This window comes from Carica papaya, chromosome 9, assembly GCF_054855325.1.
Source record: "Carica papaya isolate Zhongbai chromosome 9, ASM5485532v1, whole genome shotgun sequence".
NCBI classification, from domain to species: Eukaryota; Viridiplantae; Streptophyta; class Magnoliopsida; order Brassicales; family Caricaceae; genus Carica; species Carica papaya.
Genome location: NC_142317.1, coordinates 9,419,123 through 9,491,211, shown reverse-complemented (window position 1 = coordinate 9,491,211; position 72,089 = coordinate 9,419,123). Strand labels below are relative to the sequence as shown.

General features: G+C 34.6%; 3 protein-coding genes across 8 annotated transcripts; 1 reads left to right on the top strand and 2 right to left on the bottom strand.

The window, feature by feature from the left end:
* Nucleotides 1-19,906: 19,906 nt before the first annotated feature.
* On the bottom strand, nt 19,907-40,550 carry LOC110822961 (Pseudouridine synthase family protein). Of its 4 annotated transcripts, none has more exons than XR_015816450.1 (12): nt 40,369-40,549; nt 40,218-40,261; nt 40,000-40,077; nt 39,344-39,444; nt 39,027-39,114; nt 38,448-38,526; nt 38,193-38,275; nt 34,078-34,143; nt 32,960-33,016; nt 32,062-32,187; nt 20,812-21,094; nt 19,907-20,199 (listed from the first exon to the last, which is right to left on the bottom strand). XR_015816450.1 is itself a non-coding variant. In XM_022053183.2 (12 exons), exons 1-12 carry the CDS (start codon nt 40,487-40,489, stop codon nt 20,097-20,099), a joined length of 1,167 nt encoding a protein of 388 aa, XP_021908875.2. In that variant the 5' UTR covers nt 40,490-40,548; the 3' UTR covers nt 19,907-20,096. The 4 variants fall into 4 exon arrangements, 3 of the variants coding, with proteins under 3 accessions (XP_021908875.2, XP_088067839.1, XP_088067838.1); XM_022053183.2 differs by having other exon boundaries at nt 20,874-21,094; nt 40,369-40,548; XM_088211713.1 differs by lacking the exon at nt 32,062-32,187 and having other exon boundaries at nt 20,874-21,094; nt 40,369-40,550.
* Nucleotides 40,551-40,668: 118 nt separating this feature from the next.
* Nucleotides 40,669-43,221, top strand: LOC110822962 (membrane-anchored ubiquitin-fold protein 3). 3 transcript variants are annotated; one of them, XM_022053184.2, is made up of 4 exons: nt 40,669-40,803; nt 40,910-41,182; nt 41,615-41,791; nt 42,911-43,221. In XM_022053184.2, the coding sequence occupies exons 2-4, from the start codon at nt 41,029-41,031 to the stop codon at nt 42,964-42,966; spliced, it is 387 nt and encodes a 128-aa protein (XP_021908876.1). In that variant the 5' UTR covers nt 40,669-40,803; nt 40,910-41,028; the 3' UTR covers nt 42,967-43,221. The 3 variants fall into 3 exon arrangements, with proteins under 3 accessions (XP_021908876.1, XP_021908878.1, XP_021908877.1); XM_022053186.2 differs by having other exon boundaries at nt 40,674-40,803; nt 40,895-41,182; XM_022053185.2 differs by having other exon boundaries at nt 40,680-40,803; nt 40,883-41,182.
* A 20,452-nt stretch (nt 43,222-63,673) lies between these two features.
* On the bottom strand, nt 63,674-66,491 carry LOC110823010 (glutamate-1-semialdehyde 2,1-aminomutase 2, chloroplastic). Its single transcript, XM_022053268.2, has 3 exons — nt 66,228-66,491; nt 65,390-65,563; nt 63,674-64,954 (listed from the first exon to the last, which is right to left on the bottom strand). Exons 1-3 carry the CDS (start codon nt 66,489-66,491, stop codon nt 63,887-63,889), a joined length of 1,506 nt encoding a protein of 501 aa, XP_021908960.2. The 3' UTR covers nt 63,674-63,886.
* Nucleotides 66,492-72,089: the final 5,598 nt, after the last annotated feature.

Here is a 72,089-nt window from a genome sequence, read left to right as displayed (position 1 = left end):
TATTATAATATATGTGTGTGTATTAATATGTGTGTACATATGTTATGCATGTGAAATATATAACCAGCGTGTGTATATGTAGAATTTAGGTACACTGTGCTTGTTGTGTGATCTGGTGTAGATGTAAGACGCACTGTACTTATTGTGTGATCTAGTATAATTGTGCGAGAAATCTAAGTATCTTGTGCTTACTATGTGATCTGGTACAAGATGATTCAGAAAGTAGTTTGAAATATATGTCTCTGATGTGCATGATGATATCTTATATTTTTTGTGTGTGTTTGTATTCTATTATGTGTAGAAATGAAGATCTTATATATAAAATAAGTGAATTGAAAATGAGAGAGATTTGGAAAGAATATAGAGTTTAAAGACTCTTGATACCTACTCGTTTAGTCTTAATCGATGAAGGGAGTGTGTGTGCGTGGTTGAAGTTCAGCAGGTATGGTGAACCTGCACATAGATAGAGTTTGAAACCAAATCTAAACATGAATAGGTGTTTGTGAGTGGGTCACCTAGAAACATAACTGTTGTGACCAATGTGAGATTTTATGTGTGTGTTATCCATGCGATGGGAGGATCTATTTCACCTTTCCTCGATTATAATATACATGGTATCTCGCGATGAAATCTTATGTGTGATATCTGAGTGGATGTGTGATATTCAAGTAAAGAAATATTACGAATAAAGAATGTGAATAATAAAAAAAAAAATGATTTCAGAAATAATATTTAGGAATAAAAGTATAACATAATAAAAAAGATTAAGATAAGTTTTCGTTAATGTTTTTTATGTAGTTGATTGTGATGCTTTGTTGACATTTTTTTATTATGATATTATTTTATTTTATATATTTCTTGAATGTATGTATGTAAGTCTCTGTTATTGAATTTGTTTTTCTTACTGAGCTCGTGAAGCTCATCCCAAATTCACCCTCATTCAGGTCAAAGGAGATGAGAAATGAGTCCAGATCAACGGAAGATGGTGAAGAAAACCTTGTTAGTTTTTATTTTAAATTTATAAATTAATTTAGATACCTTAATTATTTATTAACAAGTAATTATCCTATCACAATGGATGTTTATTAAAGTATAGTTCCACTGCATATTTAATATTTATTTGTTCTACTAGTTAAAAATATTATACTACCATCTGTACCAACCGACATTGGGGTTCGGAATGTTACAAGTAGTATCAGAGTACACATTCCTTGGAACCATCCCTTATAACATGAGGCATAGAAACTTTAGGAGGTCTAAGGCCTACAGAATTTAGGAGAATGACCTTTAAGAGATGCTTTGTACCTTCTCTGAAACATTTGTCAACATGGAAAATAGGAGAACGGTATTCCACATAGGTTATTTTTTGGCAAACTTAGAACTCTATAAATTAGGGGTTTAACCTGAAGTTAACGAACAATAATACTTAACTAACCACCGTCTTCGAACTTCACAAATGTTAAGGAAAACCATCAAAGCCTTAACCTCTTATTGACCTATTGACCTCGTAAAGTCGAATGGCTGCAACAAAGCTCTTAGAAAAAAACATCTAATTTCCTTTAAGATAAGAAAGTAAGAAATCTCCCAACTAAGAAAAAATTTCCCAAAAGCGAGAAACACTTTCCCATTAGGAGCCAATGTCCCAATTGGGAGAAAAATTATCATCCAAGTGGAAGTCCCCAAAGCCACACTAGAAGTCCCTTAAATAGGAATTGCTCGAATGACAAGAATCCTTTAGAGGAAAGAAAATTCCCTAGTGTGATGAATTTTTCCGCATAATAGGAAGATTCCTTAATTAAAAAAAAAATTCCTAGCAGGGGGTTTCCTGAATGAGAGCAACATTTCTTAAATAAGAAAAATTCCTTACGTGGAAAGAAAATCCCTCGAGTGAGAAAATTTTCCAATATGAAGAAAATCTCAAAATGAGAGAACCTCTCAAATAGATATACTCCACTTAACAAATTTGAGGCCTGATAGAAGCCAAATGATGATTTAAATTTTTCTAAGAATTTTCATTACATCCCTCTAGGAAAACAAATACCCTTATTGTTTCAAAATTCTTTTCCAACTTCGTTTAGAGACTCCGATAGTGGTTCTAAATCCTAGGGAAACAAATAACCTAATCATTAGGAAATAACATTTTAGGAATTAAACTCACACAACGCTTAACTAGAATCTTCATTTCTAAAAGTTCTAGTACTCTTGTAAAAATTTCATAGGTGAGGGATATAGTTGTAGGAGTTGTCTTCATATCCAGCTATTCAGCAAATTTTCAATGTGTTTCTTATCAAAGTTGCACAATGGAAGCGTGATGAACCACAATCATCACACCAAGATGATTTTTCTCTTCAAACCAAAAAGAATAAATTGATGGTGTGACAAAACGGTGATTAGTATCTTAAGACCATACCTAAGAAAAGTCACATAATTTTTGGGAACTTGGAGTGTACTCGCGAGAATTAGAACTAAACGTAACTGCTTGCTGCAAAACTAATGATTGAATATGCTATTAAAAGAACTCCTAATCACCTCCAAAAATAATCATCAATTTCGTAACACTCTAAGCCCATTTCAAACCATCACGCTTTAATTATTAGAAGTTAGAAAACTAATAAATTAAATTAGACACTTGAAACTTAATGATTGATATGGTCTTAGTTGAAATAATAATTTTCTAAATATACTAACTATTTTTTTAAAAATCTGAATAAATCACCATCCCGTTTAAACTTGCAAATAGAGAAGCACGCCTTAAAAACTAATCCAATGAAATGAAATTGAGAAAAATGTGAATATAATTTCACCAAAGATATTTTCACCCAATGGAAATATTGTAACATACCACTTAATTGGAACCTAAGTTCTTAAATGACCGTGCTTATAAAGTTAAATTCTAAAGAATAATAAAACAAAGTCCTTAAAGATGTATTTAATAACAGAATTATTATTAGATAAATTTTAGAAAATAAATTAGCTCTTTTGCACTAAGAAAAATATGAAAACAATTAGGCATCAAAGAAGAATATGTCATAATCACTTCAATCTGCTGACGAAAATGTTAATAGAATACATGGATGGTTATTTCAAATTCTTGCAAATGAAAATTTAAACGATCAAATTTCTTAGGAGGAGACGAGATTCCCACCCAAGAGAAATTTTTCCAAGTGAAAAAAATTCCCCAATAAAGACAAGAATATTCTTAATGAGAGAAAATCTCTTACTAACAAGAAACATTTCCCCAAGTAGGGAGGTAAGTGATTTCAATTCCTTGATGTGCAATTTGGAGGACCAAATTTCTTTAAGGGGGAAGATTGTAATATCTAGCTAGTATCCAGCTAGCACAAAAAAAAAAGAGGGATGCAGAGAGCATGAGAAAACTCAAGTGGAAAATATATATATATGTAATTAAATCACAAAAAAAGAAAAAAAAAGAAAGAGATGAGAGATCGAGAAGAGAGAGATGCGACTATGAGAGGAAAGAGGTTCGAGCGGCATCGACGATCGAGAAAAAGGGTCTCGCCATGTTACGTGGCATTGTAGTCGAGAGAGAAAGGAAGAGGAAGAAATGAGAAAGGAAAGGAGGCACAATAGCCACGGCGTATGTGGCAGTTTCTTAAAGCAGAGGAATCCATGTGCAGTGGCACCCAGTTATGTCACGCGACGCAGCAGGTGCCAAGCGCAGTGTCAGGCAGTTGGATCGCAAGTTCCAGTGAGATCCATTTTAAATCTTCATGTGCTACCAATTTATGGCATTTCCAATAGAAGAGTAACGGAGGTAACAGCAGCATGGTGGCCATGGTACATGCAACAATGGAAAAAGGAAACAATCACGGGGAATAAGAAAAAAGAAAAAAGAAGAAGAAGAAGAAGAAGAGAGAGAAGAATCATGTCAGGCAGAGAGAAAAAAAAAAGAAGACGAATAAAAAGAAAAATAAGAAGAAGAAAAGAATAGAAAGAAGAAGAACAAAAAGAAAAAAAAAAGGAAGAGAAAACGAAGAAGAAGAAAAAAAAGAAAAAAGAAAAAAGGAAAGAGAAGAAGAGGAGAGGGAAAGGCCACGAGGAAGAGGAAGGAAGAAGAAAAGAAAAATAAAAGAAGAGAAAAAAAAAGGGAAAAAGGAAGGAAAAAAAATAAGAAAAAAGAAAACAAAAAAGAAGAGAAAGAAAAGAAAAAAAAAAGAAAAAAAAAAGAAAAAAAAAAGAAAAAAAAAAGAAAAGAAAAAAAAGGAGAAAAAAATTAAGGAAGGAAAAGTGGAAGTGTGGCGACCAATATGATGTTGGTGCGCCGCATGCGACAACACCCGCTGATTTGATCATCAGCGCGTGTCGTTTTCGGTGACACGCGCGTGATGGATGTGGTGACGCTGGTGATTGGGACCACGTATCCAAAGGTACAATTTGTTTTTCATTTCGCGTAATATAATTTCTAAAATTATTAATAATTTAATATATATATTTTCTATTATAAATGAAAAAAATTATCAAAACGGTATTCAAATTTCCAAGAGGACTGTAAATCGAGTTAGAAAGGATTCCCAAAGCTTTCCGAATCACACCGTATGTAAGAATTATGTGTATTCTGTACGGAAACATAAATTATATATTTATGTAAATGTGTATACATATAGTGCAATATGTATGAATGTTTAGATGTATGTGTAATATAATATAAATATAATTAGTATATTTAATTTGTATTTGTGTGTGTTTATGTAGTGTATATATATACGTTGTTACACATGTGTGTATATATATATATAAATATACGATGAATGGAATATGAATTGATAAAAATAGAGTTGATAAGAACAAAACTAATAAAAACAAATGTGTGAATAAATATATATATATATATATATGGTATGTTGCATGTGATTGTGTTTATATGTTTAAGTCTGAACATGTGCGCATGTATCGGTAGAAATTGTATGCATGTGAATATAGATATGTATTCTGTGTCACTATATGTATTCTGTTTGAGACATGTAGTGACAATACATGTCTATTTTATAATATATGTGTGTGTATTAATATCTGTGTACATATGTTATGCATGTGAAATATATAACCAATGTGTGTACATGTGGAATTTAGGTATACTACACGACGCACTATATTTATTGTGTGATCTAGTATAGTTGCGCACGAAATTTGAGTGTCCTGTGCTTGCTATGTAGTCTGGTACATGATGATTCAAAAAGTGGTTTAAAATATATATCTCTGATGGGCGCGATGATATCTTATATTTTATTTGTGTGTATGTATTTTATTATTCGTAGAAATAAAAATCTTATATATAAAATAAGTGAATTTAAAATTAGAGAGATTTATAAAGAGTATAAAGTATAAGGACCCTTGATACCTACTCATTTAGTCTGAATCGAGGAGGGGAATGTGTTTATGGCTGAAGTTCAGCAGGTATGGTGAACCTGCACATGGATAGAGTTTGAAACCTACTTTAGACGTGAATAGGTGTTTGTGAGTTAATCACTTAGCAAACATAACTATTGTGACCAATGTGAGATTTTATGTGTGTACTATCCATGTGATGAGGGGATCCATTTCACCTTTCCTCGATAACAATATAAACGGCATCGCGCAATGAAACCTTATATGTGATATCCGAGTGGATGTGTGATATTCGAGTAGAGAAATATTACGAATAAAGAATGTGAATAATAAAGAAAAAATGATTTCAGAAATAATATTTAGGAATAAAAGTATAATATAATGAAAAAGATTAAGATAAGTTTTCGTTAATGTTTGCCATGTAGTTGATTGTGATGTTTTGTTGACATTTTTTTGATTATAAATATTATTTTATTTTATATATTGCTTGAATGTATGTACGTAAGTCTCCGTTATAGAATCTTTTTTTCTTACTGAGCTCGTGAAGCTCACCCCATTTACTCTTATTCAGGTTGGAGAAGATGAGAAATAAGTCCAAGATCAATAGAAGATGGTGAAGAAAACTTTATTACTTTCTATTTTAGATTTGTAAACTAATTTAAATGTCTTATTTATTTATAAACAAATAATTATCTTGTCACAAGGGATGTGTATTAAAGTATAGTTTTGCTGCATATTTAATATATATTTGTTCCACTAGTTAGAAATGTTATGCTAACGTCTGTACCCACCGATATCGGGATGTTACACTCTCTCTATGTGTAAACTATCACCACAAAAGATTGAGCTAAAGTGGGTTCAATACATGTGTTAATTGTGTTAGTGTGGCTAAGACCCTTTTATTATGTAGATAGCTTTAATTAGCATCACGTACTTGAATGAACAACTACTTGATCCACCAAACAAGAAGGAAAGTGAGATCATTGTAAAATATAGGGAATACACATATGAAGCTAAGTTTGTGGATAGGTCAAGATGTTTTACAATGATGGGTGTGCGGGTACTAATAATAAAAAAATGATCAGGTTTATGGTAGTCTTGGTCATGGTTTAGTACTATAGATTTATCCTGTAACATCCCGAACCTCAATGTCAATGGGTATGTACATTAGCATAATATTTCCAACTAGTGAAAGAGATAAATATTAAATATTAAATATGCAGCGGAACTACACTTTAATACATATCCCTTGTGACTGAATAATTATTTATTTACAAATAATTGGGTATCTAAATTAATTTACAATATTAAAATAAAAACTAATAAAAAAATTTTCGTCATCTTCCTTTTATCTTTGACTTCCTCTGACCTAGATAGGGTGAATTAGGGTAAGCTTCATGAGCTCAATAAGAAAAATAATTCTATAATGTAGACTTACGTACATACATTCACGCAGTATGTAAAATATAATAATTTTTATTATAAAAAAAGTCAAATAAATATCATAATTAAAATATACAACAAAATAAATCATCACACAAAACATATTCTAATCTTTACTCTTATAACGTAATTCGTGTTCTCTTTTCAAATCACACTCACACTCGAAATATCACAATATACTCATAATCTTATATCTAACGTTTCATCGTGCGATAACATTTATATCATCATCGAGGAAAGGCGAAATGGATCCCCCAATTGCATGGATACCACACACACAAAAATCACACAAGGACCACAGCAGGTATGTTTGTTAGGTGACCCACACTCATAAATACTTATTCACATTTGGATTAGGTTTCAAACTCTATCCATGTGCAGGTTCACCATGCCTGCTGAACTTCAGCCACACACGCACCTTCCCCTCCTCGATTCAGACTAAACGAGTAGGTATCTAGGGTCCTTACACTCAATACTCTTTTTAAATATCTCTCATTCCTAATTCACACATTTCATACCTAAAATCTCAATTCTACGCATAATAAAATAAAAACACGCAACCAATACACGATATCATCACGCACATCAGAACCATATATTTCCTAAACCACTTTTGAAGTCATCCTGTACCAGATCACACAGCAAGTACATGATACTCAGATTTCTCGTGCAACTGTACTAGATCACACAATAAGTACAGTGCACACAATAAGTACAGTGCATCGTATATCAGCACCAGATCATACAACAAGTGCAGTATATCCAAATTCCACAAGCACACACTAATTATACATTTTACATGTATAACATATGTACACACATATTAATACACACACATATATATTACAATGCAAACACGTATCTTCACTACATGTCTCAAACAGAATATATATTTATATTCACACACACACACAATTTTTACATATACATACGCACATGTTCATACTTAAACACGTACATACAATAACACACAATATATCATATACATATTTATTCATGTATTCACTCTTATCAGTTTTGTTATTATCAATCATATATCATTTATCGTATATTTTTATATATACACACATACACATGCATAATAATGTACGTAGATATACACTATATAAACACACACAAATACAGATTAGACTTACTAATTATATTCATATTACATTACACATACATCTAAACATTCATACATAATGTACTACAGATGTACAAAATACATAACTTATGTCTCCGTACAGAATACATATAATTTTTACCTATAGTGTGATCAAGAAAGCTTTGGGGATCCTTTCTAACTCGATCTATGGTCATCTCAGAAATCCGAATATCGTTTGGATAATTTTTTTCGTTTATAATAGAAACATAAATATTAAATTATGAATAATTTTGAAAACTATATAACGGAAAATTAAGAACGGATTTTATCTCGGGACGCGCAGTCCCGGTCGCCAACAACACCACGCGCCATCATACATGTGTTACCGAAAATGCCAGGAGCTAATGATCGAATCAGCGCGCATCGTTGCATGCAGCGCACCAACATCATATTTGGTCGCCACCCTTTCATTTTTCTTCCTCAATTAATTTTTTTTCTTCTCTTTTTCTTCTTTTTTTGTTCTTTTATTTTCTTTAGTTTCTCTTTTTTTTTCCTTCTTTTTCCTCTTTTCCCACAATTCTTCTTCTTCTTCTTCTTATTTCTTTTTCCTTTTTTCTTCTTCTTCTTCTTCTTCTTTTTCCTTTTTTTTTCTCTCTCCTCTTTCTCTCTCTACCCGACCATGATTCTTCTCTGTCTTCTTCTCCTTCTTCTTCTCTTCCCCTTCTTTTTCTTCCTTCTTATCTTCTTTTTCTTCTTCTTTCTTTTCCTTTTCTTCTTTTTCTTCTTCCCGCGACGTCTCCCCTTCCACCGCATCCCACCTTCACGATTGTCGCTCACTCCTCCTCCTCACGTGGCCAAGGCTCCTCCCCTCACTCTGCTCTCTTGGCCTCAATTCTCACTCAGCTTGGCCTCATCTCTTACCCGCTTGAACTCATCTCTCTTCCTCTCTTTCTCTTTTTCTTTTTTTTCTGCTCTTTCATTACATATATATGTACATATTTGTCGCTTGGTTTATTTTCCTTCTCTCTACATTCTTCTTTTTTTTTTCTTAATTTTTAATTAATTGTATATATATTTTTCATTATATTTTTTTTCTTTTATACCCAGCTGTGCACCAGCTGGGTACTACAATTCTCCCTCCCTTAAAATAATTTGGTCCTCTAAATCGAATATCAAGGAATTGAAATCACTCATCTCCCTACTTAGGAAAATGTTTCTTGTTAGTAAAGAATTTTTCTCTCATTAAGAATATGTTTATCTTTATTGGGGAATCTCTTTCACTTGGAGAAATTTCTCTTGGGTTGAAATCTCCTCTCCTTCTAAGAAATTTGATCTTTTAAATTTTCATTTACGAGAATATGAAATAACCATCCATGTATTCTATTGACACTTTCATCAATAGATTAGAGTGGTTATGACATATTCTTTAACAGAATCTTTTTATCTTTTGATATTTTCTTTTTTAAACTCTTACAAGTAAAGGTCTGTAGGTTTAAGGGTATTTTTGTACCCAATTATCTTTATATTCTTCCTTAGTGTAAGAGAGCTTATTTTCTAAAATTTATCGTTGTACTGATTTTGTTATCAAACCACTTCTTTAGGGACTTTATTTCTTCTCTTTTTGAATTTAATTTTATAAGCACGGTCACTCAAAAACTTAGGTTCCAATCAAGTGGTGATGTTACAATATTTCCATTGGGTGAAAGTACCTTTGGTGAAATCGTACTCACATTTTTCCCAATTTCATTTAATTGGATTAGTTTGTAAGGTGTATTTCTCTATTTATGAGTTTAAACGGGGTGGTGTTTCATTCAGAATTTCTTTAAAACAGTTAGTATACTCAGAGAATTTTTATTTCAGCGAAGGCCATGTCAATCATTTAGTTTCAAATGTCTAATTTAATTTATTGGTTTTCTAACTTTTAACAATTAAAGTGTGACTGGTTAAAATGGGTTTAGAGAGTTACGAAATTGATGATTATTTTTTGAAGGCAATTAGCAATTCTTTTAATAGTATATTCAATCATTAGTTTTACGGTAAGTAGTTATGTTTAGTTCTAATTCTCGCGAATACACTCCAAGTTCCCAAGAATTATGTGACTACTCTTAAGTATGGTCTAAAGATATGAGTCACCATTTACTCATATAATCCATTTACTCTTTTTGGTTTAAAGAGAAAAATCAACTAGGTGCGGTGATTATGGTTCATCACGCTTTCACTGCACTACTTTGATGATGTAACATATTGAAAATTTGCTAATCGTTGGGTGTGAGGGCAACTCTTACGACCATACCTCTCACCTACAGATTTTTTTTTTCTAAGAGTACTATAACTTAAAGATAGAAGGATTCTAGTTATGCATTGTTTGATTTTAATTCCTAGAATGACAGTTTATTTCCTAAGGATCCGGTTATTTGTTTTCCTAGGATTCAGAACCACTATTGGAGTCTTTAAACAAAGTTGGAAAAGAATTTTAGAACTGCGAGGGTATTTGTTTTCATAGAAGGATGTAAAGAGAATTCTTAGAAAAATTAAATCGTCGTTTGGCTCCTATCAAGCTTAGAATTTGTTAGGTAAAGTATATCTATTTGAGGTTTCTCTCATTTTAAGAATTTCTTTATATTAAAAAATTTTTCTACTCGATGGATTTTCTTTTCACCTAAGGAATTTCTCTTATTTAGGGAATGTTACTCTCATTTGGGAAACCTTCCTGCTATGATTTTGTTTTTTTTTTTTAATCCCAAATTTTCTTGGAGGTATCTTTGCATAAGATGGTTTCCAAGATCGAACGATCAATAGCCTAGAATAAGTAATTCTTTGCTTTGAGGTCTTTCAACTTCAATCCCTCAATTTCTACTTTCTCCATATCAGACAACAATTCCAATTGTTGGTTCTAAAACCCCTTCCGAAACAACTTGATTGTACTCTTTAGATATGAGAAAATTTTCCATCAACACACTCCAATAATCATAGTGTCCATCAAAGCGAGGAATTGTAGGTTTTACAAAATTGTCAGATGCCATTGACAATAATAATTTCAGTAAAAGAAAAGCTATTGTTTTTCTTGTACGAACCAGAAACTTATGGCTCTAATACCATTATTGACTCAAATTTAATAGATTGCAAAAATAGGATTAATAGAATAAAAAGACATAAACTAAACTTAAAATTTTATCTAAAAGTGATAGCAAATTAGCTTATAAATAAACATTACAATCAGCAAACAACTAACTAATAATTTCTATAAAATATGAAGCAATAATCCCACTAACATAAACTAAAATGCTAAAACTTAGGAGCCATCAAAGCATTAACCATAAAAATCTGTAAAAATAAAATATTTTCAGCAAATAACTAAGTTACTATTAGCACGATCAATTAAAAATGTAAGGATAAGGAAGGAAGCCTCTATTTTAGGAACGAATGGCGATGAAGAGGCATAATCTACAGGTGATGACGAAATGGATGAGGCGAAAAACATGGATATTATTGTTACCGAAGAAGAGGATTATGTGGAAGCAGAAAGAGACAAAACGAATGACAATGGTACCTGGAGTCGTGAAAGAGTCTCATTTCGAAACAAACTTAGAAACACTAGGTATTCCGAGAAGAAAATAAAAGATCTTGAAATTAAGGATGAGGACATGGTTATCAATTTGGAAAATGGTCTCCCTATGATTTCATTCCCTGACAGAGTTCATAACTACCTTTCTCAATCCATGAAAAATCGTGTGATTATATGATTCTTGAGCAAATCCCTTAGCTATTGCGCCTTACTTAGCTACCTCTAGAACCTTTAGAGACCAACAGGAACCTTCCAACTCATTGATATGTATAATGACTACGCAAAATTCACTGACCTCAATGATTTCATGCATACACTCACCGGGGGTCCATGAGTTATCTACGAACACTACCTAATAGTGCAACCATGGACATCGACTTTCTCCATCAACAACGATACGGTGACCTTTGTTGTAGCATGGGTGAGATTCCCTAGGCTTCTACTTGGATGGGAATTTATCTCCCAATCGGGACATTGGCTCCTAATGGGAAAGTGTTTCTCGCTCCTGAAAAATTTTCTCTCAGTTGGGAGATTTCTCCACCTCTTAAGAACTACTTTCTTATCTTAAAAGAAATTATATATTTTTTCCTAAGAGCTTGGTCGCTGTCATTTGACTCTACGGGGTTAATAGGTCAATAAAAGGTTAAGACTCTCATAGTTTTCCTTAACACTTGTGAAATTCGATGATGATGGTTGGTTAAGTATCATCGTCCATTAACTTCAGGTTGAACCCCTAATTTGTGGAGTCCTAAGTTTGTCAGAAAATAACCTATGTGGTTCCTATCATTATATTTGTGGAATACGGTTCTTTTATTTTCCATTTAAAAACTATTTCAAAGAAAGTCTAAAGCATTTCTTAAGAGTCATTCCCCTAAATTTTGTTGGTCCTACGCCTCCTAAGGTTCTTATGCCTCATTTCACAAGGGTTGGTTCCGAGGAACGTGTGCTCTAATACCACCTGTAACATCCAGAACCTCAACATCAGTGGGTACGGACGTTAGCACAATATTTTCAACTAGTGGAACAGATAAATATTAAATATGCAGTAGAACAATACTTTAATACACATCTCTTGTGATTGGATAATTATTTGTTTACAAATAATTAAGACATATAGATTAATTTATAATATTAAAATATAAACTAATAAAGTTTTCTTCGTCATCTTCCTTTGATCTTTTACTTCCTCTGACCTTGATGGGGGTGAATTGGGGTGAGCTTCACGAGTCAATAAGAAAAATAATTCTATAATGGAGACTTACGTACATACATTCACGTAATATGTAAAATATAATAATTTTTATTATAAAAAAATGTCAAACAAGCATCACAATCAAAATACATAACAAAACAAATCATCTCACAAAATATATTCTAATTCTCACTCTTATAACCTAATTCTTGTTCTTTTTTCAAATCACATTCATACTTAAAATATCACAATACACTCAGAATATCACATCTAAGGTTTCATTGCGCGATGCCATTTATATCGTCATCGAGAAAAGGCAAATTGGATCCCCCCATTGCATGGATAGCACATACACACAAATCACACAAAATGGCCACCGTAGGTACATTTGCTAGGTGATCCACACTCACACATACCTATCCACGTCTGAATTAGGTTTCAAACTCTATTCATGTGTAGGTTCACCATGCCCACTGAATTTCAGCCACCACGAACCCTCCCCTCCTCAATTTAGACTAAACGAGTAGGTATCCAGGGTCCTTACATTCTACACTTTTTTCAAATGTCTCTCATTCCTAATTCACTCATTTCATATCTAAAATCTCAATTCTACACATAATAAAACACAAACGCACAGATAATACACGATATTATCATGCACATCAGAACCATACATTTCCAAACCATTTTCTGAGTCATCCTGTACCAGATCACACAGCAAGCACATGATACTCAGATTTCTCGCGCAACTGTACTAGATTATACAGTAAGTACAGTGCGTCGTATATCAACACTAGATCACATAGCAAGTGCAGTATATCCAAATTCCACACGCACACACTAGTTATACATTTCATATGTATATCATATGTACACACATATTAATACACACACATATATATTACAATGCAGATACGGATCTTCACTACATGTCTCAAACAGAATATATATTTATATTCACACACACACAATTTTTACAGATACATATGCACATGTTCATACTAAAATACGTACACACAATCACGCATAATATATCATATACATATTTATTCATGTATTTACTCTTATCAGTTCTGTTCTTATCAATTCTATTTTTATCAATTCATATATTATTTATCGTATATTTTTATATATATACACACATACATGCGTAATAACGTATATATATAGACTATATAAACACACACAAATACAAATTAGACATACTAATTATATTCATATTACATTACATATATATTTAAATATTCACACATAATGCACTATAGATGTACACATTTACATAAACATATAATTTATGTTTCTGTACGAAATACACATAATTCTTACTTAAGGTGTGATCAAGAAAGCTTTGAGAATCTTTTCTAACTCGATCTACGATCGTCTCAAAAATTCGAATACCGTTTGGATACTTTTTCTTGTTTATAAACACATATATTAAATTATAAATAATTTTAAAAATTATATTACGCGAAATTAGGCACGAATTTTATCTTGGGACACGTAGTCCCGGTCGCTAACATCAGCACATGCTATCATACGCGTGTTATCGAAAATGCCAAGCGCTGATGATTGAATCAGCGTGCATCATTGCATAAGGCGCACCAACATCACATTTGGTCGTCAGTCTTTCATTTTTCTTCCTTAATTAATTTTTTTTTCTTTTTTTTCTTCTTTTTTTTTCTTTTCTTTTTTTTCTTTCTCTTTTTTTTTTCTTCTTCATTTTTCCTTCCTTCTTCTTCTTCCTCTTTTCTCGTAGCTTTTTTCTTCTTCTTCTTCCTCTCTTCTCACAACTCTTTTTCTTTTTCTTTTTTTCCTTTCTTCTTCTTCTTTCTTATTCTTCTTTCTTTTTCCTTCTTTCTTATTCTTCTTCTTCTTTCTTTTTCCTTTTTTCTTATTCTTCTTTTTCTTCCTTTTTCTTTTCTCTCTCTCTCTCCTCTTTTTCTCTTTACCCGACCATTATTCTTCTCTGTCTTATTCTCCTTCTTTTTCTATTCCCCTCTTTTTCCCTTTCTTCTTCTCTTCTTCTTCTTCTTCTTCTTCTTTTTTTCTTTTTCTTCTTCCTCTTCTTTTCGCGATGTCTCCCCTTCTGCCGCGTCCCACCTTCGTGACTGTCGCTCACTCCTCTTCACACAGCCAAGGCTCCTCCCCTCACTTTACTCTCTCGGCCTCGATCCTCACTCAGCTCGGCGTCCTCTCTCACCTGCTTGAACTCATCTCTCTTCCTCTCTTTCTCTTTTTTTTTTCATCTTTCATTACATATATATATACATATATATATACACATATTTTTTACTTGGTTTATTCTCATTTTCTTTACATTTTTCTTATTTTTTTTATTTTTTCTTAATTTATAATTAATTGTATATATTTTTTATTATATATTTTTTTCTTTTATACCCAATTGGGCACCAACTGGCTATTACATATCCAATCTTGTATTTTAGTTCCCATTTGCTTTTCGGTGCCTTTTATGTAGGTCCAAGTTTGATTTTACGTGGGTTCTATAATGGATTATGTATGAGCTATCTAATTCAATGAAAGCATTTATCTTTTAGAAAAAAAAAAAAAAAAAGACCCATTAAAAAGAATCATACAAATAAATTGACGAAGTTAGTTAGTGGGATCATGTTCAAGTGATGTTTGGTCTCTATTAATGCCCAAGATGTCAAAAAACCCTATAAATTTATTGGCATGCATGACAAAAAAGAAAATCAATCTTAGTATTGTTTTAGGTATACTCGACAAGGCAGAGATTGTTGTGATATTATCTCAACAAAGAGTAATCATTAAGACAAGTGCTCCATAGATAAAGAACTTACTTGTACTAATGGTTAACACACTTTATTTGATCATTTTGTTTATAATCAAGGGATTTTTTTTGTTTTTTATTTTCATTCAACATATTATCTTTGACTCAATAATTAAATTATCTAACCTTCAATTTGACTGACTATCAAGGCTTTGATGTTTATGTCATATTATAAATATTTCTTCTTTTGTTGAGTTCATATAAGGGTGTAAGTCAGGTGTAAGAATGTATAAATAGTGTAATTCATAAAATTCAAGAGAGGCTACTCTTTAGTATTGGCAAATACTAACATATGACTTATTTTCTCAAATAAGTAATGAGATTGAGTATGACTAAGATTTTTGTTTTTAATATGCTTGATTCTATCCTTAGTCTCTCCCAATTTTATAAAGAAAATTTTCATAAAGTTGGCTAGAAAGTCAAACTAGGTTAACTTTTGTCTTTCTTTTCTTTTTATATATATTGGTTGTCTAACTATCATTTTCTTCCTTATAATCACCTAGTAATTTAACTAGAACAATTTATCTCAAAATTTGTTATCAAAAGCAATAAATTAGTATTAAGTTAGGGATGGGCACGAAGTAGGTAGGAAACGAGTTTATATATTCTCATACCCACACATGCTAAGTGTAGGTGGATGTATTTTTCTATCTGCTATCCACTCTAGTTACTCATTTCTTTATCATTCACTCTCCACCTACTCTGTGCATGATTATTTACTTATTTTATCCTAAAAAATCTTATAAATATTTAAATAATTAATTAAAATTCAATTAGAAATATTAAATGTTATACAATATAAAACATAATTTAAAATAATATTCTAATATAATTAAAAAAACAACCAAGAATATAAAATAACATCATAAAGTTATAACAATTAAATAATATGTTCAAACTAATTAAAACTAATAATTACATATATTATTACATTAATTTTATACTAAAATAATAAAAAAAACAATTAATAAAATTAAAAATATAATAATTTTATGTTGTAAAAATATTATATCATATACGTAGATAATTAAGTGAAATAAGATGATATAAATATATAATTAAATTCATGTTTATTGTGGGTATGACTTTTTATACACATTTTTCTTGAATGGATTGAGACGGACTACTACTAATATGAATTTTTATTGATATATCATGAATAATTGATTAAAGATTGTTTAAGCTCCCACAATATTAGAACCACATACACCATAACAAAGGCAAAAGGATTTACCAAGTCAAAAGCAACCCAAATTGCCTCCACATCTTCTTGTTTCAGGCAAAAATATATTATGATACCTTTGGCACAAGAACGTTGGCTCTTATGGAATTTTGGGAATTAAAGATGATGAAGTTTATCCACTACTAAGTTCTGGATTCTCTGCCTCTGGCCCTTGCTAATTATTACAAGATCTCTACCTGTCAGTATCTTCTTCTGCCTCCAACCCTTGCTAAGGATCATTGAATTTCATTTTCTAATTTGGCATGTGTATAAAGCAAAACTTAGTAGTCATATTCTAGCTCCTCTAAGCTTAGTCTACCCCCCCTCCTCAATGTTTATTTCTATGCGTTGCTCAAAGAAAAATACCTTTTGTTAAAGCAACTAGTGATTGATAACTTTTTTTAGGAGCTTGAGACTGATAGGTTTCAACAATACTTAAATATAATGTATCTTTTTTCTCCATATATATATATATATATATATATATACACACCCACTAAAATAGATATTAAATTAAATGCATATTTTAGTAAGTATTATATGGGACAAATTCAGCGTATACTAACAATATAAGAAGTGTACGTTTAAAAAATTGTCCAAGAAAGACTTAATTTCAATGTACGAAATTGACTCAAAAATATAGATCATTTAATTTATAAACATTAAATTCTTTAATATGTAATAATTAAGTCTTATATATAATATACAGATTTTTACAATATTAGATAATTTAGGTGGTATTTTTAATTCACAGTTGCAAATATAAATCAAACTGTTTAGATAATTATTAAAATTGAACCTTAATATAAAAACATAAACTACTAAGCTCCATGTTAAAATTTATGATCAAACATTAATAAAAGTAAAAATAATAAGAAGATCAAATTACATTACTAATCTGCTTCAATTAACTTAAACTAATTTACTGATATCCATCCATCCATTTTCATATATTTTATTAAATCAAACTGGAGAAATATCCAATTCACAATCAAAACATAGGATGGAATCAGCTCAATTTTAGTAACTATGGTTATATCTTATGCAATAACTATTTTAAATATGCCAAGTTGTATTCTTCTAGTTATGAACTTTTAATCTGCAGGTGAAGGTGAAGAAATGTTAAAATTATAAACTAACTTTATGTCACTTTCTGGTTAAATGTTACGTGAGGAGTGGAGAGTATATTCCAATGAATAACCCCTTCTCTTTATAATTTATAGAAATAAGATTATTTTTTTAAGAAAGATTTATACATCTTATTAATTACATATTAAATAAGTATTATTTAAATATAATTTTTTTAATAAACACAGAATTTATACTATATTCAAGATGTACAACCCACCATTCAAACTCATATTTTCATATAAAAAGAAAAAGAAACAATAAATAGCTGGTAATTAAAAACAATTTGAGGACATCGTGGCCATATAAGTATGTGTATGTGTGTACTTGATGCATGACAAATCAAATTTCAATTGTGAATTTGTCGTGAACTTGGACAATTCCAATGGCTCTTGGTTCGCCAATGAATCTTCTTTCTACTTGGGCAAGCTGTTTCTCACCCTCCCCAAAATCTAATTTATATATATATATATATATATATATATATATAAAGAGAGAGAATAAGGCTGTTTCTTACCAAAATCGAAGAAAAAGTTAAGAGCCGTATAAAACGTAAATAGAGGAGAATCTTCGGTACTCCTGGTGTCCGGTGAGTGGAAAGTAGGGTATCGCCCACATCATTCTACGGTGTCACCTACGCTGTGCTATTCAACAAGTTGAGATGAAATTAAGGATGGAAATCATCAGATTTTACTTGTATAAGAAGGTTACTATGTTGGTGATAATCACTACTTTACCCAATTTTATTTTTTCGTGGAGTACTAGACACTCTATTTTCTTTTTAATTTCCTCCCAATGTTTTAAGAAAGATATAAATAGACATGTCCCGAGAGAGTAAATGCCTACAAAATTTATTTATATCTAGAATTTTGGTATGTAATCTGTATTCTTTGCTTTTGTTTTTTCTTTTTTTTTTTTTTGTCTAACTAAAAGTTTTTCTCGTTTGACATAATTATTACGTGTTGTTGACGAGTAATTAACGAATTTGTTAATTTTAATTTTCTGTGTAATAAAAATAATAGAAAGAGTTACTATCACGATCATGGTAACTTTTATTTTCTAAAGAAAAGAATTCGAATTTGGGTTAGATGAAGAGAAGTGACTATCCAAAGAATTGAAGTTTGACCACCAACATCCAATATTAATATATACAAATTTGTGAATCATACATAAGTTGTATACTCTTGTTAATGTTGATGACAGGGATAGGATGAGAAATTTGGTCTCACGGTTTCCACCAAGGATGGCGTTGCTTAACGGGCATCAACCAGTGTCAGGTTGGTGTGTTTAGATGATTTGGTAAGGCATCAACAACTTTATGCCTGGATTCCATTGACGAACTAACTTGTCTGCTGCCTACATTTGTTTTTACTTTCAGATTCTCGTCACAGGAATAACTTTGCCCTATATTACATCAAAAAGTGATCTACTAATACACCCTACCTCCAATGCCGATGCATTCAGGTTTGGGTCCGCAGCCATTACTAGTTAAAATTGAAAAAGTCACACACATCTAAAATGGGCTTGGTGCTTAGACAATTTACAGATACTGGCATGTTAAGTTACTGTAAATTTTCTCGATTTTTAGATTTCTTTGATGCATGGTTACAACACTGAAGGTCGTTCTCCAATAATCAAAACATATTCCAAAACTAATAGAAGAAACTAAACAGCAGGATGAATGACTCAAAAGAGTTGCATTAGTTATTTAATGTCCACTAATCAATTCCCAGAAAGTACTCAAGTTTGTCTTGTCAAGTATCAAATTTTGATTTTGTTTTAATTTTCCTCGTACTCCGTCTAGCATCTTTTCGTGGCGTGACTTAATCTCAAATGACTACTCAAGCCCGGTATATAAACTTTCCTTGCTACTTTTGAACATCCAACTTGTCGCCAGTGCAATCCCACAAGGCATGACCAAAATGATAGCCTAAGAGCAGCTTCTTTTGCAATCAAACCAACTTAAATACTTGAATAACATTAAAAAAACAAATAATAAAAAAGGTTATCATTCCCCAAACCAAGGATGTATTCCAAAATATTCCCGATTCATCTGTCCACAATAACAAGATAAAGCCATTTAAAAATAAGAAGTCAGTCACCGTGAAAATATATAGGAAAAAAATGGTAAATTTTCAAAATCAAAATAGTTAATTACATACATCCATAGTTAAATTATATGTTCCACGGGACAATCCTTGTCTACAAAATGAATCACCTCCCAGCCACAGATTGCTAAACCTATTTTAACAGAACTTTGAGGCAATGAGTGATAGATTTCTCTCTAGATTAAATACAGACTCATTAGCTATGCAATGCCCAATCTGGGTATGGGCATTCATAGGTCCATCCGGGTCCAGAATATCTAACACAATGTAGCCAGAGCGCTTCATCACGGCCGTCATATCTGTAAGCAAGATGACCAGTAAAAGAGAATAGTCAGCAAGGAATAATCAGAGAATGATGATTGAAAATGAAAATTGGTTTTAGAAAGACAAATGCAATTTCAAACATCATTTGGAGAATCAACATGCAGTTTATGCTGTGTCCTGTAGTTTTTCTTTTGGGAGCATACTTCCGAATAATCTAGATGGATTTCTTATGGATTTAAAACATCTATACTTGCAGCTCTCAAGAGGCATCAAAGTCCTAACCCTCAGGAACTCCAAAAAAAGAACATTTTTGGCAAGGTAAAGTCTAATGTCTAACCCTGTTGGGATTAAGTGCGCTCTCTCTTCCATAGATATTGGCACTCAAAAGTATATTGTCTTGTTAATTAATTAAAATTTATTTTGTTTCGTACGCGAAAAGACCAGTTGCAATTGTTTGCAGTTGCCTATTTTGCTGTCTCGCCATGATGTTATCAAGGGAAAAAGTGAAGAGTTACAATCTACCAGAAAATGTCAATTGGCAAAATAACCAACCACATAACATAAGATGCCAATAGTATTATAAACAATATTCTAATGAATAGTTCATGCTCAGAATAAATTATTATCCTTTGAGAAGGATACATTACATTAAATTTGACACGTCAGAATTTGCATTTCTGCAGGCATGCTCCTCTACATTTTCCCTTACCCTTTTGGACCCAAGTTTGGGCAGTTTGTGCACATAGGATCAATGCTGAAATCTTTACTGGAGTACTCATGCCCATCAGAAGAGAATGTTTTAGTATGGCCAGAATTAGCAGCAGCTCTATCAGCACTCATTCTTTCAGTTGATCGATCAGTCACATGGTCAAAGAGATAAAGCATATCATTGGCTATTGGATGGCCAGTGTACTGCAAATGAACACGTATCTAGAGGACAGAAGGGGAGAGAGAGAGAGAGAGTTTAAAATAATTATTTTATAGCTTGTCCAACTAGCAGAAAATCAGATGAGTAAACATAAAAATTAGTATGTCTTACACCTTCAAGGTTCAGACTTAAACCCAAGTACCACACTAGTCGCTATTAAACTTGGTAGGTAGGAGGAACATCTCAACAATTAGAAAATAAATGAAAGAAAAGATGGATTCTGCGTCAAAAATGGGAAAAAAGAAAAGAAAACAATAACCAAAAACATAAACTTCTCTACTATCAGAAAATAAATCTTAAAAGAGAAGGAAGCCCAAATCAAGAGGCTTAAAATGCTAGTCAAGAATGAGTAAGAAAGCAATCAAACATCGAAACACAAGAAACTTCTCAACTATCCAAAAGTAAAAAGTATAAGAGATAACCAAGCCCAGAACAAGGCATTTAGAAGCTGCTATGTTTTTTTAGGAAATAGAAAATGTAAGTTGCAGGAATTTTTCCTAATCTCAAGAAAAAATTTACCTCCATAACATACACAAACACACAGGAAAAAAAAAGTATAGTGGTATATGTTTATGTGTACTTGAGGATAAAAAAAGCCAGTTTTCCAAAAAATATTTAAAACAATTATTTTAGTACTTTACATTCTCATCATTACTTTTAAGTGCATCTTTTATATATAAATGCATGAATTTTGGAAATAAAAAGTAGAAAAAGAAATCATGACTATTTTCTTTATCTAAAAAAAAAAATCATAATTATTCTCTAGAAACAAATAAAAACATGCTCAGCTTGACAAAAAAAAAAATTGAATGGGGTCGGTTTTGAGAAAATAACCCTTCTTTCCTATTTTGTTTTCTCCGGAAATGAAAATGGCAGAAAAAACATGTCTGCCAGTTGAAAATTAAAAGAGTTCTAGAAAACTAACAAGAAAATGAGCTCTAATTTTTCTGCACTTGTAGCTATTAGAGAATAGGAATATTTCCCATATAGTTCAAAAGAAAATAGGGTAGGGTATTTCCGATATAGACTTTTCCTACATAGTTAATATCCTATACAGCTACGCTCTATTATAGTTAACATCTTATTTATTTAGATTCTATTTCTAGTTTTTTTCCCTTATTCATAGATTCTCTGTAAATATACATACTGCTACAACATTATTAAAAAAAAAGAACTATATATCAGTTTATTTCTTGGAATGGTATAAAAGCGAAGTTTATAGAACTTAGTAAACCTACTTGCTTTGGTTTCCGATCACAAAGTAGCCACTCCTAGTCAAAAGGAATACAATATATATATATATATATCATTTGAATTCCCTTCATAAAAAATCCAATTCCCTTTCAGATTTGTTGCTGCATTTTTTATTAGAAAAGGAAAAATCAGCTCTTTTGTTTCAGTGTACTTCTATCCAATTCCCTTTCAGATTTGTTGCTGCATTTTTTATTAGAAAAAGAAAAATCAGCTCTTTTGTTTCAGTGTACTTCTACTTTAGTAAAAATTTTGTAAAAAAAAACAATGTTATTTTTTCTTTTTATTCTTTTGCCCTAGTGCTCTGGTTCTTTTCTGGGTGAGTGGATTCCTTCGTAAGTATAGTATACATGAAAGTAAAAGCACCAAAGACAATAAGCTCTCTTGTTTCTCTCTTTTCATTTGACCCAGAAAATGACATGGAGGATGAGCTGGAAACTTTCCTCCTCAACTTGGACAGTTGAAGCCATTCCAAGCCCATAATCCATCCTTAATAGAGTAGTGAAAACCAGCTGAGGTTCGAAGCTGGAGAACGAAATCCCAAGACCTTCTAGCTTCATGACAACAAAGAAGAATATGGTTAGAGTATTTACTCTCCTTGGGGCACAAAAAACAACTGCCAACCATTATTCTTTCTCTAGTCATGAGATTATCAATCCTTAAAATCCTACCCCAAGCTACCTTTCAGCTAAAAAAAGCAATTCCCAAGACCACTTACTCCATAATTTGTTTCCACCAAAAGTAGTCAAAAATCTTGTCTTCAAACAAATGATTGTCATAGGACCTTAAAGAAAAGCTTCCATGCTTAGAAAGCCTCAAACAAGAGTACCGTTTGAACCGGCTAAATAAAGATATGTTCCATCTGAGCCAAAAAAGAAATTCAGTTGCTAACCTTGCAATCATTACGATTTCAAAGGAGAGGGATGCTGGAATTGATTCCACCATAGTACCCCTCAAAACAATCCACAAGCTTTGCCTCCTTAAACTTGGCAAAATAGTAAATAAAGGAAAGGCCTCTTTCAAAGGCCTATCATCACACCAGAGATCAGCCCAGAATCTAAGCTAGCCCCCTTCCCTACTTGAAATAACTATGATTGCCCAGATCACCAGTTCCTCTGATATTTCCAAGGGTTAGAGCCATAAACATACTCTACCTGAGCGTGAACACCACCCATCTGACGACAAACTAAACATGGCCCTAAAGCTCCACCATAAATATTCTTTCCAAGAGAAGAACTGTGATTTCCATTTGAGCAGTAGAGCTTGATTGTAACCCTGCAAGGACATTATACCTAGGCCCCCATCCTTCAAAGGACACTTCACATGATTCCAAGCCGGTAAATGGTACTTCTTGTGCTAACCCAAATGGTCCCATTAGAAATCGACATTAGATACCCTTAATACAGTTGAGAACTTTCCATGGAATAGAAATAAGGGAGAGGAAGTAAGTTGGGGGGATTTTGATCAGGCACTTTGAGGAAGAGTAAATTTTCTCCTTTTTTTGATAAATATCTCTACTTCCAACCAGATATATGTTTTTCTATCTTAGGCATAAGAGAGATCTCTTGGTGCCTTAGAGGCAGACTAAGGTACTTCTTGATGGGAAAACTACCAATCTTGCATTCTAGAATCTGAGCATACTCATAAAAATCAACTTCTCTTCTGAGATAAAAAGTAAATATTTATATTCATCAACATTAAAGAGATCCAGCTCGTATATGATATTTACATATCAATCAAAATGTCTATAAGGTCCCTAATATCCATACTAGAATACCATACTAGAATACAGCGGATGACCCTTTAACAAAAAGACTTAAGGTATGAAACCACGTGTTCTTGAGATTGTCAAAATTAGATTCAGTGCTCCTGAATGTCCTTCTATTCCACTCTTTTGCAAATCACTCAAAAGATAGCCAACTGGATGAGTCTCAATCCCTTATCCCCGTGAATACCACTCCAAGCACATAGCCCCTCTTCACAAATCCAGAAACGACCCAACCTGATGCAGAATGTGTTATGTCTAAATAGATTACAAGTTTTTTAAAAGAATAAAAAATATGGTATGTATCATTAATTATGAGCACCAAGGGGATACCAACACAGATAAAATTATTTACATGTTAATTAGGATATCAGTAAGGTCCTTAAAATCTTTCATAAAATATAGATGATGACCTACAACCAAAAAACTCAGAATCTGGAATCATTTATCTCTAAACCCTGTCAATCATCTTTCATCCCCTCAAATGCTCTTTTGCTTCTCTCTTCCCACACCATCAACATGAATGAGTCTCACATGTTTCTTCCCCTAACTAATACCCTTCCAAACCCAAATCTGATTCGTTACTTACCAACCATTACCCAACTTATCCCCAGAAACTTATGTCATGTTCCATAACTTGTACGCAAGTGAGCACCAAAGCAACCTATGGTTACAAGATTCATCCGCCCTCCTGCAGAGAAAGGAGTCATCTACCATGATCTTTGCCCTTCTCATTGACTTGTCAATAGTAAGCATACATCCAAGTGCTGCTTCCCAATAAAGAAAGCAACTCTTTAAGGAGCATTCACCTTCTAAATTTGCCAAAAAGGAAAATTAGTCTCTACATAATCATTCTTAACTAAGTAGTTATAGAAAGACTAAACCATGAATATTCCTACTAAGTTAAGGCTCCAAACTGGTTGGTTAGTACTCTAATTCAGAAATACATAAGATAATGAGCTCAGAAGAGAATACTCATTTATTTCTTAGTCATTAAGGTTTCTCATCACCTCCACATGTCGTTCTCTTTCCCATCCAATGTCTCTGAATGACTCATGGACTGAAAGATCCTTGTACAGTGCAATAACAAAAATCTATAGAAACCTACCTCTAAGCACTCCTCCTCCAAGCCAAGAGTCCATCCAAAAGCTGATTCTCTGCCCATTATGGCTCTCCATCTAAGGCGTTCTTGAAATTTACCGCTTCCCATGCATATTTTTTTCCTACACCCCTCCCTATGTTGTCTTGGTAATAGTCTAGAATATCATCCTCTATCCACAATACTGAACTTCGTGATGAGGAACCCAGGAACAACAATTCAATCCAAAATTTATACAATTTTAATCAGCACGAAAGACTTATTTTTTAAATAAACCCTTCCTACTTAACCTGCTATCAATAAATGGTAAAAACTAAGATAATTAGAAAAATTAAGTAATTAATAGAACACCACAAGAGTCACCTTGATAAGTTGAATCAATTCCCTCTCAACGAAAATGATGAAGAATATCTCACTCGTTGAAAGTTAAAACTTTATAATTTTTATTGATAAAAAATTTAATAATTACAACCACAAATTAAATACCTATTTATAATTGTAAACCATGTAAAATACAAGAAAATAAATCCTCTAATCTAATTGTAACAAATTACACAGGAAAGCAAATCTTAATTAAGATAAGAAATAATTTACATTAGGAAAGATTCAGGCCAAAATAATGTAGATATGTCATCCCCTTGAGGAAACCGCTTGAGTGGTGAAGACCTCTCTTTAATTAATAAGAATCTTGAGTCGAGAAAAAGGAAAATTAAGGCCGAATTTATGAGGTAAAGAAAGACACCAAGATCTCTTCCAAATCCTTCCTTAAATCTGTGAAAATCTTGTGTTGAATACTTGAGATTTTAATAAGATCCCAGTCAGAACAGAGATAAATTAGTAATTTTTTCTTAAAGTGAAAAATACCCTTGATTTTATTACTAACAAATCATACTTACATTCTCTTGACATACATGCTTAAATAGAATGTAGAATACAACTGCTTTCCTACTATGTTAGACATACAAATAACTGTAGATAACTACTTAAGTTTATCTAAATTTGAATTGCTGGAAACCGTGTTCGATAACTGATTGATCATATCAATTGGTCGCTGAAGCAATGGGGATTGGGTACCCTTTGTCTCTGCGAACGTCGAACTATATCATTACTCCCTTTTTTTACAGAAATCTTGTCCTCAAGGTTCAAATCAGGAAATTATTCTTGCAAGGTAGAAGTAGGTGATAATGTTGTATTTTATATACAATAAGGATTATTTTTCCTTTAGTTTTTGTTAGTTTTGAGTAATTTTTATTAGTTTTTTCATTTTATGAATTTTAAGTGATTTCGAAAAAGTTTGAAAAGTTTAGGATGAATGTACGAAATGGCAGAAACCTGCACTGGCAGATGCATGCTCATGCAGGTGGTGATGCACATCAGTCCTTGAGTCTCTTTCTACACAGAATTTTGAAAACAGAAATCCACATGAGCAGGCGCATGGTCATGCGGAAAAGGTATAATGTTTAGGTTTCCTAAATGGCTTAGGATGCTTTATTCTCTTTCCTATTTCACCTAAAATTTGTATTTAGGAAATTTTATTATTTACCCTACTATATATAGGACATAATATTAGTATTCTAGGAGCACTCTTTGAATTCAGAGATTGTTCTAAGTTAGAGTTTTTCTTCTTCTTCTTCCTTAAAGACTTAAAACTCAATTGGATAGGAGATCAAGCTCAAGACGAAGACACAATCCCGAGCTTGATTTCATTTTACTATATTTTCTTTTAGTTTCAGTTTTTATTTTCTCGATTTAATCATGAAGTAGATTTCTTTTATTAGAGAAAACATGAACTCTAAACTATAATGGGTATTGATGTTGATTATTGATATATGAGTTAATTTTATGCAAAATCATCGAGTTAAATGCTTATATGGATATTTTGTTGATTGAATTTCTTAATGATGTGTCGAATAGAGAAGTTAGGATTTTCAATTGATGAGATTTCAATGCATGATTATTAGGGTTTTGCATAACAGGTTTAATAATAAATTTGTTCGAATAGATAATCTGAAATTGACTTATGACATGTATTCGTGTTCCTAAATAAGGTCAAATAATTGGGTTTATTATATAAAGATTTCGAAGGAAGTGTCTGAATAAGAGTTTCATTTAAATATGAAATGTGATGTCCAGGTTAACCAGCCTTTAAAATTAACCTTCCAATCTTAACTCAGAATTCATTATCGAAATTGATATCTACGCAAGTTTAGGAAAATTGTGGACTCTAACGTTGTTTTATTGATTGATTCATCTTCAATTTACTATGGTTATTCAATTCTCTACAATTTTGGTTAGTTTTATATTTTTATTTTAATATACTCTCATCCAATTATTATTTCTCAAATAACGGTTTTCAATATAATAATTGATTCATAAAATTTGGTCTCCATGGGACAATATTTGGATTCTCATATTTATATTACTGATACGACTAATGCATTTGCTAATGTTTTTTAGAACGCATCAAATTTTTGGTGCCGTTGCTAGGGACCAAAGATTTATTTAGAAATTAGTATATTGTTATTAGCTGTTAATTTGATAATTTACTTTTTTTAATTTATTTCTCTTCTATTTCAAGTTTTGCTAGTGTATGACCAGAAATTCTGAGGAGTTATTAGCAGAATCTAATCCTAAACCAGAACAAACTTGTCATTCAAGAAAAAGAGCAAACCGTAAACTCAACATGGCAGAAAATCAAAACAATCTTCTTGAAGGAGGTGAAAACAATAATGGCGCTAGAGGTGCTCAACCTATTCGCACCATGAAAGACTATGTCATGCCATCATTGGAAGGCACAAGTCCAAACATTTTGAGACCTGTTGTTCAAGCTAACAATTTTGATATCAAACCACCAATACTACAGTTGATCCAACATACTTGTCAATTTGGAGGATTGCCTAGTGAAGATCCACACCAACACATAACTAGTTTCCTCCAAATTTGTGATACTTTCAAGTACAATGGAGTTTCTGAATATACAAATACGTTGAGCCGTTTCCCTTTCTCTTTAAGGGATAAAGCACAACATTGATTACAATCACTACCACTGAACTCCATAACTACTTGGAATGTATTGGTGCAAAAATTCTTTAGTAGGTATTTTCCTCCTTTTAAAATTGCACAATTAATTAATGAGGTTGCTAAATTTTCGCAAGGAGATTTAGAGGCCCTATATAAGGCATGGGAGAGATACAAGGATATGCTAAGAAGATGTCGTCAAGATGAATTTTCTATTTAGCAGAAAGTACAAACCTTCCACAATATAATTAATAGTCAAGTTAGAAGCATTATAGACGCTTCATGTGGAGGTTCAATATATATGAAGTCACCTGAAAAAGTTTATGAATTGATAGAGGAGATGGCTGCCAACTCAAGGGAATGGGCTAGTGAAAGACAATCTACAAAGAAGACAGCTGGAATTTATACTATAGATGTTTTTACAGCATTAGCAGTTCAAATGGAAGCATTGAATAAGAATCTACGAGGGTTGCAATTGCAAAAATCAACTGTAGCGACAGCTATTTGTGATTCTTTTGGAGGAGGACACTCGAATTAAGAGTGTCAGGTAATACATTTGCTGCTAATAATTTTCCTGGACAAGCTAACTTTGTTAATAATTCTTGCAAGCAAAATGATCCCTTCAGTAATAATTACAATCCTAGTTAGAGAAATCACCCAAATTTCTCGTGGAACAATAATAAGAATCAAGGGAGACAACCACCACCAGGACTCCAACCTCAAGAGTATTCTCCACCACAAGAAAATAAATCTAACTTGGAAGAGTTGATGACAAGGTTTATTAACTCTACCGAAGGAAGGTTGCAAAATCATGAGGCTTCCATGAAGAATCTAGAGACAAATTGAACAGCTTGCCAATACTATTGCGAGTCGAACTCAAGGGTCATTACCAAGTAACTCAGAGACTAATTCCAAAGAGCATATCAAGGCCATTATACTCAGAGATGGGAAGGTGTTGGAGGAGCCAAAGCTAAAGGTAAAAACTGATAAGGTAATTCAATCAAACCCAATTGAGGTAAGTGTGGAAGAGCAAAGTAAGAAAAATACTAACTCTACAATTTTTAATACAAACTCTAGTGTAGATGTTAATAAGTTTCCTTACCCAGATAGAATTAGAGAGGAAAAAAAAGATGCTAAGTTTGCTAGATTTTTAGAGATCTTTAAGAAATTATAGATTAACATTCCATTTGTTGAGACTTTGATGCAGATGCCACAATATGCAAAATTTATTAAGAATATCTTTTCTAATAAGAGAAAGACTCTAAAGCATTAATAGATGTAAAGGATGGTAAATTAACTCCTAGTTTCAGTGAGGAGGAGATAGTCTTTGATATCAAGAAGGCAATGAAAAATCCTTCTATTAGTTTGGATGATATGTGTTGCGCAATTGGTATTATTGATGAGTGCGTAAATAAACAACAACAAACCATTCTAAAGGAAGAAAATTTAGAGAGATGTCTCATGCTATCAAACACAATTGAAGAGGAGGATCCTAACTTGAAAAAGGAAGTGATAGAGTTGGAAGGTGAATCTCTATCAGACGTTGTGCTAGGAACAAAGGAAGAGCCACATGTGGAGACAACAAAATGGGAGCTTAAGCCATATTTTCTAGGATGGTTCAATCCGGCAACCGAAGACTTCAAATTGAGAGACTGAGCTCCAAAAGAAAGTCAAGCTAACGACTATAACTTATAACTACTTCTCTACCCTTACATTTAATAATGTCTTTTCTTAGTTTTTAATTTTTAAGGAGTAATTACTCGTCGTTTTCAATATATTTTGTCAATCCTGAGTGTTATGTTTTTGTTTAAGCATGAGGTCGCTGCTTGGATTTGTCTCATGGGATAGTGTAAGTAAGTTTTTCATCACTTGGCAAGATTTTGGAGGTGTTAGACCTGACAAACAGAGTGGACCGCAAGCTGCATGAGTATCAGCATGGTTATGCAGTCACTCAGGCACATTCAGACTTAACCAGGAAAGGGAGTTGATCCACAAAAGATGTAATAGTAATATAGGAGTTGATCCACTTATACCATTTCTCTCTAAAGCCCATTCTCGTTAGCATATATTCAACAAATCTCCAATTTACGTGATCATATGCCTTCTCTATATAAAGCTTGCATAAAATCCCTTCTCTATTCAGAAATAGCAAATTATCTACTACATCACTAGCCACTAGTGCCACATCCATAATCTGTTTTCCACAAAAATATGTTGACACTCATCTATCACTTTATCCATCATTTTGTCATTTTTCTGGCTAACATCTCCGTGATAAGCTTGTAGACACTCCCAACTAAGCTGATAGATCGGAAATCCTTAATCTTAGCTACCCCCTCCACCTTAACAATCTCTAAGAGCCACACTATGGACGACCGCTCTAGTCCATTAGCATACCCACTGGGGCCTTCTCATTCCACCGAGAATTCACCAAATCAATAAAATCCATTAACTTCCACAGCCCCAGCATAGGTCATTTAGGTCAAGGCAAAGAGATAAATTATTAATTGTGGGTCACAATAGGAAAATTTGAGAAATACGCAGATAAGCTTCTTCCATATCAGAGAAACCTAGATTCTGTTATGAAAATCTCATCCCTTCTAGAGCTTGACTACCCTTCAAGGGTAAATCCCTAAGGTTGAGACCACACAGTTTACAAAATTCCTGAGAACACAGAGAAGAAGCATTGCCACCGGAGCTCTCATGCTACAAAATTACCACATTAAAATTGCTACCATTCAACAGCCCATTCCAAGTCCAACAACATTAAGGTCATCCCACATCAATTCTGATCCAACCGCTCATCAATGCCATGGACACCAGAGACGATCCATCTAAAGTTTGGGCTCCTAAATATTTCAGAAAAAAAAAATGTTTGAGCTCCTAAGAAGGACCTCATGAAAAATAGAAACCTTCAACTGATGCTTCTCAATACTGCAGTTTACTATCTTTCCATGTAATCAAAATACCACCAGCTGTTCCTATTGTAAGAAAATCAAGACATCTTAATCACACATATCCCAACTGCTTCTCACTAGAAATCAGACATCTCCAGCACTTTAGTTTCCTAAAGAGGCACTACATCTCCCTTCCCTTAATCAGAGCCCCTTTAATGAAAGCTATTTTCCTAACATTGTTGATGGCGCTCACTTCCATGAAATAATACGACTAATCATGAAGAATTGCAAATAAGCAGATTTTTGTTAACTCTTGCCTCCCATCCTGTCCTCTTCTCCTCATAATTACTGAGCATTCTAATTCTTTAAGTTCTCTACTCACACTTCTTTTTCTGCTTGCCTCTTCTTTCAACCTTAGCAGTGATTCCCTCTATACAGATATGATCTTATATATCTGCTTTCCAAAACGTAGGTGCTAATGTGCAAAATTTTCACTATAATCCTTCTAGAAAAGTAATTTTCTAAACTAACAAACAAGTTTTCTTATAAATCGGAAATAGAATATTGTTCTCATTTGTGTTCTCAAAAAATTAAAGCTAGTTAAACCAAACACATTTATTTCCTAATCCTTGCAATTCAAAAAGCACTTGTGGGTTTTCTGGCATTCCAAAACATAGTGAAAATGATGTTTTCTGAAAAAATAAAAGAAAATTAAGAACATTTTTCTAAAACCAAACAGGAACTTAGAATGCCATTAAGAATGAGAATAACAACCTATCAGACATAATGAAACACAACAAATATTTCAAGTATAAGCAGAAAATCATGAAGAAAAAGCACCGGATATTTTGAGGTCATTTTAACAAGAAGCAACAACTTCACAAAGTGGTGGCCTTATGAACTTGTTTAGATTCTTTGTGAAGGCTACATGTGTCTTACTTGATGAGTCCGGCCAGTGATTGGTTCACACTGTACAATGCTATGAGTTCCATTTGTGCATATCCTAGTAAATTTTGTACGTGCAGCCTTTCCCTTGACAGGTTTATCACGACAAGATTGGCCTTCCTACATAAAGAGAATTTGACTTTGATTCTGTTAGCCAAAAAAGAAAAAAAAAAATAACTCCTTATGTCAGTTACCTCCTAACAGCATTCAAATTCCTGATCTGATCATTAAGCAAAGTGCAACACTTAATAAGGTGAGAAAGGAATTCTTAATGAAAAGCACTCAGGACTGCATGACATTGTACAAACTCTAAACACTACTTTTCCTTTCTAGACAAAAGGAAAGGAACTGTAACATACAGATTATGAGGTCCACAGATATATTTATTTCAAAAAAAAAAAAAAAGGTCCACAGATACACCAAATCAGTCACGTCCTCATTAGAAACAGGAGCAAATAAATATTCCAAAACAGAAGAACTGGCACTTATCCAATGTAACTAAAGAGAGAATAAACTGCTAGAGTTGTTTTCTTAAAGTATGCTCTGTAAGACTTAGGATCCACCAACTGACATGAAAACTATATGTCTTAGCATTAACTTGAAGGAGAAATTGATAATCAAAAATCCAGTTCCAAAAATATAAAAAAATCCAGGACAACTAAAGGGGGCATTATGTAGCTGGGTTGAAATTGTTCAACAACTTGAACTAAAGCCCTGTATCAGTATCATTGGGCAACCATGAAACTAAAAGTGGGCATACTATTGCACAGGTTCAGCCCTCCATCCCAATAAGTCACACTTATCATCCCTTTTATTCTTGCCCTCTCACCTCACAGTTGAAGCAATTGTAAATCATCATAAGTTTATAATTAGAAGGAATGCAAAACCTCACCTCCGCAGTACTTTTTCCTTCTCTAGCATTGTAATTTATGTTAACATCAACAACTTTCTGAAAGAAAAATTCACATAGATGTCAAACCAGGAAATAATTAATCTTAAAAATACAGGATACCATATATGGTACTAACTGTTGAAGTTTCATCAAACTGAAACTCAGTGAATTACTGATAATTTATTGAAGGCCAGATGCTACGGGTTCCTCAAATTCAACCACAACAAGGTCAAGTCACTCTGCTTTCAAGCAGTACTTTGCACCCAGTATCTCCGTCATGTAGTTAAGCTAAAAGTTCAATTATGTCAACATCACAAATGATTATCAATTTGAGTAGTTGATGTAGTAGCCAATGAATTTATTTGACGGTACGCCTTACCATAGCAAAACTTTTTATATTAGTGGCAATGCATAAAATAAAATTGCCTTCACTGTTTCTGTAGAAAAGTCTTTAAAAATAAAATTACCAAGTATAAGAATAAGATATGAAATTTATATGAAACAACAATAAGTTAAAACATTAAAATCAATAACATGTAATAACAAAATTTTTATCAGAAAATTATTTAAGCAATGAAGACAAGTAGTTTTTATTGTTAAAACCTTATCGAACAATAAAAAATATTTTTTATCAGGACATAATCAGAATACTGGGAAACAAATAGGAGCATTTTCTTTTAAGGTTAGTGTAAACAACAAAAAGAAAGGGGTGGCCTTTAGTTGGCCTGGTGCAGTGCCACAAGCCGCAATCACTAAAAAATGCTTTAAAAAACACCACCTTGGATCATGAATTTATGGCAAACCCCAGAAGAATTAAGATAAGTTGGTTGCCAATAACAAAAATGATTAGATCAAAAACAATTCTCATGATGCAAGTTAAAGGTTTAAAAAGAACAAAGTTCCACCCTTGACCTGACTAAGTATTCTAGAACAATTTTGAAACAGAGTAACATCCATGAAAATCTTTGATGTAACAGGTTATGCAAAGACATGAAGTGTGACTGTTTGTCCACTTTCCTACAATTTTTTGAGATAATTTTTTTTTTTTTTTGAGATAATCCACTTCCCTACCATTAGTTGGAAATTGTTTCAAAAGTAGTAAATATGACAAAATATACCTCATCCTCTGGAAATACCCCTATGACTCTTGCAATATACTGCTTTTGCACCATGCCGGCTTCAATCTGCAAAGATCACATGGTGCATTCAGACATACATTAAATTTGTGGAAAAAGTAAGCAACTTTATTGCGATAAAGAACAGTGAGGTTCAAAATGACAGTTCAAACTGCTGTGTCCCATAAAGGGCACCATAAGTTAAAAGCTTCTTTCAGACAGATAAGATTTCATATAATCTACCCAAATTAATTGCTCCTCTTCTTTCTAGTTTGTTGGATTCAAGGAGAAAGTGGTATGTAATAAACCAAATAGTTGTCACTTACGAAACCTTGTGATCAAGTAATAGCTAAACAGAAGTAAACATGGACTTCACATTTGCATAACTCTATATTAACCTCACACACTCGGCTTATAATCAGTCAAGCAGTATATGTGCAAGAATAAGCACACACAAGCCAAAAGAAAAAAGAGATAACATGCAGATCTTTCTATCAACAGGTCATAGGAGTAACACAGGCAAAACTATCAGAAACTTGTATACTAGCCATACAGATTGACATTGGTAATATGAAAATCAAAATCAGAAACTTCAGCAATAGATTTATCCTCTCAGTATGTTTGGGGAAATGAAGGACAGGATAATTCAGAGTCTCCTCCATATGGTTCATTCTGATCACTCCTCGAATTGCCTGGACATGGAAGGCATGATACAGGATTTTTTTGGTACCATTTTTTGTGAGAACAAGATTATGGGTAGGGCTCCTTTCGAGTCATCGGCTCCATTAACCAATTGGTCTCCTGCTCGGAAAAGGGATTTCTAAAGGTCTTGCTTCATAAAGTGGTGCATAATGGATTATGCCTAAACAGATTACAAATAATAATTCTTTTAAATATAAAACTACATTACTATTTAAAAATATAATATTATAGTTTTAGTAACTAAAGAGTTTAATTCTTATTAGTATTTTCCTATTTGTATTAAAATTAGTATTCTAATATTATTAGTATTAGTTTATTATTCTTACTAGGATTAGTATTCCTAATTCTACTAATTTACTAATTTTTAATTTAATTCTAGGTAGGAAAAATTATTTAGAGATTATTAAAATAATTTTGTAATTTCACTAATTAATCATCCAAGTATTCAATAATAAATTTTTGAGAAATTCTCATAGTTGATTGTATGATTCAATCAACCTAAGGCATGATGCCTAAAAACCCTAGGTATAATATCTAGGTTTTCTCTAATTTCTTAGTAGACAAATTATCAATTTGGTATTCAAGCTAAAAGTATCCTATACCTAGATTCTTTTTTGAGAAAAACTCTATACCTAGATGCTTAAAATCCTACACCAGAAAACAGTCCCAAACTCATTGGAAAAAGAATTCAAAAAAACTGTAAAATAATCATCAGCACCGTTCAATAGGCACCTGCCGAAGGTGATCAACACCGCCAGCACTACCCACTCTAGAAGGGCCCAACCGGCCTACCCCGAAGCCCCACGGCAAAACTCCACTGGAAACCGCCACTCGCCAGTGCAAGCCCCCATAGCCGCTGCCTCGCACGAATCTAGATTTCTGTGCCGTCATGTCCTACACTGGCCTCCGATCTGAGACCATCACCTCTGGTTGAGCCAACTACCAAACAGCCACTGCCATCCAGTGACCAGATGAGTGGGCCATTTTGTTCCATGATCTGTTTTAACTTTTTGAACTAGGTTTAACCAAATTGGTCAACCCAGACCAGCTTATTCTCTCTCAGACCAGTTTCAGTAGCTCGAAAGGACATATTTTTATCTACTTTTCTTGTTTGAAGTACCTTTTGCAAAAGTGAGTAATTGGAAAAATTTTAAAGCATGTGGAACCATGAGGAAGAGAGTGAGTCATCATCAAAAGATAATAGGATTGACAAGTCTTTCTTGATTGTAATTGAGAACAATTGTGCAGTTAACATAGAAAAAGATCCAAAGTATTCTCTAATTTTCCAAACTGTAGCTCATTCTGAAAATAAGTACAAGAAACTTATCATTCACAAAGAACGTTGCAGAAATCTTGTTTCAATATCTACAGTTGAACGACTCAATCGTTGAACACAATCACATCCCCAGCCACATAGACTAAGTATGGATGGATAAATCGAGCATTTTGGTAATTGAACAATCTTGTTTCTATTTGTCATGCTCCTTGTAGTGATCTAATCTTGTGTGATGTAGTTCCTATGATGTTCACACATATTCTTCTAGGTCAACATTAACTTTGTGATCGAAAAGCTCAATATGATGGGATAACTAACATTCATTGTTTTATACACTGCATAAAAGATAAAGCTTTAAAATCTCCAGCTACAGAATAAATGAATAAATATAAACAACAAAAGCACCTTCAATCAGTGGAAAACATAAAGAAAATGAGTCCATCAATGTTGAGGTTATTCAAGATTTTTCAGTACCTACGGAGAGTTTTATAGAAGTTCAATGCAAAGAGGAACCTAACCCAATAATTAGGACTTAATGATTTTCAACTCAAGAATGAAGTTGAAGCACAAATTGGTCAACAGGTTGATATCATCCTACCATCAGGATTCCACACTCATAAACAATTATGTGTTTTCATCATATATTTTTTTCAAGAGAATGACCAAGCAAAAAAGTTCCTTAATTTTTACAGGAAAGCGTGAGTATCAAGTTTTACATTATTCGCAACTTCAAAACTCGTGGGTGAACTTTCTCCAATCAGAGGAGAATGATACAGAATGAGTTATGTCTAAAAAGATTAGAAATAATAATTATTTTAAGTGTCAAACTATCATACTAGTTAGAAAGTACAATATTATAGTTTTAGTAACTTCAAATTTTTTTTTCTTACAATGTTTTCCTATTTGTACTAGAATTAGTATTTCTAATATTATTACTATTAATTTTTAATTCTTATTAAGATTAGTATTTTTGATTCTACTACTTTATTATTCCTTAATTTAATTCTACTTTTAAAAAAAAGTACTTAAAGATTATTATAAATAACTTTATAATTTCACTTATTGATCATCTAGGTATTTAACAATAATTTTTTAAGAATTTTTCATAATTGATTGTGTGACTCAATCAACCCTTGGATGTGATGCCTAAGAGCTCTATGTGTGATATGTAGGTTTTCCCCAATTTCTTAGTAGGCAAAGTAACCTAATTTGTCCTATAGCATAAAGGGTGACCAAGAAACTCTCTATTAAAAAAGCAAGCTAAAATAATAGAGAAAGGAGTGGTTTTGAAGTGTTGATGCAAAACGCGATGCTTCATGCACGGATAAGGACCGTGGACAAAAGGAAAGCAGTCCCCAATCCGACCGAGGAGAGGGAGAAGACATGCCAAGGTCTGGAAAGGGGCAATCCATCAAGCTAAAGCAGTCAATAATATCTTTGTACTCATTTCTCTTAGCCATAAGATGTCAATTTGCTTTCTCTTCAAGAACTATGCCATAAAATAAGAAACTCTCCCTTGATTTTCCTTTTTAAGCATTTCTCTCTCTACACTCAAGTTCTCTGCATGACGGATCTGTCAGTTAAAGGTTCCACTTAACCTAAACTTTTACACTATGTTTGGGGAAAAAAGTACTAAAAAAATGGAGAGGAAAAAAATGAAAGGAATAGAATGATTTTAGAGGAAGGGAGGGGAAGGTGTTTCCTTTGTTTTGATAACTAAAAATTGAAAATGTAAAGGAAACAAAAGGATTGTTGTAATGTTTGGTTTAGCTTTATAAAGGAAAGGGAACTATTTGTTATTAGAAAATTGTCAATAATACCTTTTATAAATAGAATAACAAGTAAAGTTGTAAAGATAAAATAGAGTCTTCTCTTTGAAATTCTTAAGTCATTTCTTTTCTCTTCCATTCCCCAAATTTGAAGGAATGAAAAAGTTAGAATTACAAGGGAATGGCAGAGGTACTCAGTATCTCTCTCTTTTCTTTACTAATTATTATATTTTATCCAAACAAGGGAAAAGAGATTGAGCATCTAATCCTTCCTTTCCTTTCCCTCCTCTTCCCACAATCCAAATATAGTTAATTGAATGCAAAAGAATGATAGTTTTTGTTTTTTTCTCATAAGATTTTTCATATATCACCTGTTGCCTAAAGAGATCTGCTCTAGTAGCATTTCTGGCAAAGATGAGTAGTCCAGATACAAGACGGTCCAACCGGTGAATAGCTAACACAATGGTGTCAAGGGAAAATTGTTACAGCAAATGATCAAAAGACAAATTTCGCGAAACAATTAAGTAGAACAAAATACGAGTCAATTTTGTTCACAAACATAGAAAACCTGTTGAGATCTTTCTATTTATATTTATGATATCTGCTTAAAGGCATTGTGTGGATACGAAATAAAGGTGCCAACCCATGCTCTGCCTGAAGGATGCCAACAACAGTGTTCTTACGATATTGACCACATGGATGCACCTACACAATAGTAAGAACATACAAATTTAAAATTTCAGAATAGACAACAAATTCAGAAATAATTTAAAAAAAAAAGGAAGTTTGATATTCTATTTATTATGGTAATTAACACAAGCATAAGGATCATGGAAGAACTTATATTACACATCTATTATTCATGATTTGCTGCAGGAAAATAATCTAATTCCAAAAGAATTACATATATTCTAGATTCTCGCAATAAACAAAATAGAGCAGCCTTTTTTGAACTAGAACTTCAAATTCCCCCAATATTACAATCTTACAACAATGACATAAGTTATGAGGAATAAAATTTTATTCAATGACAGAAAAAACAACATAGGATTTACATTGAAAGAATAACAACTCAAACTCAACCTAAGATAAGAAACATGTTTCATGACTTTCACAGAAATGATAAACATTTAACAACCTAAACTCCTATGCTCATATGCTCAACTGATGGCACAAAGGAGGACACAAAATCAATTGTGACTTACTGGAATAGATGCTGGCTTGCAAACTGTGAGCACCTCTGGTTCTTTCTGGAGAATTGTGATATCCCAAGCCATAACAGGGGGTTCATGCCTGAAGCCTTTGAGATATCAGTAAAAATATCAAGGCAAGGGTACTGAAATCTTAAAAGAAAAAATATTCAGAATTTCAAGTTGGCAGAACAGGAACAGAAAAAAGAACCTACAGAAGCAATTAGCACTGCAAGTTTTGCTGCTTACTTTGGGAGTAGAGACCAAAATAAGGAAGCATATTACAGATAAAGAATGAATTCAAAATAGGGCCAGCAAAGGGCAAGGTAAACCTGTGTAAGAAGTGGCTTATCTTTTGTGATGATTTAACTATGTATGAAACAGGCACCAGTTCCCCATCGACTTGTATCCGTCCACATTTGACAGCACTAACCTAAAGTGATACACATCATAAATTTACAGTCACTATAATAAAAAGAGATGTATCAAGCACTAAAGTTAGTTAAAAATGCAGCCATTCCACATGGTCAATAAAGCATTCATGCGAGTAGCACAGATTAATGAAACACATTTCAACATACAGTTTGCACAATCACATAAGCAAGGTAGCAATTTAATGAAGGTTAAGGGTTAGGAAGAAGCTAAAAATTTTTGTGAAACTTATTTGAAAATTCACAATATGGTAAAATTAATTTTAAGTATATATTGTACTAACACTTAAAATTCTCTCTGAGCTAAATTTTTATTATTTTCCAGTAAAATTTTCATGCTTTTAGTTTAAACGGATTCCAAAAAAAAAAAATCTAAATTTGCTCCACACTAATAGAGTTAAGTTGATGAATCTTCTTAAAGATTAAGCCTAATCGACAGAGAGAAGACAAATATGAGCAAGCAGGTGCGTTTGATACGGTCAATTGACGCGCATTTAACTAAATAACCAGACTAAGCAAAACAGCAAAAACAGGAGTGACTAAACAAAATTTAATACGTAGTAATCATAAGGTCGGCCTTTGAACTCCTCGGCGAACAAGTCCACTATTGTTTTTCCCGTCCAGCGATTCTTAACCTGCAGCAGACAGATTACAGCATAATCACGCATTCCGAACAACTAGGGTTTAATAATTGTTTTTTCATAATAATATGAGAAAGAATCAAAGCTGTTATTAGTTTACAACATAAAGGAGCAAATCAAACACAGTTACTGACATGACAGATGAACTCAAAGTAGTACGGTCTAACATGACGCCTCCCTGCACAATTCCCGCCAGAAATTGAATTTCCTCCCCATAATTATCCAAACTAAGCAGGTCCTACATCCAGATTAGAGAACTCTAATTGATCTTATGCTTGCATTTACCGTTGTGAAAAATGTAGTCCTCTTTCTGCGGCGGATTTGCTGGGGTTTGCCAAACTATCTCCATGTCGTTGTTATTGTTGCTGCTGCTGCTCTGATTGTTTTCTTCTCTCTTTCTCTTCATTTTGATTTTCTTTTTTTTTTTTTTTGGGCGCTTGCGGGTTTGACTCTTTCGACTTGAGGGAAGAAAATGAACTGTGGTAGAATAAAACGCCGAGTCAAACGGCGCCGTTTTCATAAGAGGGGGAGAGAAGAAAGTAAAAGCGGTTACGTAAGAAGTACGGAGACTTAAAAAAACAGTAAAACTGCGACGTTTTACGGTTGGTGTGATGCCTTTGGCCACACTTATTGTCGTCTTCACTTCACCGAAACACACCGAACCTTGAAAAACAGCCAAATACAAGACGCTCAACTTAATAGTCAGCTGCTGATAATCTGGTTAGCTTTCTGAATCTTTCTCTTTTCTTTTACGATTAATATTCTCGAAGTGGTGCTAATTATCAAGTTCCTTATTTAGATCCTTTTTAAGTTTTTGCCCTTACAGATCTCTCCTCTTAATTCGCTTGTTATTGGATCGTGTGGAGTTCTGAGTTGAGATCTGATGAGGTGGTATCTAATCGATTCGTAGAAGGGGCTTAAAACGTGGAGGCGAGTTGTCGGTGGATGAAGGGAGAAAGTCAACTGAAAATGCCGGAGGAAGGCTTGGTTGACATAAAGTTCAGGTTGTACGATGGGTCCGACATCGGTCCCTTCCAGTACTCGGCAGCTTCGACGATCGATGTGCTCAAGCAAAGGGTCATCACTGATTGGCCCAAAGGCTAGTTTTGCTCACCCGCCGAATTCTTTGTTGCATCGTTATTTTTCTCCCTTAATTTATTCTTTAAATTCCGTGTTTTATACTTGTGTTTGTTTGCCTTCTCGTTAACTTTCTTTTGAGGATGTTGATTTTTTGGTCAATTTAGATGCTCAAACTGAGTTTTGGTTCATTTTTAGAAAAACCCATCTGGTTTACTCGGGCTTATTGATTTTGGAAGAAGAAAGATGGTAATTCTGCTAAGATATTATTCTGTTTTATTGTGCAAGTTGAAGATTTTATGGTTGATCTGTTTTTTAAATAATATATCCATTTGTTTAAGCTTTTTGAGTTTGTATCTATGATCTATAGGGACAGAAAAGCCAGTAATATCACTATTGGTTGAAAATTTTGTCTATAAATGCTTTTTTCTTCCCTTTTTTGGTTCTCTGTTAGGTAAAACAATTATTCCTAAGGGTGTAAATGAGGTGAAACTGATAAGTTCTGGTAAAATTTTGGAGAACAACAAGACTGTTGGTCAGTGTAAGATGCCTTTTGGTGACCGAGAGATTGCTGGGGGTGTTATCATAATGCATGTTGTTGTACAGCCGTCTTTAGCCAAAACTAAAACAGGTATTTTCTATCTTTATCCTATTAAAGATTTGTTGGAGTTAATCTGTTTATGTAATTCTTAATATCTTCCATGACTTTTCAGCTTATAGATGAATGACTGTTTTATGCTCTCTCTTGCATTGTGTGGAACGTGTTGTATCAACTGGTAAGAACCAACATAAGAGTTGGTTCTATAAGATTTTAGAACCTCTAAATCCCATTTGTCCTTCAGTAAGGTGAACAACTGGCTCTTAAAATTCATTGTTAAGTAGCATGTCATTTTAATAAATGACTAGTGGTTGGCAGACCTACCTGGAGGTGACAATCAATAAGAACCAACATAAGGTGGTGCTATAAGCTTTTAAGACCTGCTTCTGAAATAAATCCCGGTTGTGCTTCAGTTAGGAAAACATTGAACAATTGGCTCTCAACATTCATGTCACTTTAACAGTCATGCAAACCTACAAGAGGATAGCGTTTGCTCTTCTTCAATTATAACAGACTATCCTCACCCTTGGATCTTTATCTCCTCATCTTTATCCAAGGATTCTATTGTGTATGCATATGGGTTGAAACTGGAGTTTGACAGAAGTGAAAGCTATTTTAGTCATTAGTGAGAAGGGTATTATATTGAAACTTTGAACATCATCACTCAATGTAATAGTGCGAACCCTGTGATGCTGTTAATGCTTGGGGTATTGTGTAAATAAGAGGAACTAGCCTGTTACCTATTTAGCCTTCCGATTCTGTTATAGCTGTGTTCTACAGTATCTTGTTCCTTTTTGGTGGAAAGTCAGCAATGCAAAGTCAGCTGCCGAAAAATTAAATCAAATAGAATTCCTGAATGATGGTAAGCGATTAGGGAGAAATGAGTTCATGAATCTAGATTTCCTTAGTTCTCTCATCTTTCAAGCATTTGATTGTGCCACTAATTTAGTGAGGCAGCTGTATCTGACTAGAGTTTAGACAATCTCAAATCTGTCATATGAGAAGTTAAGACTTGTTAGATTAATTAACAGAATGAAAAGCACTTGAAGAGTTCTGCCAAGGACATTGGGTTATTTTTTTCTTTAATGAAAGGGCATTGTTCAATTATTGCATCTATTTCCTTACTTGTACATTCTGATTTTGGTTGAACAGAAAAGAAGGTCGATAATCCACCCAAGAAAGTTGTCTGCTCCTGCTCCATATTATGAAGTTGACTGTATGGAGTTTTACCCTCATATCAATTCTTCAGATACAGAAACATTTTCTTTCAAAGCTCAGTGTATCGATGCAGCATTCATGTGTAGAAGTGCTCAGTGGCGGGGTGATGTACTTCATGTATCTTTTTCTTTTTTCAATCTTTGTATAGACGACTCCTTGTAAAAATACCATTTGCGATCAAATTTCTGAAAGAAATAACTGTGTATTAACGACGACTTACTTGCTGTTGAAACTATTTTCTGAAAGCTCTCTTCCCGTGTAAGTCCTCCAACGAGTTATGATCATCTATGTCATAAATACTGTTATATTTATCCCAAAAAAAATTGAAAATTAGGTTATTGCTAATGATTATTAGACTTCAATTCATTCAGATGAGTAGAACTTCTTTCAAATCTCAAAAAAAAAAAAAAATTTGATGAAATTTTATATGAATTGGTTTTACTTGGAATCCATTTGAAATTAATACTTCATGGTTAAACAACTCAAGCATCAAAAGTAAAATTTTATCATTTGTTAGCATTGATCTGCACGCTATACCAATTGTGTGGTAATAAATGATGGCTAAGATAGTAAGAAATGACAGCCATAATGATTAAGAAAAATAGTGATAATATAATTAAAAGTATAGGATGTGGATAATACCTTCAAGTAGCTAAATATATTGTGGAAAGATCTTTAACATCAAGTAATTGGTCATTTCCATTATCTACTATGTAAGATTCTTGGTTACTAAGAACTGAGGATCCAAGTAATTCAAAAAAGAAGTGGGGATCTAAAGAAGCTCATCCAATTATCTAAGATTTCCGCAGGTTATCCATAAGTTGCAAAAGGATTTTCCTTACATCCTCAACAAGATTATCAAGGCATGGGAAAAAACTTACTGGTCATGTTTAGAAATTAATGAAGTTATATATCGTAATATTTTTAGATTAATATTATCACTAAAATTATTTAATTTATATGATATGATAATATCATAGTTTAAGTTGAGAACTCAAATTTTAAAATTTATTGTTATAATAAGACAAGTACTTACAATTTTTTGTTAAAAGGTCTTTGAGAAATTGTTTAAAATTGAGGATCGAAATCTATTAATTATCAAATATGACCTACTAAGAGTTTTTTTTTTGTTTTCTTAATGGAAACCTATTTAAGATTTATGGTTTCCGTCTATAGTAAATTTTACAACTGGTTATCTATTTTGTATTTAAATTATTCTGAATACAATATCTATTTCTTCATTGTAAATCCTTCAAATAGTTGTAACTTTTTGTTTTCACATTATTTTCTGACATATTTATGTTTTTATGTTGAACAAACATACATATATATATTTATATGGCTCTTTTTCTATGTAAAATACTAGTATGAATATTTTCTTTTAATCTTTTTAATTTTCACTTTTTGGTTTTTCTTATTCTTTTGAAATAACATGTTAATTTACTTTTCCTTTCATATAACAATCATCTGTTTTTCTCCTCCACCATTTACTGTTTGCCTTTTCTTTCTTCCAATTTTAGCTATGAAAAAAAGGGTATGCAGGTTTTTAGTTTTTAATATGTAGTTAACATTTTAATTAATAATTTATTAGGTTATGTTTATTTAGATTTATATTTTGTACATATTTACTTTTAAGTAAAATTATTAGATTATCCTTTTTTCTTATTTTTATTAGTTATATACGAAGATTATTCACGCTGATATGACTTAGCTAGTTAACAAGTATTACTTCAGTCTGTATAGTTACCTATAGTTAGTTTGTTAAGAGTTACTAAGCTGAAATGTCAGTAACCGTTTTTTTCTTTTTTTTTTTTGTATATAAAGAATACTTGTCCAAACTTTGTTTACAGAACAAAAGATTGATTCTCTTCTTTTTCATCTGGTAATGAATTTATCATGGTATCAAAGCAATTGATCCAGCTTTATTGAATTTTTTTTTTCTTTCTTGATTACTGGTCTTGATAACTTGCTTCTATAATGGAGGAAAATAGAATGCAAGATTTGAATGCTAATATTGGAATTGAAAGAGCAACTGAGAACATAAGTAATGAAGAAGGAGATCGAAATCTTTTTGTGTTGCAAAACTCAGATAATCCAGCGATGATTCGAGTTACTAATCCACTTACAGTTAACAATTACCTCTCTTGGACACGAGCTATGAAGATTGCTTTAGGTGCAAAGAATAAACTAGGTTTCATTAATGGTAAACATGTTATGCCTAAGGTTGATTCAACAGATTATGAAAAATGAATTCGAGTAGATTGTACGGTGACCTCATGAATTTTGAATTGCATTTCAAATGATATAGTTGAATCTTTCCTTTACACTAGTTCAGCTATGGAACTATGGTCGGAGTTGAAAAAAATACAATGGTCCCTTATTGTATCAATTACAAAAGGAAATTGCTTCTATAAGTCAAGATAATATGTCTATGGTGCAGTACTTTACAAAGCTGAAAAAATTATGGACGAATTGAATGTGTTGATGTCAATTCCACAATGCATATGCGGTGCATCAAGGTCATTGCTGATATTACTACATCAAATAGATTGATTCAGTTCTAGATGGGGCTCAATAACTCGTATAACAATATCAGAAACCAAATATTAGTTATGAATCCTCTACCTACAATCAATAAGGCTTATTTGATGGTATTATGGGTGGAAAAACAAAATGAAGTTCACAGCAATTATTCAGAACATGTGGAACAGAATGCAATGCTTGCAAGAATACATAATTATAAAAGAGATGGAAATATTAGTCAATCAGGTAGAGTAGGCAAAGGAGGTTGAGGCTTATTCAAGAAAAGATCAGATTTACATTGTGATCACTGTAATCATGATGGTCACACAAAGAATAATTGTTTTAAGCTACACGGATATCCTGACTGGTATACAGACAAGAATGAGCAAAGAACACAAACTGGAGGCAAAAACTATATAAATGCAGTTGACTCGCCAATGGATATGAATAAAGGATTAGTAAACGAGGAAGTAACAAAGTTCATGAAAGGAAAGGTTGTGCAATCTGATATAGTAAATTTTGCTCATCTCAAAGATTTACAGGTAATGTTATTCTTCATGCATTGAATTCAATTGAACATTTTGAATTAAGAACCTGGATAGTAAACACTGGTACATCTAATCATATATGTGTGGATATAATTTTAATAACCTCACTTATTCTAATAACCAAACCTACACCAGTTTGCTTGCTAAATGCTTCCATTAAACTTGTTCACCATACAGGAACTGTGCATTTAATTGAAAAGCTTGCCTTAACCGATGTCCTTCATATACCTAGTTTCAAATTTAACCTGTTATCTATGAATAAATTATCTGAAACAGACTGGATAAAATTTATTTTTTATCCAAAATGTTGCACTTTATAGGACCTGAAGAATGATGAAATCTTGGTTGTGGGAAGAGCGATGTTCAGACTCTATATTTTGGACAGACAATCTTTTTATCTAAAACCCATTAAATTTTTTTTTCCTTCTATGACTAGACTTACTAAAACTCTTTTTTCTGCTCTTGTTGATCAATCTAATGCTAGTTCTGTTACAAATGATTTCTTCTTATGGCATTATAGACTAGGACATACCTCTACTACTGTCATGGATCACTTGCCTTTTGTAATAAAAGATCAAAGAAGCAATAAAACTTGTGATATATTTTCAATGTCTAAACAGCTAAGACTTCATTTTCCTGTCAGTATTGGTTCTTCAAAAAATATTTTTTAACTTCTGCATGTAGATATTTGGGGTCCTTATAGAACAGCTTCTATATTTGGTGCACATTTTGTTTTAACAGTTGTTGATGATTTTAGTAAAACTATTTAAACTTTTTTAATGAATCATAAAACTTAAACAGTTAGAATTTTACAAAAAAAAAAATTACATGATTAAAATACAGTTTTCAACTAATGTTCAACAAGTAAAAACAGATAATTAAGCTGAATTTTTGAGTCATAAATGTCAAATATTGTTTCAAAACTCAGGAATTGTGTATCCAAAATCATGTATTTATACTCCACAACAGAACGGTGTTGTAAAGAGAAACATAAACATTTATTACAAGTTACAAGATCATTGATGTTTAAATAAGCTTTACCAATTAAGTTTTGGGGTAGTGTTATTCTTAAGGCTACATACATCATAAATAGACTGTCAATTTCAGTTTTAATGTAGAAAACACTATTTAAAATGATTTTTCAAAAACTTCCAGATTACACACATCTAAAATATTTTGATTGTTTGTGCTATGTTACTAACGCTCATCCAAAAAAAGATAAATTTGCAAAAAGAGCCTTTAAATGCATATTCATTGGTTATGCTCCTTGACTGAAGACATTTAAGGTCTATGACATGGATAGTAAATAAGTTCTTATTTCTATATATGTAACTTTTCATGAATATAAATTTCCTTTCTGTACTTGTCCTTCTGATCTCGTTGATACTCCATTACCAAACATTCCTTTTGTCATTGATGATTCATATACAGACACTCTTAATGAACATATACATACTCCGACTATTTATTTCAATGATACTAATTCATATTCTTCCTTGACACCACAAAATAAACATGAACCTATTCTTAGAAGAAGCACAAGAAATCGTACACAACCAACCTAGATGAATGATTATGTCTCAAATGTGGTGAATGAACAAAATTTGACTCATGCTAAGAAGCAATCTAATTTTGATCTTGTAAATCATTTTGCCTCCAATTCTCCATATACACCTAATACATTTTTTTATCATACAAACACATGCTTTGCATCCACATACATTGATTTCTTGGCCAATATTACTATTATTAAGGAGCCTGATTCTTATGATCAAGTGAAAACTAGTGTGGAATGGATAACTGCCATGAACAAGAAATTGGAGATACTTGAAAAGAATCATATTTGGGATGTTGTTGACTTACCTGCAGGACATATGATGTCAATGAGTTTACAAAATAAAGTTGAAACAAAATGGTACAATTGACCTTATAAAGCTAGATTGGTAGCCAAAAGCTACAATCAGCTTGAAGGAGTTGATTAGTTTTTCACTAGTAACTAAGATGGTAACTATTTGTTTATTTCTTGCACTTGCAGGCTTTCATTCATAATCCTTACATCAATTAGATATTAACAATGCATTTTTGCATGATTACATTGATGAAAAATTATACACGGTACCACCTAGTGGCTATTTTAAGGCTAGTCCTAGTAAAGTTTACAGATTTAGACGCTCATTATATGGTTTGAAGCAAGCTTCATGTCAATGGAAGTATGAGCTCACTGTCCAATTGTTATAGTATGGTTTTACTCAGTCAGCTAATGATGCGTGTTTATTCATTAAGTCTTCAGCCATTGATTTTCTGGTTCTTTTAGTATATGTTGATGATGTTTTTCTTACTGGAACATCAGAGACTGCTATACATGATGTTAAACAATTTTTACATGATAAGTTTACTATCAAAGATATAGGGTATGCACGATATTTTTTGTGGTTGGAGATTGCTAGTTCAACTGAAAGTATCTACATTAATAAAAAAAATGCTTTTCATCTTTTAACCGATGCAGGTCTTTTAGATGCAAAAGCAGTTATTACTTCATTTCTTAAGGCTCTCAAATTATCACATGAAGATGCTGGTGAAGTACTACCTGCTCTAGACAAGTATAGAATATTAGTAGGCAGACTTCTGTATTTAGGCTTCACCAGGCCTGATCTTACCTACAGTGTTCAACGGTTGAGTCAGTTTGTCAATTGGCCATGCCAATAAATTTGGAAGGTTGTTGTTCATGTCCTTAAATACTTGAAGAGTTGTCTTTTAAAAGGTTTGTTCCATCCATCAAATAGTAAGACATCTCTTGAAGCCTTTTATGATGCAGATTGGGCATCCTGTGTAGACACAGACGTTCTTTAACTGGTCATTCAGTATTTTTTAGACCTTTATTAATTTCTTAGAAGACCAAGAAACAATCCATTGTTTCTAGGTCTTCTGCTAAAGCTGAATATAAGAGTTTGGCATTAACAGTATGGGAACTTAAATGGACTGACTCCTTGCTGCATGATTTTCATATTTCCATTCCTTTGCTCATTCCTCTTTGGTGTGACAATCAAGCTGCATTACACATTACCATTAATTCTATTTTTCACGAACGAACAAAGCATATTGAGATAGATTATCATTTGGTTTGGGATCAGTTTAAAGCAGGTTTTATTGTTGCCAGTCATGTTTCTTCCAAGCAACAGGTTGCAGATATCTTTACTAAGTCATTGTCAACACCATTATTTCAGCATTTTATTTCTAAGTTGGGCTTGATTGATCTTCATCAAGCTCCAACTTGAGAGGGGGATAAAGATTATTCATGCTGATGTGGCTTAGCTAGTTAATACCTGTTATTTCAGTCTGTATAGTTACGTATAGTTAGTTTGTTAAGAGTTGCTTAGCTAAAATGTCAATAACTGTTTTTCTTCTCCTTTTTTGTATATTAAGAACAGTTGTCCAGACTTTCTTTACAGAACAAAGATTGATTCTCTTTTTCTTCATCTGATATTGAATTTATCAATATATAATTACTAATTTATATTTTCCTTTTTCAATATATTATTTTTCGTGAAAAAGAAAATATTGATTTGCACGTCTATTATTTTTCTTTTAACTCACTATTTTTCTCTCAACAAATTTATGGGTATCCTCTTCTTATTTTCAATTTACAAAATTATTATCAATATTCAATTTTCATTTTAGACAATGATTCTTTTTCTTATAATTTTTATTCATAATCTACGTAAATCATCAATTTAGGAATTAAATTGTGATTACGTACACTACACAAAGACACTCTCCTTCTAGTTAAGAAAACAGATTGCCTTAGTTGATATGAAAGCTAGACAATTCACAACTGCTTGGTTTTCATTTATAGTAATTTGTTAACGGGAGTTATATATTTATAAAGCTCTACAGCTCTTTACAGGGAAAAAAAGAAAACACAAGAATGACACAAGAAAAACAATAAACTTTCACTGCCAATTAACGTGGAAGAAACTAGAAAATATATACAGCTTTAATGGTTTTCAGTGAGGGACAATTATGTTCTATAAAGAGGACGATTGCATTCCAGTTGTCGACCATGCGTGTTTGTCTGAGAGCTGTGGGATGAGTTGGTATGCTGACTGGGACTTTTTGCTGATCTGGACAAGTTGGCACACTTGTCTTCTTGAGTCGACTGTTGCCAGTTGTTCTTCTCATTCCCTCTCAAACTTGTCAAGGGAAGCGGTCGATGAACCAGTCCAAGTTTTTTCTTGAAATACTTAACTTGTATTTGTGACAGGGCCTTGATGAAGCAATCGGAGATCTAATCGCATGAGGGCATGTATCTAATATCGAGAGCTCTTTTTGTCACTTTGTCGCGAATGAAGTGAACAACAACTTCAATATGTTTGATTCATGAATAAAAAACATGATTATTTGCAAGAGCCGTGGCACTCATATTATCACACCAGACTATCAGAGTTTGTGGAATAGTGATGTTTATCTCTGAGTAGGGACTCCAGCCAGGTGATTTCACAAGTTAGATGAGTCAGGGCCCTGTACTCAGATTCGGCACTTGACCTTGATTCAACATTCTGCTTCTTTGAACTCCAGGAGATCAAGTTCTCTCCAAGATAGACGTAGTAACCCGAGGTCGAGCGACGATCATCCTTAGAGCAGGCCCAGTCGACATCCGAATACCTAACAATGTTTAGTCTGTCACCAGGTTTAATGTGTAGATCGACATTAGTCGTTCCTTTTAGATATCGGAGAACTCTTTGTAAGGCTTTCATATGAAGATCAGTTTGTTTTTGCGTGAATTGGCTAAGTTTGTTGACAATGAACGATATATTTGGCCTTGTGTGAGTTAGATATTGAAGAGATCCTATCATTTTTCAATAGGGAGTCAGATCCTTCAGTTCTTTCCCTTCTCCAGTGGATAAGTTGTTGTCGATTACTGCCGATGTCAGACATGGTTTAACAGAGAGCATATTGCCTCTTTTAAGGAGTTCTTCAACGTATTTTGTTTGAGTAAAGAAAAGACCAGTGTCATCCCGTATTGCTTCGATGCCGAGGAAGAGATGAATGTCTCCAAGATCTTTTAGTGCAAATAAATTATGAAGTTGGTTGATGACACTTAACATCATCTCTGGTCTGTTTTATGTAACAATTATATCATCAACACATATTAGGATGAAGATTTTGGTTCTCTGCAAGGAAGAAAAAGAAAGATGTATCTGCTTGTAAGTTTTAGAAGCCCCATTCGAGCAGTGAGGAGTTGAGTTTGTCAAAACATGCTCCTGAAGCTTGCTTGTGTCCATAGAGAACTTTATTGAGTTGACAAAGATAGTTAGGGTGTTTGGGATTTTAATGACCCAAGAAATCCAAAAGAAAATATATAATAATTTAAGTGTAGAAGCGAAATAAAAGGTTAAGGTTTACATGCCTTACACAATAACTTAAAAGTACTGAACAAACATCACGGAATGAATTCTCTAAAAGAAACACGAAAAATAAGAAAAGTTAAGGAAAATATAAAGTATCTAGCATCTACTCGCAATCTTCTTGCGGATCGGGCTCGGGAGCCAGGTCCTCTTGATCTGAAATGGTTAAATAAGGTGTGAGCTACACTAGCCCAGTAAGGACATTACACTATATCACCGGCACAGAAGTAAAGGTTGGTAGAAAATCAAAAACAACTAATGGAGCACTAAATTTAAACCAAAATATTTATTAAAAGTAAAACCATTTATCTTTTTACTTACCATTGGAGAATTTATGAAACAAATTATAAAAGCAATAATCTCATTCAGATTACAACTTCATGTACAATCAGCAACATAGAACATATTATAAATTCATATTTATTAACAATAAACTAAATCATAATCGTTTCTCGTTTCACCAGCCCACTAATATCCATGGGGATCCATAGGGTTGTCTCCGCTACACGTGAACCATTTTCTTTAACAATCTTAATTACAGAGTCGTCCCATACCCTGTCCGGTATGAGTACCAAGACATTAAACCTCAATACCCCGTCCGGTATGAGGGTGAAGCGGGTCGTCCTCATACCTCGTTCGGTATGAGCGCCAAAGTCTCCATACTCCGTCCAGTATGAGACAACGTTCACGATAGGGTTCTCTATGAACCTAGTATGTCCACCATCTCTCAGGATATCTAGTGAGACTGTCGTCTTATCTGTTTATTTGATCACACTCATTTCTTGTTTTTTCTTAGTCTCCGTTACCAAATCAAACATAATTACATAAACAAATGAACATGCATCCGGTAACGCAATCATATCTTAAATTTCAAAATCACACAGCGATCAAGTAAGGCAGTAATACATGCATTTAAACCATAAAGCAGATAAACTAGATACCATCATACTTTTAAACTGTAAAATAAATCAACAGAAAACAATGTCCGGTTCAGGCTCCATTAGCAATCCGTAATTAATTATGCACATCTATTTAATTTGTATAAAATACTGTATTATTATTTATTCAAACTTCAATTCTATGATAGGAAATAAGGTGAGGGGTACTTACTTGATTTGACGCCGAAAAGCTAAATGGTTTACTGTGCCTATGGGCGGTCCCTTAGTTTCCTGACTTTTTCTTCAGGAACTAAAACGCGTTTACGGTACCTACAAATGTCCCAAATAACCCAAAAATCAGTCTCAGGGCCTACTCAGCCAATTTTAAAAATCTGACACGGCAGCTCTGTCGTGCTCCGATGACGGCGCCGTCACTCGCGGCAGCGATCCGCCTCGGGTTGGCTGTTTTTGGCCCTTTTTGACCAAATTAAGCCAAACTTGCATAAGTTCCTGCGATAAAACACACTTAGGGCCCTCGGTTGGCCGAAAAAATGTAGACAACCGAAACTCACCGGCGACGGGGCTCTCCAGTGCGGCGGCTCCTTCGGCTCACGTTGCGGTTCGGTGTTTTGCTCTGGTCAATCTGTAGAGAAGGAAACGGTGATCACAACAGTAGAAAAATTACATGAAACAGGAATCGAGAAGGGCCTCATCAGAGGCAGTTTGTGAAATTTCCCGCCGCGGCGCCGCCAGACTTTGGCGGCATTTTTTTACCAATTGGCTAGTTCTTTCACTCTGATTTGACCATGGGTGGGTTTAGAATTGAATTTCATGCAAAAAGAAAATTTTTTTACCTCTTTTAGCGGTCGGAAAAGGTTCCAGTGTGGCGGCGGGTGGCAACGGTCGGCTCCCTGGCAGCTGGGCTGTCTTCTCCGGCGAGGAGTTCTAGCGGCTAGGGTTAGGTTTGGGTGCGGATGAGGTTATTTATACCCATCCACTTTTGATTTGGGCTGTCCATCGCTTTTGATTTTGACCGTCCGATCGCGATTAAATAGGAAAAAAATCTAGACCATTCATCGCGATTCAATCTGGGTCGTTCGTGCACGATTCAATCTGGGTTGTCCGTGTGTGATTTTAATTTAGCCCGTCTGTGCGTGTGGGAATGGATCTCAGTCGTTCGACCGCACGCATACAGATCGCCCACGTGGCTCCTTCCTTGTGGCCTCCCGCGTCAGTCCTCTACCCCCTGGCGCGTCCTGGTTGGTCGGGACTGCTGACCGGGCATCTGACGTGGCACAATTTTTTTAAATTGTGTTTTGGCTTCCAGTTTCTGATTTTTCTTTCAAAAATACAATCAGAACCCAAATTTTCACCTATTTTTCTCAAAATTATTTTCAATTTAATCCTTAACAAATTTTTACTCTTTTTTTCATTAAATTAAAATAAAATAAATAAAATAAATAAATAACTATATTTAAAAAAAGTAAAAATAAAAATAAAAGCATATGTTGAGTGTTACAACTCTCCCCTCCTTAAAAGAAATTTGGTACCTCAAATTTGTCTCTCACTCTCAATCGAACAGCTTGGCATACTCGACTCTAAAGTCTGATTCTATCTCCCATGTAGCCTCCCTCGGTGTGTGGTTCTGCCATATGACCTTTACAAAAAAAAATTTTTGGTTGTGGAGTAACCTGCTCTTTCGATCCACAATGCCAACTGGTATTTTCTTGTAGGATAAATTCTCCTTGAGTGGAAGAGGCTCGTGGGCCAAGACATGAGAGGGGTTCGGGTTGTACTTGCGTAGCATGGACACATGAAACACATTGTGAACCTTAGAAAGTTCTGGAAGCAGTGCTAGTCTATAGGTGGTGGTACCAATCCTGTTTAAGACTTCAAATGGTCTAATAAATCGGGGGTTTAGTTTTTCTCTTCTGTCGAACCTACTGATTTCCTTGAAAGGAGTGACCTTAAGGAACACCCGGTCGCCTTTCTCAAATTCCAAATCTCTCCTCCGGGTGTCCGTATAACTCTTCGGCCTGCTCTGAATCGTTTAAATGTTCTTTCTTATCTTAACTATTTTAGATGTAGTCTCCTCTACTAGCTCTAGGCTGAACAGTTTTCTATTGCCCACTTCTTCTCAACAAATCGGCGATCTGTATGGGCACCCATATAACGCCTCATACAGAACCATGCCAATACTCAAGCTCCCGGAGTCAATGACACAAGCTCAAAGCATATCCTCAAGTGTACGGATTGTCCTTTCTGACTGTCCATCAGTCTGAGGGTGGAATGCAGTACTGAGGGACAACTTCGTTCCCATGATTTGCTGAAAGCTATTCCAAAACCGAGAAATGAACCTGGGATCCCCGTCGGACACTACTGTGACTCGGACTCTATGTAATCTGACTATTTTCTTGATATATATTCTTGTTAACTTGTCCAAGGGATCAGTCATCCTGATGGCCAAGAAGTGGGAAGACTTGGTAAACTGGTTGACAATTACCCAGATGGCATCATGTCCTGAGCGTGTCTTAGGTAATTCTGTCACGAAGTCCATAGTGATATGTTCCCACTTCCATTCTGATATCGGTAATGGCTGAAGTAGCCCGCCTGGGTGCTAATGCTCTGTCTTGACATGTTGACATACTAAACACTTAGAAACAAAGTCAGTTATATCTCTTTTCATCCCGTTCCACCAAAATCAGGGTTGCATACTTTGGTACATTTTAATGCTTCCGGAATGCATGGCAAACTTTGAGCTATGGGCCTCTGTCATGATGTTTCTCTTTAACTCACTGTCACTTGGAACGCACACTCTGTCCTAGAATTGGAGCAACTCATCGACGGAGACTCGAAATTCTAAGCTAACTCCCTGTCCTGCATCTTTCTTGAGGGCTACTAGGACAGGATCGGCTGACTAAGTTTTCCTTATTTTCTGGATTAACTTAAGCTGAACGGTCAGATGACCCAAACATGTGACTATCTTCAAGTACTGAATCCGAACCTATTGTGTGGCCCCAATCTGCATGCATTCTGAAACTATCAAATGGGCTAATATACCTGCACTTTTTCTACTGAGTGCATCGGCTACCACGTTACCCTTACTTGGATGATACAAGATGTGACAATCATAGTCCTTAAGAAGTTTTTTCCACCTTCTATGACGCATGTTGAGATCTTTTTGAGTGAATATGTGTTTCAAACTCTTGTGATCGGTATAGATCTGAAATGTCTCTCCATATAAATAATGGCACCAAGTCTTCAAGGCATGTATGATTGCGGCAAGCTCTAAGTCATTGATGGGATAGTTTTTCTCATGACTTTTTAACTGTCTGGACCCATAAGTTATGACCTTCTTATGTTGCACTAAAACGCAACCCAGTCCTAGATATGAGGCATCACTGTAAACTGTATATCCTCCTGATCTACTCGGTAAGGCCAGCACAGGTGCAGTAGTCAGCCGATCCTTTAGTTCTGAAAAACTTTTTTCACAATCCTCATTCTACTTAAATTTGACATTCTTCTTTATGAGTCGGGTCAGGGGAGCAGTTAGACTAGAAAATCCTTCAACAAACCTACGGTAATAGTCCGCCATTCTCATAAAGCTACGGATCTCTTCAACTGATGGTAATTTCTCCAGCCGAGCACCGGTTCAACCTTTTCAGGGTTCACTAATACTCCATCCTTTGATATGATGTGTCCTAAGAAGGTGGTCTGCTCAAGTCAAATCCACACTTGCTCAACTTTACATATAGCTTCTTTCCTCTGAAAACTTGCAAAACCTGAGCTAGATGGTGAGCATATTCCTCTCTGCTTTTTGAATAAATCAGGATGTCATCAATGAACACGATAACAAATTGATCTAAGAATATTCTGAAGACTCTGTTCATCATATCTATGAATATGGCTGGGGCGTTGGTTAGCCCAAATGACATGACCAGGAACTCATAGTATCCGTACCTGGTTTGAAAAACTGTATTGGGGATGTCTTTCATCTTGATTTTCACCTGATGGTAACCTGAACGCAGGTCTATTTTGGAGAAGACCTACACACCCTGCAACTGATCGAAGAGGTCATCAATCATGAGAATCAGATACTTGTTCTTGATTGTGACTCTATTCAATCATTTGTAATCAATACATAGCATCAACGTTCCATCTCTCTTTCTGGCAAAAGTGACTCCGACACCCCAAGAGGACACTCTATGTCTGATAAAATCACTGTCCTGCAATTCAGTGATATGTTTTCTCAGTTCCTCCATCTCAACGCGGCTCATGCGGTAAGGAGTAACCGAAATAAGCTGGGTGTCTGGCTGTAGGTCTATAGTGAATTTGACTTTCTTATCCACTGACAGTCCGGGTAGTTCATCCGAAAACACATCTGAAAAGTCTCTGACTACCGAAATCTCTTAAATTCAATTCTCTTTTTTGGGTTTGCCTAGTTAGAGAAAACAGTAGGGTTAAAGTACTTGACGAATAAGAAAACTTGTCATCAAGGAATAAGTACTAAATAATTTTATTAATTTGTAAATGGCTCCTCATTAGAAGGATTGAATACAACTTTCTTGCTAAAATAATCTACGATGGTGTAATACTCCGCTAGCCAATTTATTCCTAAAATTACATCAAAATCTCCCGTGTCTAATTCTATTAGGTCCGCACTCAATTTCTAATCTGCTATCTCTACGACACAAGTCTTGTAGACAACTTCTTTCAATAATGTCATACTCCCAGCAGTAGACACAAACAACATAAAATCAAGTTTATCAGGTGATACATTAAATTTTGATGCAAAAACAGGTGAAACAAATGAATGCGATGCACCAACGTCAATCAAAACATAAACAAAATAGTTACAGATAGTGTACATATCCTGTACCATGTCCGGGTTGGCTTCAGCATCCTGCTGGATGAGATTATAAGCTCTGCTCTGGATAAGAGGTCTGCTCTGATTCTGGTTCCTTGGGCACTCTCTCGCATAATGCTGGGCACTACCACATATGCGACAGGTGTTGTTGAGGCGGTAGCAGGGCCGGTCCCCATGATCCCTGCCGCAATACTGACATATCTTACTATGTCTTGTCACTGGAGCCTGAGGGGGAGCCTGGATCACCAGTCTAGGCCTTTTGTTCTGTTGGACAGACGCATTAGGTGCTGGTCTGCGGGGTGGAGCTAAGGGTCTGAGGTTCCCTGCTGCATGAGGGAGGGTGTGGAAACTCCTCTCCACCAGTTGTGCCTTGGCCAGATGGCCGAATAAGTCCTGAGCTCCAGTACGAACAAATGCTGTTTGATCTCTGGGCGGAGGCCCCACTGGAACCTCCTAACCTTCCTGCCCTCATCCAACAACGTCTCAGGGGATTATCGGCCCAACTCCATAAACTTATGAGCATATTCTGACACGATCATATTCCCTTGGACTAACTGGACGAACTCCATCTCCTTCAGATGTCGGAGATGCTCTGGGAGGTACTCTGCATAAAAGGCTACTAGAAACTATTCCAAAGTAACTGGAACAGGCAGGGTGGTGTGTTTGAGTTCCTACTAGCGATCTGTTTCTCTCACTAGCATGTAGGTAGCAAGGGTGACCTTCTACTCAGAAGTCACCCATAGGATCTTAAAGGCCTTCTCTGTCTCTACCAACCAGTACTCGGCATCTTCAAAAGAGGATCTTCCTGTAAAATTAGATGAGTTTAGTCTCTTGTACCTCTCTATGTAGCCCGGGTCAATCATGGGAGGAACTAGGTCCCGTGGAAAAGGAACTAAGTCAGGCTGAGGATAGACTGGGAGGCCATGTGGTGGTACTTGCTGATATAGTGGGGGCACTAAATTGTACTGTGGCGGTGCCAGGCAGTACTGTGGCTGGGGCACTAAATCATACTGCGGTGGTGCCGGGTGGTACTGTGGAGGAGCAAGATCGTACCGGGGTGGCTCGAGATCCTCTCGCTGCGGTGGTGGCTCAACTGTGGTAGCGGGGGAGGGTCAGGTAGCTCCCTCCTCTCCTCTCGACCCTGCTGGGCAGTAATGAGTCTCTCCAACATCTCAAATATCCTATCAACATCTTCCCTAAACGAACCATCCCGAACTGCTCGATTTAGTGGGGATCTTCCTCTCCTCATCTCTCTGTACCTGCATTTCACAAGGAATGGTTGAGTGATAATTCATTGATTTGGTGTTTCTCTAAGTATTATTGTGTAAGGGATGGGTTCGAGAAACGCGACTCTGATACCAACTGTAACGACCATAGAAATCCAAAAGAAAATATATAATAATTTAAGTGCAGAAGTGAAATAAAAGGTTAAGGTTTACATCCCTTACACAATAACTTAAAAGTATTAAACAAACATCACGGAATGAATTTTCTGAAAGAAACACAAAAAATGAGAAAAGTAAAGGAAAATATAAAATATTTAGCATCTACTCGCAATCTTCTTGCGGATCGGGCTCGAAAAACAGGTTCTCTTGATCTGAAATGTTTAAATAAGGGGTGAGCTACACTAGCCCAGTAAAGACATCACATTATATCACCGATACAGAAGTAAAGATTGGTAGAAAATCAAAAACAACCAATTGAGCACTAAATTTAAACCAATATATTTATTAAAAGTAAAACCATTTACCCTTTTACTTACCATTGGGGAATTTATGAAAACAAATTATAGAATCAATAATATCATACAGATCACAACTTTACGTACGATCAGCAGCGTAGAACATATCATAAATTCACATTTATTAACAATAAACTAAATCATAATCGTTTCTCGTTTTACCAGCCCACTAGTATCCATGGGGATCCATAGGGGTGTCCCACTACACGTGAACCCTTTTCTTTAACAATTTTAATTACAGAGCCGTCCCTATACCCCATCCGGTATGAGCGCCAAGATATTAAACCTCCATACCTCGTCCGGTATGAGGGTGAAGCAGGCCGCCCCTATGCCCCGTCCTGTATGAGCGTCAAAGGACAAATTCTCCATACCCTGTCCGTTATGAGACAACATTCACGGTAGAGTTTAATAATTTGGACTATTGCGGACGGGATATTGAGGTTTAATAATTTGGTGCCCATACTGGATGGGGTATGGGGACGACCCGTTAATTGAGAATGTTAAAAAGAAGGGTTCACGCGTAGTGGGAACATCCTTATGGACCCCCATTGATACCAACAAGCTTATGAAAAGGGACAGTTGGTTTTTTGATTAATTGAATATGGAATTATAATATGTGCATGTTATCGATTGAATATAAAATCATGATTTGAGTTATGTTATTGTCTCTATAAGTTATTTTATAAATCTCACTACGGTAAGTAGATGGTAAAAGATTTTGGTTATCATAAATGAATTTATTTAATTAAGAGCTCCATTACTTGTTTTAATTTTTCTACCAACCTTCATTTATGTGTCGCTGAGTAGCATGATATTCTTGATGGGATAGTGTAGCTCATTCCTTATTCAACTATTTTAGATCAAGAGGATTAGGATCTAGAGCCCGATCCATAAGAGGGTTGCGAGTAGGATACTAATTTTATTTATTTTCCGTTTATTTCCTTAATTTTTTATATTTCCTTCAAAATGGTAATTCCTGTAGCACTATTTGGGATTTTAAATTTATGTGTAAAGAATGTAAATCTTAACTATTTATTTCGCTTCTGCACTAAATTCATAATTGATTTCTTTTAAAATTTTCAGAGTCGTTATAATCGGTGTTGGTTTTGATTTTGTAAATATATTTTTGCCAACCAAGTTCATTTCAGGATGATGAAGAACTAGCTTCCATGTCTGATTGTTCATGAGGGCAGACATTTCTTCTTCCATGGCCAATTTTCAATGGGGAATTCTTGTTGCTTCAGTGATCGAAGTAGGTGTTATAAGATTTCTCACCATGTCTGCTTTGAATAGGTGGAAGTCTTGTGGCAGGTTCCTTGGTCTAAATATCCCAGCTTTAGCTCTGGTCATCATCTGGTATCTCAGAGCTTCTATTAGAATATTTTCGGCTTGTACTCTCTCTTCCTCTTGATCTGATGGTGTTATGCTCTGACTGAGAGAAGACACTGGTTCTTCTTGCAACAAATTGTCACCGGTCGAAGGATCTCTTGGTGAGTGTTGCGGTGAGGACTCTGCCATAGGGGAGGAAGCTGGTGCTAGAGTTTCTCCAACAACTTGTCTGCTTGAACTCCCTAGGAAAGGAGAGGCTGATGTAGGGTTGGATGATATATTCAGCTAAGAAGGTAATGTGACTCTATAGACAGTTTTGGGTTGATGTGTTTTCACAAAACCATGGTGATAAAGGAATTCAAGTTCATTGAAGACAACATTTCTAGATACATTTATCTTACCTGCGGAGCTGAGACATTTGTATCCTTTGTGTAGAGAACTGTAACCAAGAAAAACACATTTTGTTGAGTGGAAAGTGAGCTTGTGATTCTGATATGGTCGTAGACAAGGAAAACAGGTACACCCAAAGGTCTTTAGCTGTTTGTAGTTAGGTTTTTTGTGGTAAAACTTTTGAAGTGGCGAGGACTGACTCAAGATTGGTGTAGGCATTCTATTAATCAAGAATACGGTTGTTTCAAAAGCATCAAGCCAATATTTCAATGGCACACCCGACTCGGCAAGGAGAGTGAGACCGGTTTTATTTATATGCCGATGTTTTCTTTCAGCTCGTCCGTTTTGAGCTGATGAATAGGGACATGAGTATCTAATCTTAATTCCATTATTTTAAAGAGTTTGGGCCAAGCCAATGAATTCTCCTCCCATATCTGATTGAAGACACTTTATTTTCTTTACAAACTGGGTGTCTGTTTGGTGTTTGAACAGAGTAAAGACCTAAAAAATTTCTAATTTTTGTTTCAGTGGATAAAGCCAAGTGAATCGACTGTAATCGTCAATGAAAATTACATAGTACCTATGGCCTGAGCATGAAGGGAGAGCAGATGGTTCCCAGACATCGGTATGAAAAATTTCAAAGGGTGTTTTTGCATGTGATAACGACAGAGAGCAAGAAAGAATATGGGACTTGCCCAGTTGACACGCATCACAAAAGATGTTTTCATTGAACTTAAATGGTTCATTACATATTTTTAAGATGATAGATAAGGTTTTTGAAGATGGATGTCAGAGTCTTCTATGCCACATCAGTGTTTTTGATTCAAGGGTTTAGTTGTTTTTGCTAGTGATTAAGGCTTGACAGGAAAGATGATAAAAAGAAGTTGTTCTTGAGGAGCCCAAGCAGTATAAGCCGTCTTTAAGCTTCCCTAGAAGTAGCACCTTACCTATGGCTTTGTCTTTCACAAAACAAGAGGATGAGTTAAAGATAACTTCAACATTGTTAAAGGAGATAAGTTGAGAAATACTTAGTAAATTATTATTGACTTTTGGTACATGTAGCACTTTGTTTAGGGTTAATTTTCTGTTTCGGGGAGTGTAAATGTTTATCTTACCAATGTATCTGATAGGCATTTTCTCACCATTTCCAATCATGAGACTTTCACTTCCTTCATATTGTTGTTTCGACTGCAGTATGTTTGCATCTCCAGTTACATAATTGTTAGCACTACTGTCAACATACCAAAATGGATCTTCAAGGTTATCTTCGGGAGTGGCCAAAAAGGTTGAGCTTTGATAGGCCTTTGGGGAGTTTTCTGAGAAGGTTCCCATATAGCTGTTGTCATAGCGATAATAGTAATGAACGGTAGTGTGTCCAATTTTGCCACACGCTTGGCAGATTCGTCTGGAGTTACCACTGAGTCTTACTCCTCTTTTGGTGTTATGAATACCTCTTCTGTTAAAGGAGCTGTTGCGTCCTCCTCCTCTATTAATCGATTGAGAAGGTGAGTTCTGATGAGTTCTGTTATTTCTGAAACTAGAAAATGTGCCAAGGAATGTTCGAGGTTTAGAGCGGCCGTTGTTATATTGAGTTATTCCAACCGTCTTTCATAGTTGAGCAATCGAGATTGAAGTTCGACCTAACTTATGCTTTCTTTTTCCGTTATTTGGCACACGAGTGAGTTGTATTCAGAGGAATCTAAGCCAGAAAGAACTTGAGAGGTGAGATCTTCCAGTGTAATAGGGTGTCCTGCTAGAGCAAGGTTATCAGCAATTCCTTTGATGGATTTGAGGTATTCTTCCATCTTTAAGTTACCCTTTTGCATTTTAACGAATTTTTTTTTGTAATAAATTATATTTGCTCGTGTTTTTACTGCGAAGAGATCCTGGATTCCCATAGGAGTTTTGATGTTGAGTGCCCCATCAATTTGGAGGCTATGTTTGTTTCAATCGAGCTATAAAGCTAACCCAGTAGCATCTGATCTTGTGCAAACCGGTCTTCAAATTCTGGATTCACTATGATTTCGACTTCAGTGCTTCCTTTTACAATTCTTTCTGTGTATTCTGGTGGACTTGATTTGGCACTGGTGAGGAAATCTTCGAGTTTGTTTCCTCTTATGATTGAAAGTACCAAATTTTTCTAAAGGAGGTAGTTATCGTAATTGAGTTTCAGAGTACACACGGAGCTCATTGAGTTGTTAAACAAAGTTTGAATTTTTTGAGGTATTGGGTTGACGGTTGAGGAGTTGCTGTTCTCTCCTGTTATTTTCTAGCTCTGATACCAAGTTAAGAAAACAGATTGCCTTGGTTGATATGAAAGGTGGACAATTCACAGCTGCTTGGTTTTCATTCATAGTAATTTGTTAACTGGAGTGATACATTTATAGAACTCTACAACTCTTTACAGAGAAACAAGGAAAGCACAAGAATGACACAAGAAAAACAACAAATTTTCACTATCAATTAACGCGGAAGAAACCAGAAAATATATGCAGTTTTAATGGTTTTCAGTGAAGGACGATTCTATTCTATCAGGAGAACGATTACATTCCAGTTGTCGGCCATACATGTTTATCTGGGAGCTGTGGGATGAGTTGGTATACTGATTGGGACTTTTCGCTGATCTGGACAAGTTGGTACACTTATTTTCTTGAATCGACTGTTACCAGATGTTCTTCACACTTCTCTCCCTCCCTCTATGTATATTATATATATATATATATATATATATGGAATCTGGTTACAGAAATCATTAATGAAAAAGATCCCTAGGAATTTTCAGGCCTTCTCAGATTTTCGTGTTCTCTTCCCCTTCCTATTCTTCTCCCTCTAGCTTCTTCTCCTTACTTGGTTCTTCTCACGTACAGTCAAACCCAAATTGTACCATAAGTTCAGTCTAAAGTTTATAATTGAGTTTCATAATTTTTAGTAGAAAATCATTTCTTATAAATAATTAACGAGCTACAATTAGTAAGCTGAAAAGAGAAAAAACAAGTCCCATGACCCTTTTTACAAATTCCCATTAAAATACAATATGCATAAACTCATTGGTGTGGATACAAGTTAAAAATTACAAAGCTTAAACAGCATTTAGAACACTATTACCCAGACAGAAAGTGTTTGAATAACAAGAGATATTGATAAAACTAGTACAAAATCTGCTAATTCTAAGTGGCAATGAAAAGAAAATATTCAAGCCTAATGACTAATGAGATACAGGGATAGACACCTAAATCTGCCTGAGAACCTTTTCAGCTGCTGCAATTGTCTGTTGAATATCTTCAGAAGTATGTGCCAAGCTTGTAAAGCCAGCCTCGAATTGAGAAGGTGCCAAGTATACACCTTCCTTCAACATTCCTTGATAAAAGTTTGCAAATTTAGCAGCGTCACTCTTCTTTGCATCCTCAAAATTGTAAACAGGCCCCTCTCTGAAGAAAAACCCAAACATCCCATTTATATATCCTCCACAGATTGCATGACCAGTCTTCTTGCCAGCATCTAAAATACCTTGAGTAAGTTCACCAGTGATCTTATCCAAGTACTCATATGTTCCTGGCTCCTTTAGCCGTTTCAGGGTGTGTATGCCAGCAGTCATTGCCAGTGGATTCCCACTCAAGGTTCCAGCCTGGTACATTGGTCCTGCTGGTGCCACCATCTCCATGATGTCCCTCCTTCCACCATAAGCACCAACTGGAAGACCACCACCAATGATCTTTCCCAGAGTTGTTAAATCAGGTGTTATGCCAAAGTATTCCTGAGCTCCACCATATGACAAGCGAAATCCAGTCATGACTTCATCAAAGATGAGGAGAGCACCGTCTTCTTTTGTGATCTTTCGAATGGCATCAAGGAAGCCCAGTTTAGGAGCTATGAAGCCAGAGTTCCCAACAACAGGTTCAAGGATAATTGCAGCAATGTTTCCTTTATTAGACTCAAAGAGCTTCTCAACAGCAGAGATATCATTGAAGGCTGCTGTCAGAGTCTGAGAGGTAGCTTCTTTGGGCACACCAGGTGAGTCAGGTAGCCCCAAAGTTGCAACCCCGCTACCTGCCTTGACAAGGAATGGATCTGCATGTCCATGGTAACAACCCTCAAACTTGATCACCTTTTCTCTACCAGTGAAGGCACGGGCCAGGCGGAGCACTCCCATGCATGCTTCTGTTCCTGAATTTACAAACCGGACCATTTCAATGCTTGGCACAGCAGATATCACCATCTCAGCAAGAACATTCTCTAAGAGACAAGGAGCACCGAAACTAGTCCCTTTCTTCATTGTTTCAGCCAGGGCGGACAGAACCTGCAGGTAGATATTCTTCCAGAACATGAGCCACGCCAATTCTAATCAACATTTCGAGAAATCACAAGCAAGCATGAATTCAAATATGGCATGTGTAGTTTAACTTGGCATGCAGGTGATGAAAAAGTCAAGCAACCATGATTATCTGTTCCTCAACCTTAACATGATGCAGCACTTCCGAAAATGGAATTTTGTAAATAAATAAATAAATTTACATTTTCCAAAACAAGACAGCAACTTTCAAGATAATGTATAAAATAAAGTATGAATAGACCTACAAATTTCTGTTGCATGAGCAATAAAACAAAACATGGAAGCAAAGCTATATAATCTACCATAGTAACATGTAGCAATTCTCAGTGAACATAATTTGAGGCAGGAACATTAAGTCCGGAAATACAAATGGGATGCAATTTGTGAAGGGAAGAGTACAACCTCGTCGTCTGCATGACCAATTATGGCTGGCCCCCAAGAACCAACATAGTCAATGTACTCATTGCCATCAATGTCCCACATGTGAGAGCCCTTCACCGAATCAATCACGATTGGCTGTCCACCAACAGATTTGAAGGCACGTACAGGGGAGTTTACACCTCCAGGCATCAAATTCTACACAACATCTTGTGTTACTCAATCATTCTAAAATTGAAAATAATTTTTTTTTCATAAGCAAATGAACACTAAAACTACATTTCGGCTGACAAATCAGAATTGCACGTACAAAGTTTAGAACTTTTAATCAGTATATCAAATCTGTTAGTTGACAATTTGTTGACTTGAAACGCTATTTACTTGCAAATGAACTCAAAACCTATATTTCTTCAGACAAATCTAAATCGAAGATAATCACCATTTAAATAATCACAACGGCGCAGATCAGTATGACATGTGAAGTTGAATTCAATTAAAAGGCTAGGGTTGACAAATAAAAACGAAGAGAGTAAATTCGACTGATTTCCACTTCTATAAGACGAATAACTCGATCTCCACACTTAATAATTATTTTTCTAAAATAAAAAATATAGCATCTCTAGTAGCTTTCTGACTGAATTTTATCAACCCAACGAAAAACCCAAATCATCACATCAGTTTATTAGTCCAACGTTGTCCCTACAAGTTAAATACGAAATAATCAACCCAATAGGAAATCACCTCACAGTTATATGTCAATCAAATTTATCAGCATAAAAATTTCATGATTAAAAGTTTCTAGTAATACGCCGCAGCAGACCAGATTCGAAAATCAAAGTAAATGACAAGAATGTCGTCATACCTTGGCGGCATTGAAAGCTTCTTCAGATTTTTGGAGAGTGAATTTTTTTTGCTCTTCAACGGAAACAGCCATTATCACGCAACAAGAAGAGGATCTTGAAGAAGAGGAAGCTCTACGAGAAACCTTCGCAGAACATGAAAGACCAAATCCAGCTCCCAACCCTGTAACAGTGGTAGCCATGTTTGCCTCTCTTGTCTTCTCTGTTTCCCTTGATCTATAAAGATAAGAGAAGGCGAGAGCTGGAGCTAAGAAGGCAGCCACCATGTCAGACTCGGACATTATATTAGAAGGATACAAGGCCGTCATCTGATAGTATTTTCGTTGGGTCAAAAGCCATTTTGGCTAGGGCTTGATTTTTAAGCCCACAACATCTCATTCATACCTACACCAACTTCATTTTGAAAATTCAATTTAAAGGGTATTTAACCAAAGCAAAGCATAAATCTTGGATCATTTTACCCAATAAAAAAATTAAAAAATATTTATATCTTTATCCTTTGAATAAATAATTACGTTTACAATATACATAACTACATAGACTATGGTCAAATTTTATAAATTAATAGACAGATTTTGAACATTATATAATGAGAGGTTCATGTTGCTTACTTGGTGCTATTAATATATTTGATTTAGTATTGAAACCTCACTAAAAAATAAACAATATGTTTATATTTCACCATATAGAATTATAAACCCATAATAAATGTGCAAAAACAATGTGTTATTTAAATTGATAATTTATATAAAATATTATCAATATAGTATTTTAAAAATATAAAATTTTAATATTAAAATATGTACAAATATATTAAAATTCAATCTTTACATTAAATATTTTGTTGTAAAAAATATTAATATTAATTTTAATTTTAAATAAAATTTTACTAATATCAATCAAAATTGATTTTAACGACGATAATTAGTACAGTGTTAATGATATTAATATTTAATTTGACAATTGATATTAATAAAATTTATATCATCTTTTTCTTTCAAGTCTCAAAATACAATTTTAATTTTTAAAATAAAAAATAGAATCTAAAAATCATATTCACTACTAAATTAAAAATAAAAAAAACATGATAAAATATTATAATTCGAATTACTAAAGTAACCATTTTATGGTGAGTTATTTCATCAACTTCTTGTAAGTCCCAAGTACACCATCCTTGGTCCTACTTAAATAAAAAATAAAATAAAATACAAAAACAGATGGCATTTAACCATTAACCAGTACACACACGTGAGAATGAAATTGACTAATAAATAATTATTATAAGCCAAACGCCAATCACCGTATCCATCATCACTTAACTCGCCACGTGCACCTATTTAACCATGGTTAAATATCCAGCGCATGTACACCATTACACTGCCTTACACATTCCACCTCTACTCTTTCTTTTTCTCTCTGCACCCTTCAACCCTAAACCTGTATCCTCTCTCTCTCTCTCTCTCTCTCTCTCTCTAGCAACCCTCGGGTCTCTCGCCCTGTATATCGTACGCATCTCGGTGATGATTGTTCTCTCTTTTCATCTCCAAATTCAACCTTTCCAAAAGGTAAACCCTCTCAAATACAGCACATCTCTACAGACACCCCCCTACACGTGTTTGTGCATGTAAGCATTTGTCTGTTTTGTGCATGTATGTTGTGTTTTTCATGTGACATTTGAACTGGTAATAAATGCGTTTGATCAGCATTCGGCTTTAAGGATTCTACTGTTTTGTCATTTCTGGCTCTCCCGATCTTCTCTGCTGTTTTTTTGTCTCTTTAAAGTTGTTTTTCTTGCTTTCTCTCTCTCTCTCCCCCTCTGCGCACTATGTGCGTCTGTGTATATGTACTACGTACTCTCTGCTTTGTCCACTGGTCTCGCGCAGTAAATTCCGCTGCTAGTTTCTCTTTTCCCATGCTAATGTTTCACTTGAATCATTTTCCCTGGAAAATAAAGTTCACTGCCGATTTCCCCTTCTCTCAAAAACTGCTACTTATGTAAACCATTCTTCCTCTCTTGTGAGAGACAACAGAGATATTGCCATTCAAATTCAACGCATGTTGTCTATCTGGTTTGATTTGATTTTAAAGAGGGCCGTGTTTCACTGTGTTTGTTTCTTTCTTTTTCATTTTCTTTTCCATTTTCTTTCCATTTCTATGCATTGTCTACAAGTTGTTTAGGCCTGCTACAAATCGCCGTCGTTTTAGCCATTTCTAGCCTAAGCTTTTTCGCCTCGTGAAACCTACGCGTAATAGGCTTTACTTTCTTTTACAGGTCAAATCTGAAACGCAATTTTTCAGATCTGACGATCCTTCTTCCCTCATTCTTTTTTTAGTTGTTTTTCTCTTTGACTGATGATGATGTGATGTACCTACGCATTTAAACCTTCAAACTAGCTGTCTTATATATGCATGTTCTCGTATTTTTCTGTATGAAATTGAGAGAGGAAGAGAAAAGTATTCGCGTCCCACGGCGTTTTGATGCCACTGCTTGTTACGGTAGAAGAAGCCTTGATGATTAGGGCTTTGTTAGGGTTTAGTTACTCGAGGTTACTGGAATTTCTAATGGTTTCTCTTCTTTGAATCTTCCTCTTCCAGCTCTCTTTTCCTGCTCTTCTATTTTTCTTGTGTTGATCCTTTGTAAATAAGTCCGTATCACCAAGCGAGCCAGACTCAGTGTGTCAAGGGAGCGGGTCAGGGAGGTAAGCATTTCGGTTCTGTCGAGAGAATCTACGAGTTCTCTGCAGAAGAACGTAGAGAAAATCTGTTGGGACCCTGGAGGTTTCCTTTCATCTATCATGAATCGGCGATCCGCTGTGGCTTTAGCCTCGTCTATTGTCGTCGTCCTACTCATATCTCTTGCCTTCCTCAATGGTATGTGAAACTATACATTTACGTACACTACTCTGTGCTAAACATACATTCATCTGCTTAATAATAATGTTTTTCTAATCATACGCAATACATAATATAATATATAGAAAGTGGTCCCTACAGATTCAAAACATTCTTCACAATGTTTTTAATTAATCAATTTGATGATCGCTATCTCCTTTTTTTTTTTTATGAATGGTCTTTATTTCATGTACATGATGAGGGGCCTCATGTTTGTATATTATTCCTTTTTGTTTCCTAAAATTCCCTGTCTCCTTTCTGTTTGTCCTTTTGTTGAAGATGGAAACGACAAAATAGTAATGTAAGCGTATATCACAGGCTGTTTTCTTATTGCTCTCTCTTCTTTTTGGTCGCAGATCTGGGTAAGAAGAATCTTCTCATTGAACCAACCTTACCGGGTATAAATGGAGGATGGAACAAGTTTTCACCGAATCGCAAGCTTCTTCTTCTTGGTAAGATATGTGACCCATTCATATGCACAGATTTTGAAGATGGATGGCCAGTCTGATTTAATATATACCCATTTTGTGCTTTGTATGTTGATTTAGTGTATTTAATTTGTTCGGTTATTCTGCATCTCTTTCCCTCTCTTGCAAGCTGCAAATGGGGATTATTTTAGGGTTAATCCTATTCTATACACGCGTCTCAGGTATCGTACGGTTCTGGTGTCAGCAGTTCACGTCTCTGTCTTTTCTCACTGCGTTTTACACTAACGCGCACCGTTTGTTAACTGGCGCCCTTGCAGGCAAGATAACAACCGCGCTGTTGTTATTGGCTTTTTAGGTGCCACCGTGTCGTCTTTCATTCCCGTCTGGTCTTTTTGACCATTTTTGGGTCTTCTATTAAAAACACTAAAGCACTTTTGAGTAGTCACAAAATGTCCACCAGCTAAAATTAGGAATCTTATTCGGCCAGACGATGTCTAATTTTTTACCTTAATCAAAGAATTTCTTTTTAAACTCCTAGATTTTTGAGTTCCCCTATTGTTTGTCTCTCTCGTCGAATTTACATTTACTATGAAAAAGAGGTTTTTCTTTTTGATCTCACTGCAAATGAAAAGGAGTTGAAAAAGTAATGGACACGTGTCTGTCATCTGGAATAGCCTTTTGGGGTTAATTTAGTTCTCCTCTGCGCTAATATCGATATTACTTCCTTTTTCTTTTTCTTATTGGCTGGTTCACATCATTCATTTATTTACTGCCCCATGTTTAGCAGCCTTTCACGGTCTAAACTTAATGCATAAAATTAATCTTCCATCTTCATTGACTCAGAAACACCAATGAAGCAACCGGAAGGAATAATAACAGAGAGGTGTTACAAGTCAGATTTAAGAATAAACCAGGGACCCACACCGCCCCTCCCTAATGGCATACCCACCTACACTGTTGAGATCGTAAACATGTGTGTGACTGGTTGTAATATCTCTAACATTCACCTCAAATGTGGCTGGTTCAGCTCTGTTCGCCTCATCAACCCAACCATCTTTAAGCGCCTGAGCTACGATGACTGTCTTGTCAATGATGGCAATCCCTTGGTCGGTGGTGCTACTATGGACTTTCAGTATGCTAATACATTCATGTATCCACTTTCAGTCTCTTCGTTAGTCTGTACGTAATTCTGAGTAATAAGACAATACCAACGCTCAACTACGATATACACAACACTGATATTACACAGGCAAAGAAGATGCCTATAAATGGTTTGTGTTCTTTCTTTTTTCTTTTTGGTTGAAGACCATACGTTTTATGTTAATTCCTCAATAGTTCTACTTTTTGCTGTTTCTGTTGATTGTAGACCAATAGTGCAAGGTAGAATTGGGGGATACCTGCTTCTTTTTTTGGTATATGGAAGTTAGTATATGACTACTAGATGGAGGATTATTGGGTTGTGCCCCCGACCTGTTTGTAATTTTTTCTGGTTAGGGCATGCAAAGAGAAACATTTGTCCGATATATCTTGAATTTTGCTCGTCTTCGACGTTTCATTTGCTTACTCTTTTCCTTTTTTTTATTTTTTGTGCAACAAAAGAAAGGAAATGCTTACTTCTACTACTTAAGATGTGGGTTTTAACAATCAGAAAAATTTGTCGACCGAGAATGGTATGCTACTGTTGGTCAAGAACCTTCCTAGATGCACGTGAGCAGGCGCCAATTAATAAGAATATGTGTGTTTATATAGATTTATGAGAAGGCTACTTTTCGGCTGCAGATGCAGCAGGGACCCTAACCCACGAGTGCCTAGTGCCTACCCACCCAGAAATTAATGGATATGGCGCTCATGCCGTAGCAAGTGCTTAAATTGTAAAACCAATGAATAGAAATCTGCCACATGATTCAAAAACTGGAGAAATTGCGAAATCATTATTCCGTTTTAATATTCTGGCTCAGAGTCGAGCCTTGGAATTACGTAAAAATCTGGTTGGATTAAGTTTGATGGAAAACAAAGAAAAAAAGATAAAATTTGTGAAAATTGGACTGGAATGTGCAGTTTTTTTCTTTCTTTTATTTTTCAAAACCTTTTATACACTATTTCCTCCTCTAACCACAAAGCATTTTATTAGTGCAAATCAACAGACGCTGATGATACATACACTCACCTTTCGGATACACTTGGCAGCTCAACCAAATTCAAATTCGCCCTCTTCTCCACATCTCTACACTTTCGTCCCCAGACCATGACTATAAATCTTTATTGCTTGCTGGCCTTACACCATTGATCACCTTTTAGATCCAGTGCTCTTTATGCTGAAATCGTTATTACCACCATCGATGATGCAGTCTCCAGCATCCATATGCTCAAACAGGGTGGCAATGCTCACCTCTTGTTAACTAAAAAAAAAAAAAAAAAAACTTTCACCGTGAGTGACATAGGACAAGAAAGAAAAATAATAACTTTTTTCAATTGAGAGAGAGGATGATGGGAATGGTAGTTTTGGTATTTCAATCATATACATTTGTTTTTTTGTTTTTTTTT

Excerpts from the sequence above, each read along its gene's own strand:
- LOC110822961 (XM_022053183.2), bottom strand. The coding sequence starts at position 40,489 with ATGAAGAGAAAGAGAGAAGAAAACAATCAGAGCAGCAGCAGCAACAAT. Across the intron at positions 40,262-40,368 it reads GGACTACATTTTTCACAACG|GGAGGCGTCATGTTAGACCG; the intron begins GTAAATGCAAGC and ends GGAATTGTGCAG. Across the intron at positions 20,200-20,873 it reads CCAAACTTGGGTCCAAAAGG|ATATGACGGCCGTGATGAAG; the intron begins GTAAGGGAAAAT and ends TCTTGCTTACAG.
- LOC110822962 (XM_022053184.2), top strand. The coding sequence starts at position 41,029 with ATGAAGGGAGAAAGTCAACTGAAAATGCCGGAGGAAGGCTTGGTTGAC. Across the intron at positions 41,183-41,614 it reads CATCACTGATTGGCCCAAAG|GTAAAACAATTATTCCTAAG; the intron begins GCTAGTTTTGCT and ends GTTCTCTGTTAG. Across the intron at positions 41,792-42,910 it reads TTTAGCCAAAACTAAAACAG|AAAAGAAGGTCGATAATCCA; the intron begins GTATTTTCTATC and ends TTGGTTGAACAG.
- LOC110823010 (XM_022053268.2), bottom strand. The coding sequence starts at position 66,491 with ATGGTGGCTGCCTTCTTAGCTCCAGCTCTCGCCTTCTCTTATCTTTAT. Across the intron at positions 65,564-66,227 it reads AAGCTTTCAATGCCGCCAAG|AATTTGATGCCTGGAGGTGT; the intron begins GTATGACGACAT and ends GATGTTGTGTAG. Across the intron at positions 64,955-65,389 it reads TTGGTCATGCAGACGACGAG|GTTCTGTCCGCCCTGGCTGA; the intron begins GTTGTACTCTTC and ends ATCTACCTGCAG.